At 31.7% G+C, this 63,739-nt stretch overlaps 10 protein-coding genes across 14 annotated transcripts in view; 7 read left to right on the top strand and 3 right to left on the bottom strand.

The window, feature by feature from the left end:
- The first annotated feature begins 3,702 nt into the window (after positions 1–3,702).
- On the top strand, positions 3,703–5,293 carry LOC126664756 (protein ROH1). The gene has a single exon (XM_050357298.2). The coding sequence runs from the start codon at positions 3,796–3,798 to the stop codon at positions 5,017–5,019; it is 1,224 nt and encodes a 407-aa protein (XP_050213255.1). The 5' UTR covers positions 3,703–3,795; the 3' UTR covers positions 5,020–5,293.
- A 4,776-nt stretch (positions 5,294–10,069) lies between these two features.
- Positions 10,070–11,990, bottom strand: LOC126678573 (uncharacterized). Of its 2 annotated transcripts, none has more exons than XM_050373469.2 (2): positions 11,544–11,990; positions 10,070–11,412 (listed from the first exon to the last, which is right to left on the bottom strand). In XM_050373469.2, the coding sequence occupies exons 1-2, from the start codon at positions 11,692–11,694 to the stop codon at positions 10,217–10,219; spliced, it is 1,347 nt and encodes a 448-aa protein (XP_050229426.1). In that variant the 5' UTR covers positions 11,695–11,990; the 3' UTR covers positions 10,070–10,216. The 2 variants fall into 2 exon arrangements, with proteins under 2 accessions (XP_050229426.1, XP_050229433.1); XM_050373476.2 differs by having other exon boundaries at positions 11,604–11,990.
- A 2,960-nt stretch (positions 11,991–14,950) lies between these two features.
- LOC126670960 (uncharacterized) lies at positions 14,951–16,633 on the bottom strand. The gene is made up of 4 exons (XM_050364634.2): positions 16,268–16,633; positions 16,074–16,189; positions 15,563–15,979; positions 14,951–15,165 (listed from the first exon to the last, which is right to left on the bottom strand). The coding sequence occupies exons 1-4, from the start codon at positions 16,392–16,394 to the stop codon at positions 15,100–15,102; spliced, it is 726 nt and encodes a 241-aa protein (XP_050220591.1). The 5' UTR covers positions 16,395–16,633; the 3' UTR covers positions 14,951–15,099.
- A 2,532-nt stretch (positions 16,634–19,165) lies between these two features.
- Positions 19,166–23,977, bottom strand: LOC126664529 (G-box-binding factor 4-like). Of its 2 annotated transcripts, none has more exons than XM_050356957.2 (4): positions 22,930–23,977; positions 22,742–22,813; positions 20,740–20,784; positions 19,166–19,583 (listed from the first exon to the last, which is right to left on the bottom strand). In XM_050356957.2, the coding sequence occupies exons 1-4, from the start codon at positions 23,716–23,718 to the stop codon at positions 19,503–19,505; spliced, it is 987 nt and encodes a 328-aa protein (XP_050212914.1). In that variant the 5' UTR covers positions 23,719–23,977; the 3' UTR covers positions 19,166–19,502. The 2 variants fall into 2 exon arrangements, with proteins under 2 accessions (XP_050212914.1, XP_050212915.1); XM_050356958.2 differs by having other exon boundaries at positions 20,740–20,769; positions 22,930–23,964.
- Positions 23,978–29,292: 5,315 nt separating this feature from the next.
- Positions 29,293–30,706, top strand: LOC126675441 (UPF0496 protein At1g20180-like). The gene is made up of 2 exons (XM_050370086.2): positions 29,293–29,386; positions 29,649–30,706. The coding sequence occupies exons 1-2, from the start codon at positions 29,347–29,349 to the stop codon at positions 30,704–30,706; spliced, it is 1,098 nt and encodes a 365-aa protein (XP_050226043.1). The 5' UTR covers positions 29,293–29,346.
- Positions 30,707–33,735: 3,029 nt separating this feature from the next.
- On the top strand, positions 33,736–43,325 carry LOC126664326 (sterol 3-beta-glucosyltransferase UGT80B1). 3 transcript variants are annotated; one of them, XM_050356673.2, is made up of 15 exons: positions 33,736–33,972; positions 34,843–35,184; positions 35,824–35,972; positions 36,442–36,684; positions 36,982–37,093; positions 37,431–37,601; positions 37,865–37,928; positions 38,699–38,756; positions 38,861–39,038; positions 39,301–39,431; positions 40,089–40,191; positions 41,255–41,331; positions 41,601–41,648; positions 42,055–42,204; positions 43,001–43,325. In XM_050356673.2, exons 2-15 carry the CDS (start codon positions 34,869–34,871, stop codon positions 43,199–43,201), a joined length of 2,001 nt encoding a protein of 666 aa, XP_050212630.1. In that variant the 5' UTR covers positions 33,736–33,972; positions 34,843–34,868; the 3' UTR covers positions 43,202–43,325. The 3 variants fall into 3 exon arrangements, with proteins under 3 accessions (XP_050212630.1, XP_050212631.1, XP_050212632.1); XM_050356674.2 differs by having other exon boundaries at positions 33,736–33,994; XM_050356675.2 differs by lacking the exon at positions 33,736–33,972 and adding an exon at positions 34,126–34,658.
- A 6,712-nt stretch (positions 43,326–50,037) lies between these two features.
- On the top strand, positions 50,038–53,444 carry LOC126665647 (protein PHLOEM UNLOADING MODULATOR). Its single transcript, XM_050358495.2, has 4 exons — positions 50,038–50,494; positions 51,680–52,074; positions 52,613–52,800; positions 52,886–53,444. Exons 1-4 carry the CDS (start codon positions 50,205–50,207, stop codon positions 53,282–53,284), a joined length of 1,272 nt encoding a protein of 423 aa, XP_050214452.1. The 5' UTR covers positions 50,038–50,204; the 3' UTR covers positions 53,285–53,444.
- Positions 53,445–54,233: 789 nt separating this feature from the next.
- Positions 54,234–57,003, top strand: LOC126661706 (uncharacterized). Its single transcript, XM_050355569.2, has 4 exons — positions 54,234–54,515; positions 56,088–56,176; positions 56,393–56,570; positions 56,672–57,003. Exons 1-4 carry the CDS (start codon positions 54,342–54,344, stop codon positions 56,735–56,737), a joined length of 507 nt encoding a protein of 168 aa, XP_050211526.1. The 5' UTR covers positions 54,234–54,341; the 3' UTR covers positions 56,738–57,003.
- LOC126661701 (protein SET DOMAIN GROUP 41) lies at positions 57,004–59,790 on the top strand. The gene is made up of 5 exons (XM_050355562.2): positions 57,004–57,665; positions 57,743–57,788; positions 57,883–57,986; positions 58,088–58,186; positions 58,670–59,790. The coding sequence occupies exons 1-5, from the start codon at positions 57,021–57,023 to the stop codon at positions 59,684–59,686; spliced, it is 1,911 nt and encodes a 636-aa protein (XP_050211519.1). The 5' UTR covers positions 57,004–57,020; the 3' UTR covers positions 59,687–59,790.
- A 2,461-nt stretch (positions 59,791–62,251) lies between these two features.
- The window catches only part of LOC126679020 (abscisic stress-ripening protein 5-like), a 1,557-nt gene continuing 69 nt past the window's right edge, over positions 62,252–63,739 (top strand). The window contains exons 1-2 of the mRNA XM_050373959.2: positions 62,252–62,710; positions 63,466–63,739. The exon at positions 63,466–63,739 is cut by the window's right edge and continues 69 nt beyond it. Of these exons, the coding sequence (XP_050229916.1) occupies positions 62,480–62,710; positions 63,466–63,627 (393 nt within the window). The 5' untranslated portion in view covers positions 62,252–62,479 and the 3' untranslated portion in view covers positions 63,628–63,739. The remainder of the gene's footprint in view (positions 62,711–63,465) is intronic.

Genomic DNA, 63,739 nt, shown 5'->3' with positions numbered 1-63,739 from the left:
CGACCGAAGAATATAAATATAATTAAGTTGATTTATTATTCATCAAAACCTCTTTCTTGTAAGATATAATGTATTCTCTATATAATTTTTCTCAAGTTATACTTTTATTTTTTTCATAATAAATATTAATTCTTTATTATTAAAAAATGCAACTTGAACCATTTTTTATATGAGTTTATAAATACGTTAAATATCATCACTCCTGTAAATTGAAAGTGAAAGCTATCTTCGTAGATTCTGTAAATATGTAACAATTAATTGAATAAGTAAGTATCTATTAGATTATTTATGATGAGTAAGCAACAATATTTAGTTAAGATACATGAATCAGGTTGAATTTCGATTTGAAAAATTATTATTGCACTTGAGATGTCGAGATAATTGAATACATGAATTTATATCTTGCTTTTAAAGCCTTCTTAGCTTAGTTTATACTTTATACGGATACGAAACAATGAATACAATAATAAAAGAGTAATGTATATAACTTTTTTTATAACGCACCATGTAATAGGCGGATTTAAAATAGTAATGTGATAAGATCCTTTTTATAAATTAAAAATTTAAATTATAAAAATTACAATATTTAATTATATAATATTAAAAATAATTTATTTTAATAGCCTTCGATGAATTTTTACATCCTATCAATATTGGATGGTAAAATTATTGTACTAAATAAGTATGTTATTAAAGAAGTATTCAATCATATATTACTCATTTTATTTTATAAATCACTCTTGATCTAAAAATATATTTATGTGTATATCTTAATAAATTTTTTATTCCAATTGTTTAAAATTTTGATTACACACAATGTTGTTTATTTTTCAATTGGAAATGTAAAACCATCTTGCGTCTAATAATGATGTGGTAATTTTACTTTTTAAAGGAGAGTAAAAATGACCGTTCGAGAATGCTTTAACCATTCGAGAAGAAGAGTTTACAGACTCCACGTAAAAAAATCATTTACTTAAAATAAAGATCTTAGATTTAAATATTTTATATACAGTATGATCATTTGTTTTCATGCATACCATCTCTGTGTATTATTAATCATATTACGCATATTTTCATTCTTACAATTATGATAATCTCTCCTATATATTCATTCAATTTTAAAAATAATAGCCCTATATTTAATTTTACAGAGATTAAAAATAGGATTAATTATATATAAAATCACTACCTTTGCACTGTTTTTCAAAAATAACTCGACCAGTCGACCTTTAAAAGTTGTGAATTCAAGGCATTACCTTACTTTTTTTTTAAACAACACAAATTTTTTTCCGGTGGTCAAAAGCTGATCTGGAGGCCTGAGTCCTGCGTGGCATTCCACGTAGGGCTCCACATGTGAAACCCACCGTTTCATATGTGTTTTATTTTAATTGCAAAACGGCAGCGTTTTGGTTGAGCAACCATACGCTGCCGTTTTGCATTTGACAATGGGTAATCTTAAATATCTCGTTTTGTCATTCTTTTAAATAAAAAAATTAAAATATAATATTACCAATGAATTATAACTCAAATGATATAAGCGTTGGTAATTTATTAGGTCGTGTGATCGATTCCTCCCACAAACGCTCTTTCTAATTATAAGAAAGAATACTATTAACATGTAAATTTTTATTTTGGTTTATTAATTGAAAATAATGGCAATATTGTAAATCTAGGAAAAGAAATGTGATTAGACACTAACTATTCTAGAAGTAGTAGTTCGCAGTGACCAATGAGTTTCCAGACCAAGTCTCTAACTCTAACGCTTCTCTTTACGCGCCAACGAAGAACCAGCTGTACTGGCCACGTGTACACTCGTTCCAACGTCAATATGACCCTGTCATCTTCACTCTTCTTCCTCCACGTGTCTCTTTACATGTTCAAATACCACAGCGCTGTAACTTTAACAAACATCTCCATTGGAGACAGATCTTCACTGTCCATTGATAACGAGACTATATTCCCATCCAACGGTGGATATTAATCAACTGCTAATTTTTGTTGGTGATTTCTCTTATTACAAGGCAAGACGTGTTCGCTGCGTGTGTCCTGCGTGTTACTTTTTTTGCTATATAAAAGAATTTCTGAAATAAAAAAGTTCACAACTTAGTACTCAAGGTTTAGTTCATTCAACATTTTAGTCCCTATATTTCAAAATTATTGTTCTCATTCTTTGACTAAAATACTAATGATTAAGGACATGAATTCGATATGTTAATTAATTTCCTACTTGGTATTTGATAAAAGATTATTTACTCTAAATAAGAAATTCATACTCTATTTTTTTTCATATAGCCTTATTTATAATGATTAATTTATCTATATTTAATTAATTTTTTTTTTTTTACTTTTGAATGTATAATTGGTATGAGAGTGAAACAATTTTTAATAAATAAAGTAAATAAGAGTTCAAATTATCTGGAAACAAACTCGTACAAGTCATACGATTAATTGACTTTCATTTGTATTTAATTAATTTGAATTTTAATTTTTCTATTTTAAATCTCAAAAACATTTGAAATTGAAAATAAATAATATTCCCTCCATTTTTATTTAATTGTCTATTTAGCCAAAATTGTACATATTAAGAAACTGGATTTTTTGTCTTAAATTATAGAAGTAAATACTAATATAACTCTAATGTTTAATAAATGCTTTATAAATTGAGTTTTCGAGTCATTTATTAGGGAGAGATAGATTTGGAAAATAATAGATAATCTTATTTTGAAATTCTAAATGGACAACTAATTATAGACAAATTTGCTAAATGGATAACTGAATAAAAACAAAGGGAGTACTTATTTAACTAAGTATAAGATTAAATAATAAGGAAATAGTAATATTTTTCTGTCAAATATATTTATTTTTAGGTTCAAATAAGCCAATTTGAAAAAACAAATTTAAAATCATATAAATTCTAAATATATAAACTGCCAAATAATTAAATAATTCAAACTAATTTTAAACATATTTAAAATATATATAGATAAAAAGTAAATTGTAAAAATAATATGGACCAGCCCTTGTCGTAACAAAAACATAGACAGAATCACCGTGAAAGGTTTATCTATAATGATTTAAGAGCAAATTACTTAAAAGCCTCTGAAGTATACCATAATTAACAGTTTGATACCCCTTGTTTCAAAAGTCTACTTAATGGTCCTTCAGTTTTCATTCCGTTAACTGAGAGATCCTTCTGTTAATTTGAGGGACCAAATCGTTTAACGGATTGAAACTCGGATACTAAATCGTTTAAAAGTGAGGGACCAAATCGTTTAATAAAATTAAAAGTGAGGGACCAAATCGTTCACAAAACTAAAGGTGGGGTACCAAATCGTTTGAAAATAAGTGTTGAGATTAACGGAGGGACCTAATAGTTAACGGAATTGAAACTGAGGGACATTAAGTAGACTTTTGAAACAAGACCTACCAAACTGTTAATTATGGTATATCGCAGGGACCTTAACGTAATTTGCTCATAATTTAATAAAAGTATAAATGTCCTTTCATTAAAACTTTAAAAGTTGATCTGTACGTTTTGACAAAATTATACTTAAGTTAATTTCCAAAAAAAGTCTAAAAACGATTAAATTTCTAATAATGGTAATTAACATTAAAAAATTATTACAAAGAAACATTTCAGTTGAGTAGAATTCTCTTTCCGCGGTCCGAAATAAAAATTCACCTATATAAAAACATCCCTTTAGGGTTTCTCTTCTCACATATCATCACTTTCACACTTTTTCTCTCTTCATTTCAAAACAAATCAATTCAATTTCTTACAATTAATGTAAAAGAATGCCCGCCACGGAATCATCAGCACCACCGCCGCCTCCATCAGTAGCAGCGCCGTCGTTTGGCCGTTCGATTTTGAGCCTCCGTCGCGACTATCATCAGGTTCATTCAATGGAAACATCATCACCTTCATCTTCCATTAATGAACTCGAATTTGAGCTTGAAGCTTTTCAAAGACAGGTTGCTGATCGTTTCGCTGATCTTTCATCTGCCGGGTCTGATGATTTGCTTTCCTTGTCCTGGATCCGAAAATTGTTGACCCATTTTCTTGCCTGTCAGGAAGATTTTAGGGTTCTTTTGTTTAATCATAAATCTCTTGTTTTGAAATCCCCTTTAGATCGTTTAGTTCATGATTTTTTTGAGAGGAGTGTTAAGGCTTTAGATCTTTGTAATGCAATTCGAGATGGGATTGAACAGATCAGAGAATGGAAGAAATTGATTGAAATTGTTCTTTGCGCTTTAGGTAATGATAATAGCAACAGTAATAATGGGAGAATGCTATGTGAAGGGCAATTTCGCCGAGCGAAAAAAGCCCTTGTTGATTTATCAATCTCAATGCTGGATGAGAGGGATTCTACTGCAGCAGCTGTGGCTCACAGGAATAGGTCTTTTGGGCGATCTAAAGATCAGCACCATCACAATCGGAGTCTCGGGCACTTTAGATCGTTGTCTTGGAGTGTTTCGCGGTCCTGGTCTGCTGCAAAACAGCTTCAAGCTATTGGGAATAATTTGATGGCTCCTAAAGGTAATGAAATTGTGGCTACCAATGGCATTGCTGTTGCTGTTTATACTATGAATTCGGTTTTACTTTTCGTTATGTGGACTATGGTGGCTGCAATTCCTTGTCAAGATAGGGGTTTGCAAGTGCATTTCTCTACTCCTAAACATTTGATTTGGGCTGCATCTATCCAATCCTTGCACGAGAGAATTTTCGAGGAGTCTAAGAAGAGAGATAGGAGAAATGCTTGTGGTTTGTTGAGAGAGATTTATTTGATGGATAAATGTACTAAGGTTTTGGCTGATTTGGCTGATTCTGTTCAGTTTCCTTTAAGTGAGGAAAAGGAGGCAGAGGTGAGGCTCAAAGTGCAAGAATTGGGACATGTTTGTGATGTTATGAAAGAGGGATTGGACCCATTGGAGAGACAAGTTAGAGAGGTGTTTCACAGGATTGTTCATAGCAGGACCGAAGGGCTCGACTCTTTGGGTAGAGTGAATCACAGTGATTGATCTTTGATACTTCATGGCTTATTCTAGGCTTGAATGTGGATGCGATTTTGGATGGTGAATGAAGATCAAGAAAACATGATGATTTGAGGAATGCTTCCGAAATAAATGAACAAAAAAATTCTTGTATTTATCAACCAATATATTGTGTAAAGGAAATGTAGGATATGGAAATTCAGCCTCGTTATGGTTCTATGGCGCTGATCTTCAGCTCGTTGTTGCGTTTTGTATAATCAAAATTTCCCAGTAAAAAGTACCATCTTGCTGTTGTAGCTGACTTTGTTGTTCTTAGTTTTGACTGTTTCTCACTTTGTTTGTTAATCATATACATATTGATAGATAGGATCTTGCAATTGCTCCTTCTATAAATTTTCCTGCTGTTTATTAGTAATACTTGACAAGAATTTGGTGTCAGTAGTCATTAACGTGATGAGAATTTCTGTTTTCTTGTTTGAGCCTGCAGTCTGCAATTGTTCAAAATTGTTCTCTTTTTTATTATAATTGTTGTGTTCTGCTCCTCACGTTGCTCTACTCAGAATATGTGACTTCTGTTTAATATAGTTATTTCTGACAATTTGAGGTTATCTCTCAAGTCTTTTAGGATTATTTAACTGGGGAATGATGCATCCATTAACTGGCCTTGTAAGGCATTTGTCTAATTAATTTCTTTCTGACTGTAACATGTTCATATCTTATCTTAACCTTGCTGTCTCCATGAAAGAAGACACAGATAGATTTTGTTTATTCTCTATGTTCTATATATTCATTTTTTATTCTTATTCCAGTAACTTTCTGTCTTTGTGGCAAATTAGGATTTTAAAATTCAATTTGAATGATTCTTTAAAGTTTAAACTTCATTAGTAGATTCTGATCTTTAATGGCTTGCAGGAATTGCAATTTCTGCTGTATCGGTGCTGGCATATGAAGGTCATTTCGGACTCCTTAATTCTTTATTATGCCAATTCTAGAATTGGTCCAAGTTAGTATATAATATATATGGAGTTAATGGCATATGTTGCTTTAGTTGACTTTGATTTGGTCTCATTTGATGTTCTGGAAGCTGCATTAGAATAGAATTTGTGCAGTTATTGCATCTGGAGTAGAATTTCTATTCGTGGTGGAATTTATTTTCTTAGTCACACTTTTTTAGCTTGCTTTAGTTGACAAAGACATGATATAATTTCAATGTCATTGGTTCTTATTCTGTTACTATAACACCAATTTATTCTTAGTGAAACGTATGCCTTGTGCTTGTGAAGCAAGTTCTACTATTACCCCAGCTTGGTCAGGAAAAGTGTAATAGCATCATTAAAGTAACAGTTCTCTTTTATGTTGAACAGAAATTTGGCCTGCCCAATGTTTCGGTATTTCGTTTCCGTCACAGAAACATTTATGAAACTCTAAAAATTTATATTTAAAATATAATCTTGGAAAAATAAATTATTTCACTGGTTTGCGTTTCAGTGTTTCTGCTTCTGTGCTACATAGGTTCGCTTTACCGCAAAAAAGCACAAATTTAATGGATTTTCACTCGGACTGCCATAAAGAAATCATTATTGAATTGGTAAGCATTTTGGATTTGAATAATTGATGCTGCATAGAAATTTGGCGAAAATTTTATATCTATAACTAATTCTTGGAAGAAAAAAAATACATGATTCTGCTGTTTTCTGTTTCAGACAAGTCAAGCAATGGAAACTAGCAAGTCAAGCCAGTATAGTGTTACCATTTCATGCAACATATAGGTTCTCTTTACCACAAAAAGCACAGATTGAATGGATGGATTTTCACTCGGACTGTAATGGAGAAATCATTATTGTATCGGTAAGCATTTTGGATTTGGATAATATATGCAGTCTTAATCTCTCGTCTGTTTTTGACACCTCAACCAGCGATTTACATTACTGTTTTAACATTTTGTGATGCTTGGCTCTAATGTGAGGTTGCTATATCTATCACACATTTTTCTATCCTGATTTTTCCAATTCACTCTCTTTCTCTTTTGTCTAAAGGTGATCAATCACCATAAATTTGATCGTTATCGATACGGATATTACTGGAACATGGAGCCATGGAGGCTTGATAAACAAGTCAGGTAACATTTGTGGGTGAATTTTTGTGTTGAATTGTAGTGTTATATGGCTTGTTGTTCATTTTTTTTAACTGTTGATGATGAGAGTAAATTACAGTTTGAATAGGTCTAAGTTTGTTAGTGGTCCTCAAAAGGTACTCAGTTGCTTTCTAGCATGCAGCGACTGTTACTTGTTTCATCTTCTACCAATAAGCACTGGTTAAACGTGGTTGTATTTTATTTTTATTTTTGTTTAAGATAAGGCTCGATAATTGAAAAAAATAATAGTACAAGCACCTAATGAATTCCAATTAATTTTTGAGAACCAGATTAGTAAAAAACGCATAGTATAAGGCCTTGGTTGGTGAAACATTACAATCTTGAAAAGAGAAGGATAGGTCTCTTCCATACCTGCCAAAGAAACTAGAAGTAGAGTATGCATTAGACTATTAGTTATTAGAATCAAAGTGAATTTTTGAATATTTCAAACCGAATTGAATCAAACAAAATCAGTTTATGCTGTTCGGTCTTTTGGGTTGGTTTGTCTTTCGGTTTCATTTGCATTAAATGTTATTTGATTGGTGTCTGACGTTGCCAAAATTGAAAATTCATGTTAAAATTGTAAAACACGCTAAAGTTTATGATTTTTAAATCAATTAAGCTTTTTTTTATTGTCGAAACAGAATCAAAAACTAATTTATTTTTAAATAAATTCAAATTAAATTAAACTGAATTTGTCGGTTCGATTCATAATAGCTGTCTTCTTAACTCTAAGCTTTAATTACCAAAAGTTATCCAGTCCAAGTAAACAGTTGTAAGAATATATAGATTGTAGTTCCTTCAATTCCTATCTGCTATTAATATCTGATTGAAACATCTGATGGCTAAAAAGCTTGGAGAGGGCGAAATTGGCAGAGAGTTCAATTTTGTGGTCCAAATTGTAGTTATAATATAATCCACACACCTGTCAACGCAAATGGACGCTACTTGTAAAACAGGGATGACCCATTCTTTAAATGCCAAAATTGGGTTATGCAACCTTGTACAGCTAATTCTAAACGTCCTGCCAGCTATAATTTTCTCATAGTTTTGATGGGCCTAATTTGCTAGTTATTATGACAGATTGTACTAACATCTTTAGCATAGTTGTTAAAACCGACCCATCCAAAAAATTGGCCATGCTTAAGATAGAGAATTAAGGGTAAAGGTTCAACCAAAATTCAATTCGAACTATGAGGATTTCGATCGAAAAAGATTCTAGAAGTTGTTCAATCTGGCTGTCTAGTTCTCGAGCATTTTAGTTGAATTCGCTGGGCGATCGAATTTGGCAATCATAGTTTTAGTCATCTAATGCAAGCGGAAAAATTATTATTAAAATAGAAATATAATAAATTTATGATGATGAGTGATTGATAATCTAGACTATTTATTTAAAAATATCAAATTGTGTTGTATCAGTTATAACTAAAACTTTTTAGCTCATAAAAAAAATAGTTGGTATTAACATATTGCGTTTTTTTACAGCCATTTCTGAATTAACCCGATTTTTTTACCATCATATTATCCACGTCATTGTCAACTCAGTGAATAGCTGACATGACAATACGCCTAACCTAACCTAACAAAACCACATAAGTACCCGATTAAACAAAATCCAACCATTAAATCAAATTAATAATATATTAATTATATCACCATAAAATTCATACATATTTAGAAGTAATAGTAATATTTTCTAATTAATTCTAACTAACACTAACTAAAATTAATTTAGAATCCTAATTAGTTTAATTTTTAAATTATATTTAAACTAAACCTAATAAATTTATTTTATAATATATTTAATAGATATATAATTAATTTTAAATTTTATTTGAAAAACTCATTTGTTGTGAGGACTTGATTTAACGCTTCTCCGATTATACTGGTGATCAGCTTTGTTCCTTGACATGCCCGGCCCGGCCTTAGGCACATGGCCACAAATTTATAGGGCTCCATCTTTATAACATACATAAATTGAATTTTTTAGTGATAAGTGTTGTAATTTTTATTTTTAAAAGTAATCAAATCATTTAATAAAGGGTCCTAAATTTTGAAGACACCATATTTCTGTAAGGTCATTTTAAAGGGCTTAATTATTTAAAAATTATAAATATTACTGTGTTTGTAATTTTAACGCTAACTTTTAATTTTGACAATGTTAGATATCAACTTTTGAATTTTTGCAATATCAAATACAACAATTTTCCGTCAAAAAAATATTGCTATGTATACCGAAACACTGTCTATTCCGACAAAAATAATATGTAATTTAAATATTTTTAATTGTTAGGGACCTATTCTCTTTCTACATATGTATTTGTTTAATAAAAAATATATTTCCTAGGGCCTCATTTCTTCTAAGGCCGACCTTATTCGTTGAAACCTAGTATATTCCGATTATCATCTTCTATGAGATCTCAAAGTGATAGATTATAATACTACCCAAATTTTTTTCGGAAGAGTTTGAGAAGAAGGATTTAGATAGGGGAGCAAAAAGTCTTTTACAAAAAAACTCGCACAGAGCATCAAAAACTTAGATTTGTGGTCCAATCAATCTCTAGAGATTCTTGAATAATTCAAGAAAATTGTTATATATGCAATCCGAAAATATAATCGCAATCTATTTAAATATAAAATAAACATCACATCAAAGAAATTTATTGAATACATAATATGAACCATAAAAATAAGTATTAATATGGACGGAGAGAAGGTGGGTTCCGATTGAAACCGATAATGCCTTCTCTCATCCTCTAAAACACCAAAAGAAATAGAGGGGGAAAATCAAAAGTTTAAAGAGCAATCAAACTTTATGATATAGCCATATCATTTGAATCTATGAATAAATTAATCATTCTCATCTATTAGTTTCACTTTCAAGACAATCCAATTGAATGAACAGTTGGTTTGATGGAGAGTATCAAATATATATTCCACATGCTGAAATACAAAAAGTATAATAATTTCATTTCATATGCTTTTGTAGCTGTAATTGTTAGATGAACAACAAATATCCTGAATAACGGACTGAATTTTATTGTTTTCTGTCATACCAAACCAAACCAATAAGGAAATATATACATTCTATCATCTTCTTCTACCTCGAAGCAAACTGATGACAAGCACTATAAGGGAGACAAGTATTACTGAACCTGCCACTACATATGGAGGACGTAGCTTATATCCTTTCGGATCATTATTCTTTATTTTATTTTCTTCTTCATCCGCTTCTTTCTGTTTTTCTATTAATTCTGGACATTCTTCCTGGATTTCTCCTTCTTCGCGACTTTGTTCTTCACTGATACTGCCTTCATCTTTCTTTAACTGTTCTGTTGCCTGCGCTTGATTTCTTTCTTTATCAGGTTTGGCTGTTTCGGATTCTTCACCTTTTCTTTCAGGTTCTTGATTTTGCAATTCTTTTCTCACTTCTGTTACTGCTTGTTCTTCAGATTCAGTTGGTAGTTGTTTATCACTGACAGATTCTGTCGTTTCTGTGGTTTCTTGTGCGCTGATTTGTTCTTCAATTTGATCTTCTCTTACAATCCCTGACTCTGGAGATTCTCCGTCTGCAATTAGATTACTTTCCGCTGTCTGCTTGATTTTTTTCTCCTGTTCGACTTCCTTAGATTCCGTGGCTGCAATCATATTCTCAGAAACGGCTTCTGATTCTTCTCTTTCCTGAATTTGTGGTTTTTCAGACTCTGCTTCAGCGGCAGACATGTTTTCAGTTGTCGAATCTTCGGATTTATCCTGAATCATCATCCCTTTACTATCGTCACGAAACACTTCAGCTTCCTCTTTTCTTGTCTGATCAGCCTGCTTCATTATCTGATCACTTTCTCCTGTTCTTTCAATCTCAGGTTCTGTCGAATCCCTATATTCTGAAACTCTTAGGATTTCAGGTTCCGTACTTTCAACTTCGTTCTGCATAACTTCCTCAATTTCAGGCTCTCTATGTTCCCCTTGAGGAAGCTTGTCAGGCTCACTCTGAGTTACCTCCTCCTCGTCCGTCACTTCTTGAATCTCAAAGCCGGTCATTCCTTTCACCAACTTCGGCATGATAATCTTCAAACTCGATTCTTGATCGTTGAATTTCGCCTTGATTCGATCCAAAATGATCCCATCAGGAATTCTAAAAACTTTCTTGAACGCCCTTAACTCAACATCTTTCTTGTGCATAATCCAACCTGACAACACCATCTCCTGAACCACCCTCTTCCCACTAATCGCAATTCGATTCCCGTCTTTATTGATATCGATATCAATATTCTCTCTTCTAAAACCTGCATCATTCAAAATTCCGGAGTTTCAGAAGGGTACGGAAACAGAAATGAAATATCAAAACGTAAGGCTCAATAAGTTTGAGTAAAGAACAAACAATAACAAGAAATGTAAAATCTATGGAATAGTTAACCTTTGAGATAAACAATAAGAAAAAACATTGTTTCAGTTTCTGTAGAGAGGAAGAGAGGACCGTTGTAATCTTTAGCAATCCGAAGATCGGCCTGAGAAGTGATATGATCATCTCTGCTGTGTGTGATCTTTAGACCTAATTCTAGCTCCATAATAACTCTCTGTATTTGTTTGTTTTTCTTTAATTGTTGCTAGAAATTGAAATGGGGAATTGGGAAAACAGTTGGAGAAATTTTAAGAAAGAAAATGAAAATATGAGAAAAGCATATATTCATTACTTGTTCATATTATATTGTCAGGAACCGTTTGGGCAGTTTAAAAATCGGTTACTTCTCTGTTGCCTTGGCGGGAAGCTAACGGCTCTTTTAATTGATACTCATGCAATCCTAAACATGATTTTCACGTTTTCTTTTCCTTTAAATACAAAATTATTTACCTAAAGAAAAAAAAATCAAGATCAAAATAATGGATGTGAAGGGATTCATATTCAAATTTATAGTATTTCCGTTAGGAATGTGCACGGATCCTGGATATCTCTACAACTGAACCGAAAACCGGACCGAAAATATCCAGAGCCAAAAAATATACGTTGACCATTGACTTTTCCCGAACCGAACCGTACCAAAAATTTTATTGGTATGGTTCTGGATCTTTTATAAATAACCGTACCGAGAACCATACCGTACCGAATCGAAGTACCGAACTTATACCCGAAGAATATATATATAATTCTACTTTTAATTTGATTATTGTATTCATATTAACTTTAAATTACTAAACATTAAAATTGTTTATAAAATTATATGAATTTATCAAATATTTAATAATTATTAAAAATATTTTAAAAAATTGATATGAACAATTTACATATTCATTATTTTCTATTATTGATCAAATTACATAGTTTTAACAAAAATGATATAGTTTAGACTCGAGAATAGATAAAAGTACCCTTATCGAATAATCAAAAATTTAATATTAAATCGAACGATAATATACATGTTGTGTCCTTTTATTTTATTGATGATTATTTATTTGTGATAGTTAAAAATATAAAAAAAATGAATGAGTAGCTAATTAATTTTAAAAGTTAAAATAATATATTATAATATAGTAGATATTATATTTTAAATTAAACAATATCCGTGGTTCTAGTGATATCCGGACCGAACCGCACTGAACTATTAGAACCGAATTCCCGTACCGAACCGTACCGAAAAATAAAATCTCCGAACCGAATCGAACCGAACCGATTATTTGTACGGATCCGAAGATCCAATTTTCGATGTCTCCGACTTTTGGTTTGGTTCCGGAGATTTGTCAATTCTCGGATTTCTCTGAACCGTGCTCACCCCTAATTTCCGTGATATGATTAGATTCAAAACTCTATTTTGTACAAACTATAATTCACACCAAATACAATATGAATTTAATTACTTGGTTTAGTTTAAAAGTTTAGGTTTTACTTTTTCAAATGAGATATACATATACAGTAAACCTTCTGATAATTAATACTCTATAAATTAATAATCCTAATAATTAATAAAATTTTAGGGAACCAATTTGAATATTACGTCTTATAAAGTATTCAATAAATTAATAATTCTAATAATTAATAAAATTTTAGGGAACCAATTTGAATATTACGTCTTATAAAGTATTTAATAAATTAATAATTCTAATAATTAATAATTTTTTAGTCCACCATGTATATTAATTATCAGAGGGTTGACTGTATCCTATTTTCATCACTGAACAGCTTTATGTTAAAGTTTGTATAAAATAATTTGCACTGTCTATAAGAAGGATAGTGTCAATGATCAGTAACGTCCAGATGACCAACTTACATAATTTTTTTTGGCTTCATTCGGATTAATTCAAGTAACCGAAACTAGAATATTTATATTTTCAAAATTTTAGTTAATTCAATTAAATCAATTTTGCTTAAAATTACTAATTTTATCAGTTCGGTTAAAAATAAAAATTAATTCAGTTACTTTAACTTTGATTACATCAATCGGGGTAATTGATTCTAAAGGTCACCGTATTTTTCAAGAATTGCAAAATGGTGACTGAACTTCAAAACGTCACAAAATGGTTACTAAACTTTTAAATATATGATTTTTGGAGGTATTTTAAGTGTTTTACGGTCAAATTATACATATGTAGTAATTAAAATTTGATTATTTATGACAAATAATACCATATATATTATATATACACACAATTAACAAAAAATCGACTCTAAATTTTTTGTTCAGTGACCGAAAATCCTTCTATCTTAACATAACCAAATAATATAGTAACTAAAATGTTACGTTTTAAAGTTCGGTCACCATTTTGCAATTTTTAAAAAGTAGAGTGACCTTTAAAATCAATTAACCCATCAATCGAGTTTTAACAGAAGTTAAGGTTTGCTCATTACTACACATGCCGTATTTGCATTTTAGGAATAATCATTTCTTGCTTTTACATTGAATGATCTTGAAAGTAATATGTTTGGCAAGGCGTTAACTAGTAGCCTGAACATATTAATTATTTTAAAATAATGACCACATAAATCAAAACTGTTAAGCAATGATTTCAAATAATTCAAACATTTTAATTGTATTAATCATAGTCAATTTTGACTTACTTTGTTTCCATTATAGCCAATTTAAACAAAATAAGTTCATACTTTTAAATGAATTTGACTATAATTAAATTAAATAAATGGAAAACAGACTATGGTTAATAAAATTGAAAGATTTAGAGAGAAATGAGATTCCTAAAAAAAATGAATGTTTGGATTTATTTGATCATTAGACATTATTTTAAACCCGAAATCAAATTTTCTCCTTCTCCATTATAATCAAAGACATTTTAAACAACATTTTTAGCCCAATAATTTCAGGTGGTTATGATATCATATGCTATTAAGAATGCAAAAAATGCATCTTTCTTGAAAAGCATAAATTGGAATGAACATACGATACAAATAGAATAGAATTGTTATTTTCTCCAAAATCAAATCAAACCGATTATATAAGTTTTTTACATAGTTCAAATGAAACTTAATCAATTAGTTCGGTTGATTTTCAATTTGATTTGTACCAAAATGAAGTGAAAGTTTATTGATTTCAAAATTTCTATAATTTTTTTTTTCCAAAGCTAGAGAAAGAAAGAAAGCAGGCAGGCAGGGTTACAATCGAGGGATCGGCCTTCGCAGGCTTCTGAATCTAGCCTTCGCTTCTTGCGCTAAATTGTGAGCTTCTCGATTTGCATTCCTGCTAATGTAACGAAAGCATGATGGAATAAAATGGGTAAAAGGAAAAGAAAAAATGAAAAAGAGAGAAAAAACTTTACTTTACCTAAAAGCTACTTGGTGTTGGGACTTCAAATTCCATTCAAAATATACAAAAAAAAAAGAAAAAGCATCCATGACTTGCATAGCCAAATAAAAAGATCAAAAGTGCCAATGATTCCAAAGGGGTCCATAAATAATATGGCATCATAATTAAACCTAATTTTAACTCCTTTTCTGCATATTTAACCTACTCAAAACCATTCATTTTCTCTTATAGCAGCAGCAAAACAACAGTAAACAGTGTCAAGAGAGCTCCTCCTAGTAACCCCACTGCCACCTGCATTCCCACCCAGCTCAATTAATTATATGATACCAAATTCCATATATTATTTTCATTTTTAAAAATACTTGTAAAATTTTAAACTTAAATTTATAAAAGATATCATTATTCTATAATTAGATAAAAATGAGAATATGTGAATCGGCATTTTATTAGGAGCGAAAATATAGTTAGTATTAAAAAGAAAATGGAATTTTGCAATAGTAAGAAACTAGAAACAATTTTTTAAAACGTATTAATGGAATTACTTCAAATGTTTCTATAAAAGAATTAGCTTAACTAATAATATTAGTGAAGTAATCTGCAAATCTTGATATCTCAAGGATGAAACATATTTTTTCGGTATAGTTTGAAGACATAAATACAATTACTAGTTAAAAGCAGAGGTATCTACCTGTTGATGATGGCCGGAGGAGGAGGGGGAAAAGGGGCGGATAGTGGCGGAGTCAACTTCACCGGTGGGCAAAGGAACAGCAGGGTTACTATTTATAAACGGTATACCATTACTTTTATCTCCCGGCACCATTGTTGGCACTGTCATCGGTGAACTTGCAACACCGCCGCTACTAGGTTCTGGAGCTGGTGCAGAAGCTGCAGTTTCTCTAGGAGGGAACGGCCATGGAAACCCAGCCGGAGAAGAAGCCGCTCGACCACCACCTGAATTGGGTGCCGGAAATGGAGCTGTCACTGGTGGTTCCGCTGCCGGAGAGACCCTTATGGGTAGCTTCTGAGAGTATTTCTGGTTGCAGGAATTGTTTGATGAACCATTGTTGAATGCGAAGTAGAAGAAACCAGTACGTGATGGGTTCCACTTTGGTTTTGCATTTGAAACAAGAAATTGATCAAAAACCAAATATTCTTTCGAAGAATTCTTGAATTTAATGAAGAAAGTTAGAGAGAGATACCGTGTAGGAGGTGGAGTTGGATTTCGTGAGAAGAGAGGATTGAGCGAAGTTGCAGAGATCGAAAGCTCTTTCACTTCGGAAAATGTAGAGATTGTAGTGATACTTGTGTCTGAAAACTGACAGAAATGAAGAAACCTTGTTAGTTGGTAATAAAAAATGAATTAACTAACAAAAAAAAAAGTTGAACAACTTACTGATAGAGTCTCCAACATGAACATTAGGGTTTTTCCAGTCTGAAACACCATCTACAAGTACTGTTTTGCAGTAACAAAGTTGAGAGAATAAAGAAAAACTAGAAAGAAAAAGAAGAAGATGAAGCATAATTTGGTGACTATGTTAAGAGGAAATTAAGTGGGAAGAAGGAGAGTTACTGTTAACTTATAAGAATTTATATAATATTAGACCTTATTTTAGGTCACCATAAGCAACAAAACTGGTTTTTGAAAAATGTGAATTAGTTTGGTTTTAGGTGAAGAGAGAAAAAAAAGACTGATAAAATGGCAGATATGCTTGGCTTTAGAGCTTGTATGGAAAACAGATAATGGGGGTAGTATTGGAGATTGTGTTCCATTTCATTTATATTAGTATTATTTTACACAGTAAAAAGTTGAATGATTTTGTTCGTGGAAAATCTTGACAATCTAACTCTTGTCAAAACTTTTTCATAATTAAATACAAAATGAAGAAGGAAATGATGGGGATTATTATTCTTAAATGATTAGTGGTGTCATTATAAGCCTGCTCTTTGGGTGCATATAATTATTATAGGCTATGATCACTTCATGTTGTTTTTCTTTTTCTTTTTTATTGGGTGGTCAGGAATCTTAATTTTGCTTTCTTTGATGAAAAATCTTTACTTTCTTTCTTAATTACTTAATCATGCACCATACTTTGATGCTTATGGGAATAAATGAGCTTGTAAATTTCAAAATGGAAAAAAGCAACTCTATTGAGTAGCAAATGTAATGAAAATTTTGTGGAACGTATAAATAAAAAATACGGATTAATTCATTAATTAAGACTAAGAGTTTTGAGTTTGATATGATATCTAGCCCATTATTTTATTATGTCTACCTTCTTGTCCAACAAACTTCCATTTACAATTTCCCTGATACTCTTTTACATTAATGCATAGAGTTATATGATTTGTTAATGTATAATTTATTTGGTATATAGTTATTGTTCGATATTCGAAATTACTGTCTCGATTAATTTATTTCAGATCAAATACGACCCGTTGAGGTGATAAAAGTCTCCCAATAGATAGATTAAGCAAAAGTGATTTTAGTAGAAATGATTAGGAATCAAAGTATCATTAATCAACCGTGGCCCACTTTCTTGTTTCTGTAGTCTCTAGGAGGAGATGATAAATACAGTATAATATATGCACAATCAGTTGAGCATAGAGACAACTTAGTCCATTGTCTGTAGTGAAGAATGTGCATGCTTATAGTTCCCAAGCTCAAGGCATTTTTATTATAAATTGCTACAGTTTTTTAACATTTAAAATTCTATTCTTATCATTGAAAAATTGAATTACATTGAACTTCAAATGATTATTTACAAATTGGACTCATTAGATTATACTTTTTAAATAATTTGCAAATGATTAAACCCATATTTTTAAATAATTTATATGGAATTTCATCATGGGAAGCTTAAGAATATATTTAAAAAATGACCTATTTGGAGATGTAATCACTTCAAGTCTAGTAAGATTAGTGAATTAATCATTTAAGTATAAATTCAAAATAATTAGCAGATATAAAATTTGATTAGAGTTGCTCAAGGCTACTTTACTTTTGACTGTCAACAATAAAAGGACTGAAACATACAGAGACAAGGATTAAAAGACAAAATTGAAAAAAAAAAAGTTAAAAAAGTACTTACAAAAGCTAATAAAAGAGACCTTGAAGATGATAAATGATTCTTTAAAAGTGCATATAGAAAGCAATTACACATTGAGAAATAAATACTCAGCTCAGGTGCCACTTCACATAATTTTAAGCTTGATTATTAGTACTACTCTACCAGTCTAAATTATGAATTATTGTCTTTTCTAATTCACCCTATAAATTACTCAATTAATGATTCTTGATCCCACCCCTACAAAGATTACTACCCTTTTTTCTATATTTTTTTTTAAAATGAATTCGAATTAAGAATACTGATTCGGTATGCCGATTCAGTTCAGTAGTAGAAATGCTAAAATCAGTTTATATTTGAAGAAAATAAAAATCAAATCAAATTAAAGGGTTAAAATCCAATTTGATTTAGATTTTCTTACTAAATATAATAATAACTTTTTAAAAAAAATCAAACATAAAAATTCAAATATTAATAGATGTTAAATTTAGAAATCAAATTTATACCAAATTATCATTCATTTACTTATTTGAACGCCTTAAAATTAATGTTGTTCTTAGTATGATAAAATTATGAAAAAAAGCACTAAATTTTATGTAATTTGATTTTCAAAATAAAAAATTAAACCAAACAATTTTTTTAGATAATAGTAAATGAACCAAACCGGTCATTTTGTACTAGATTTTTCAGTTGATTAAACCAATCATTTTTTATTTCATTTGCACATCCCTAATTGGAATCCAAGTAGTACCCATGAAGATATGAAGAAGCAAAAGAAAAAAAGACAGCAAATATGAAACAAAATCAAAATTCATGTAGTACCCATGAAGATAGCAAGTAAACATAATAAATGCTATGGCTCCCTATCAGTTGTTCACACACAATGGCTGAAAAACATTATTATCAAAATCTAATGCTCCCTCTCACTACAATTTACATTCATCCATTCTAAAGAACAACCAAAATTATAACATTCATTCTGTCAGAAAATCACAGTTTATGTACCCTTCCTATGACTTTCAAATATGCAACCAATAAATGCTATTCACCAAGCAAAGATACAGAAGATATCGGAGCAAACAAAACATCTACAAACACGCAATTCACGTTATGCAAACCGAGCTTTCAATATCCCGGGGCGCGTCTCAATCCACGAACCGTGGAACAAAGAAAAAAACTCATACATGGACCGACCTAAGATATAGTCAATCCCTATAAAATAACAGTTACCATCCGGTCCATCCGCCAATCTATATTTATAATTGGGGCAACGTAAGTTGCCAATACATAATTACAGTATGTTAATTCCTTTCTTTTCCTTATACAGAAATAAGGGAAATCATAAGTTTGCATTGCAACACCTGCTAACTACATAGAATAATTACTTCTACCACTCAAATTTACCATAATCATCCTTCCTATTCTAGTTTTACCATGAAATTTTAACTTAAAACCACGATTGCTCTCAAACCACAATCGGGTTTACATACCTAACTTAAACGAAATAAACTTTAATTGACAATGCGGCTTTCCATCTCACACCTAGAGTAGATAATCATAAATCTACCATTGCATCGAGTGTACCCTCCGAAGCATACGGGGTGGTCTTCTTTTCTCCACAACAGGCACCACTTTCTCCATAAGCTGCAAGGCCAAAAAAAATAATTGCATAAGTTGATGGTTTATGCATCTCCCTCTCAATTTCTCCTTGTATCCTCTCAACAATTTTATCATGAAATAACTTGTTTGCATATTGGCAAATTGGATCATATAAGTGGAATCAAGTTAAGCGAATAGTCAAAAGCATGTACTCTATGATCTTCAAGTAATGATTATATGCCTCAGTTTTATGATGGGGAACATAAACTATTATATAACTAAGTGTTCCATATAAAATAAGAAAATAGTATTAAACTTAAGTCCCACTATAATTCCATAACATCTACAACTTCGATTTTGTGACTTTATATGTAATTGAACTGTGACAACATATCTTTATGATCTACAGTTTCTTAACCTTCTTTCATTTTCTGTATTTACATGTTTTAGTCCTTTGAGGGAAGGTTTAGGGCGCTGTTGCACTCAAATCTGTGACCCAAACCTACAACTACTTGCAGATTTTAAATCGAATCACTCCCATAGGAGTTGTTTACTACAAATTCCTTATTGCTTCTATATGAATAAATCAGAACTGAGAGTTCAATTACCAAAATTACTTTCCATATCGACAAAGTGAAAACAATTGTATGGCATTAAAAACGGAGCTCATACATTCCAGTATTGAAGTTTCCAAATTAATTTCTCTCAATGCTTCACAAATCTAGTCTGTACCCTTCTATATTAAAGTCATTTCAGCAACATTTTTGTAAAGATTACAATTTTAATTTTCCTTTACTAGAATTCTTGGACGTTTATCATTTTTCAAATTCTAAAGCTACAAAATCTCTAGAGTTTTACCCTTCAGAATGTTACAAAAGAGTTCTAGACACCACCCCATTGTGACAAACAAAACCTATGATGACAGGACTTGCATGGATGTGCTGGCCATCTACAAAATCTAGCGAAAACATATTCCTTATGATGAAATATAATTCTAGGCTTCTTCACCCTTAAGAGTCCAATATTTCAGCTAATCCATCAGAGTCAAAATATAGAAACTTGAATGGTCCAAAGACATGGCTTTCCTCTATTCATTATTATACTATCACTCCACCAGTAAGAAATTTAACCTGATAAAATGAAATCACTAACCACATTGCCAACTGAAGAATGAAATTAAAGTTCAAGCTAAAACTAATACCTGTTTGAACCTTTCTTTATTCCTCTCTTCCTGCACACAAAAATCCTATAATCAGACAAGAAAACACATATTACATAATAGCTGAATGAAATGTATATGTAAATCATCACTAGTATTACGCCCAACACAAATAGACCACCCATGACATAAAGATAAAAAAAAGTAAGGGTTAATTCCTAAAAAAAATCACGAACTTTACACGAAGTTTCATTTTAATCATGACCTTTAAAAGTTGCCATTTAAAGACACGAACTTTCATATTGTTTCAAATTCATCATTTCAGTGTATTTTTATTGACTAAATTCATCACTAAATCATTATGAAAGACCCAAGTTATTAATCAACATTAAATCTTATTAGTCAGATAAAATATACCGAATTTTACTTTGGTGATAGATTTGAAATAAAATGAAAGTTCGTGTCTTTAAATGACAACTTTTATAGATCATGATTAAAATGAAACTTCGTGTAAAGTTCATGATTTTTTTAGAAATTAACCCAAAAAGTAATACCAATTAAACTAGCAGATAATTATGAACATACTATGAAAAAACAGAAAGAGAAAATGAAAAGACATAGTAATAGTATTTACCAGATGAAACAAAGTTCCTAATAAAAACAAATCAAGTGCTCACTGGCCGCCAGAATAGAGAATACAAGAGCTATGATGAATATAAAATGTCATCTCAGGGTGATCCCAACAGACAATAAAACCAAATTTGAGTAACCAGTAATATTCTATATCTTTAATTGTACAATTACTTCCCAATTCCCATAAGCAAAGAACATCAAAAACTTAAACGACATATGAGCAAAAAACTAAGTCACTTATGAATTGACGCATCGAAGAATGTTTTTTCCAGGATTTTTTTTCCTTCAGAGGAGTGATCTAGTCATTTCCATGAAAAGAGGAAGGAAAAGGTTTTGAGGATCAGAGAAGAACCGCCACCAATTTTAAAAGAAAAAAAGCAGGTACAGCAATTTTAGCAAAAGTGTTATACCCAAACTGTAAAGATATTCAATTGAGTTAAATGACGGAAAGTGATTCAGTTACATTTTCAATAATTCAGATAACTGAAGCATCACTTAAGAGAATAAGCAGCACATATACCAATTACCAAAGTATGAAATAGACACAAGCAGCTAAAACAGACTTTGATCTGAATTTTAGAGCATAAATATTTTGGATTGGCCCATTAAAGTATCCTAAAACATTATAAAATTCAAGCTTTATTCATCATCTAGTTCAGATAATAGGACAATTAACTTAAACATAAAAAAGAGAGAAATTAGAAACTCGTGATAGAAGATTAGTTTATTCAGTAAAACATCTATCATTGTTGAGATGAAAAAAAAATGTTTGCTTTCAAAGGCAACACAAAGCAGTTCAGTATAAAGCTCTGCGATTGTTGACAATCATGTCATTTCTTGATGTTTTTGGACAGTGAAACTTAAACATACAACTACACTGCGTCAATTGAAAATTCATAAACACCACAAGAGTGGCAGTGTATTGCAAGACTATCACAATGTAGCCTACTGAATTACAAGGGAATAAGGGAAGCCAAGTCAAATCATACTTCAAATGGGTGGTACAGCTACAGTTTTAGTTTTTTCTATACCTTAACTACCTAATCAGTACGAATAAGTTGGTAGTTTAAGCCATTTTTTTTGGTTGCCCATTCGGTTTCCAGGACTTCGGCCTGACTAATCCGGATCCGACCCGAGTCGCGCACTTGGCATGGTGGATGAGTCTGCCAACGGGAATTTTCTACATTCACAAGGCTCGAACCCGAGACCTTATTTAAGCGATACCAAGCCGCTTACCACTTGGACCAACCCCGGTTGGTTTTAAGCCATTTTCTTTAATCAGTAAAGAGTTGGTCATTTACTAATTTCTCAGAACAGTAAATTAGCAATTGTACAGACCTAAAAATGCAACCTTTTTTTACACTTTTCTTATTAAATTCTAAAAACAATTAAAACATAAACAAATGAATACCTTCTCTTTCAGCAACTGCTCATTCTCCTCCTCTAACTTTACAGCCAAAGACTCCAATTCCACTTGATAAGCCTATCAAAATACAACAAGAGCAAAAATTGACATTAAAAATAAACTAAATTCAATCAAAGGGACAAATTTTAACAAATGATAAACTATATAAACACATAACTAAGTGAGTGACTCACTTGCTTTCTTTCTCTGGACCTAGCAGCAGACTCTCTGTTCTTAATCATCCTCCGTTGTCTCTGTTGAGCAGCTTTATCTAAGGGCTCCATCATCAGACTCCTCCCTCTTTTACCTCGCCCGAGGCCGCTGCCGCCGCTTCCTCCTCCGTTACCAAAAGTAACAATTGAACCCTCAATTTTATCCAGAATCTGAAACGCATTACTCGAAGTAGACACCGGAATTTGATGATGATCAAACGCATACATTCCGCCTGAACTGCTGGTCAACGGCAACGGCATCTTAACATCATCATCCTCATCAACGTCCTCTTCTCCAACAACATCAACGGCGCCAGCTTTAGCGAGGAAATCTTCGAGCGTCATCATTTCATCAGACTGTTCTTCTTTCATTTCTTTCCTCCCGGATACAATTTCTCTCCACACCTCATCTACCGTTTTATTGTTACTACTGCTGTTATGCTGATTAAAATTAGTTTGATTACTGGCGACGACCGTGTCAATTGGCTGCGGAGGAGGGGTGGGGTTGTCCATTAGGGTAATTTGTGCGTCGAGGAGAGTTGAATCGGTTGCTGAATTTGAATTGGGAAACAAGGAGCTGGCGTGGCTGTTGAGTAAGATTCCGTCGGGTGTCATTGTCGCTAAAGATGAATTGAAGGTGTTATTAGTTGTCGTCGCAGTTGGTGTGGTCGTGTTTTTAATGTGATTAGGACGACGAGAAGATCGAGTGGTGGAGGAAGCGAGATCCGATGATTTAGGTTTAGACGACGCCATCACTTTGGACGACGCCATTTCAGGAGTTTTCAGTTATCTGGAGAACTGAAAGATTTTTGGGTTTAGATTAGAGAGACTGTTGGGATCATGGAGACTGTGTGTGCCTATTTGACTTGGTTTTGTTTTTGTTAGTTGCTGCCTTGCCTGGGCCTGTGAGGCAATGGTAGAGTGACAGCAACACATTGGTGGCTGTGAGGTGAAACTTCGTATGATTGGACAATGAGGTGATCTGTGTAATCTGCCCGAGATTTGTTTGTGATTTGATATGTGAAGTGGAATTCAGGACCGTACGATTATGATTGCTGTGCGGATTTTATTGGCTCAAAATGAGGATGCTGTCATCCTGCCTTTTTTACTATTAGTAGTAAGGTTGGGCCACGTCTAGATGGGCTTAAAAAGATCAATTTGCAGATATATAGGTGTAGTGCCGATTGTACAATACAAAAACTAACCAAGCCCATTTTCTCATTGGAAGCACTTTGTGTTGCATAAATGATATTGGCAAATATTAAATGCCAAACTATGATGTTTGTAATGATCTAATTTCTTTGGAAAAAAAAAATTTCTTTGAAAAAAAAAATAATGATCTAATTTCATGATTTAAAATGTTATATATAAAATCCTTCTTAAATATATTTCTGGCAATTTTGATCATACATGGTATCCATTTGTGCCACGTGTGATCAGAATCGCCGGAAAACAGATACGGTATAATAATGTAAAAAATTAAAATTTTATATGTAACGTTTTAAATCATAGGATTAGATCGTTATAAATATCATAATTAGGATTTAATATGTCAATTAATATCCAAAAAACATTCTAATGAAAATATTTTTCGGCATTTCTGTTTTAATATCAAATTCCAATTCTTACCGGTCGAACACTTGCAAAAAAAAATATAATAAAAATAAGTTAAAGGTTGCATTCGTAATAAATTATTGATATTTAAGCTTAAGAATTAATTAAGTCAAGTTTCAATAGAAAAGTAGGTATTACTGGATAACTCATCAATTTGACGAAAATGATGCATGTGGGGACTTTTTTTTTTTGAAAGAACTTAAATATATTAAGCAGAACAAGCCGAAATATCAGCCATTACAAAATCATTGATTTCTGGAGGGATACTCCCCATCCAAATCGAAAAATCAACCTGACCTCTAAAGGCCAATTTAGCTAAAGCATCAGCAGCTCTATTGGCACTCCTCCTTACATAGGAGAAACCATTACAGATATTATTAACTATCATGCTCCTGCAATCTTCAGCAATAAGACTCACATCGTTACACGGCATGCTTTTGCTATTAAAGACATCTATTACTACCTTCGAATCAGAACAAATCTGAAAGGGAATTAGATTAGACTCCAAAGCCAAGCTGATACCATCTCTCACTGCGCAAGCTTCTCCTGTAGCAACCTCTGGAATCGCCTTATACCTTCGATTAGCAGCAACTTGCACCATGCCTTTGCTATCTCTGATTATCGCTCCAGAACTAAACATTCTGTTTCTATCGTCAAAAGCTGCGTCAACATTCACTGTAAACACACCATCCTTAGGCGGAACCCACCTGCCATCTCCAGGTTGCTTTTCCTGAACTATATTCATACCAGACACTTTACTACTAGCAGCCTGAAAATCTTCCACATAGGTGATAGACCACTCCAAAAGCGTCTTTACAGGTTTACACATCTTTCCAAAAACAATACAATTTCTATTGTTCCACAAAAGCCAAAGCAGGACACCAAATATAACAAAATCCGACTTATGAAGCTTGGTATAGGCATAATAAATCAGATCCTGCATATTCCAACTTCTATTTGTTTCAATAACCTCAAATTTATTCCAAGCTTGCCAAACTTCTTTTGCCCTTTTACAAAACCAAAGGCTATGAATTACCGTTTCCTCTTCTTCATTACAGAGAGGGCAATTGGGCTGAACACTCATGCCTCTGTGTATCAGATTGACACGCACAGGAAGCCAATTATGATAACAGCGCCAAAGGAAAATCTTAACTTTGGAAGAAATATTAAGACTCCAGAGAAACTTCCACCAACGTAACAACCCTGATGTATCTGAGCCCATAGACAACTCCTTCATCTCTACTGCCACCCTATACCCACTTCGAACTGTGTAGCTACCATTCTTATCATAATGCCATCGAAGGTGATCAGCCTGTCTTGAGTTAGACAAAGGAATGCTTGTAATGCAGTGAACATCTTCAGGAATAAAAGAGGCGCACAACAAATCCAGATTCCATTGCCCAGGCCCAGTAATTAACTCACTTACCATTGCCTTTTCACCAAGAAGATTCTGACTTAACACTTTGAAAGTCTTCTCCCTTGGCAGCCATCTATCCTTATAAATCTGAATTGATGCTCCATCCCCTACTCTCCATCTCGAGCTCTTGTTGATCACTTCTCTCGACCATATTATGCTTTTCCATGTATACGAAGCACTTCTGGGACAACCTGCTTCAAGGAAGGTGCCATCTTTGAAATATCTGAGTTTAAAAATTCTGGATAAGAGGCACTCAGGTTTGCTAATAATCCTCCAGCCCTGTTTCGCTAATAAACTCCTATTAAAGCATTCCATATCCTTAAACCCCATTCCTCCTGAACATTTGGGCATACAAAGATTACTCCATTTTGCCCAATGAATTTTATTCGCTCCATTCTCGCTCCCATGTGGGGACATTTAATTAGTGAAACAAACCCAGTAATTCAGAATTCAATTGCTAATCAGTCCAATATGAATATGCATGAAATGTGGGATGAAATATGTACAGAGGTTAGAACTATTTTACATTTGATCTTAATTTATACTCCAAAAAGGAGAAAATTAATACATAATTTCACCATTGGGTTAATTTTAAAATATGTCTAAAGTGTTATTAAACCTCAAAAAATATATTTTTATTTATTTTTATATTACAAATAAATTGTACAAAGGATCAATTTATCCCCTCAAATTGGCACAAAATATAAAAAAATTCTGAAAAAAAAAAACAGACCAAAATAATCAATTTTTGACTATTAAATAAGACATAAAAAAATAAAAATCTCTAAAAATCAGCTATTAATTTACTAAACTGGAAAAAATCATTAATTTAGAATAATTTTATAGTAATTATAGTCTATTAAAATAATTTATCTTTTTTTTTACAAAAATAGTTGTACTCGTTTTAAACTATAATAGGTTAAATGTTTTGATTTTTAACCATAAAGATTTATTTGTACTTCTTACTTTAAATAAACGAAATTTTAAATTGAGTGTACCGTGAGGTGCTTTTGTACCATTTTTTTATAACTGTGACAATCTAAGTAAGACGTAATCCACGAGTCTAAATATTTCTAAACTCCGACCACAATCACAGGAGTATATATGTTATTTTTACGGTAATGCTAAAAGTCATTTTTGTGGTTGTGTTTATTATACACATGCTTCCTAACAAAATTTAAAGAAATGGAAGTTATAAGATTCTTTAGACGTTACAAAGTATAAAGAATTATATGCCTAGTTTTTATAACTAACCCAAACAAATACTATTCTTGATCAAGTATTCGCAGCTTCATAACTCATATAACTATATTTGTATAACAACCCTCATCTTTCTTTAAATTATTATTTATCGGTTTCCTTTGTGCATATGTTATGATACAAAGCACTCTTTCAAAAATCTAATCAGTAGACAAACCGATATCCACTGGTTGACAACTATCGGTTAAACCGATTAAATAAAAATAAATTTATTCATAAATATATATGTGTATATGTCTTTTTTAAAACAAGTCTATATATTTAAAATTTAATTACTATACACAATTAGAACAATTAAATGAATTGAAAATTTAATAAATAAAGAACCAGATAGTTTCTACAGTTTAATCGGTGTAATAATTTTAATTTTTCTGAATCTGTCCGGTTTAAATAAGTTGAACCGAATAACTGATTTTTCGAAAAAAAGTCCTTTACTTTGATAAAACCGGCGGACTTGATTAGATTCTTGAATAACCAAAATAAAGCTTTATCAGCTACACATAATATATCTAGCTACTTTATTTATATATACTTATAAATTGTAAGCTTGATTTTGCTTTATTTCTTTTTGTTCACTTTTTTCATAATAGATAATTGAAAATTTTGTTTTATACCAACCAGCTAATTTGGTGTTAAAACTATGTTTCAAACTGTAAGGTAAGTTTGAAAACACAATTTGAAGGCAGTTGTATTATACATGTGATAAATAATACCAAATGAAGAAATACATGATCCATCATCAACTGTCATTCAACTGTTTGAGGCATATACTTACACACAAAACCTATAATATAAACACTCTTTCTATCTAATGGATTGAGTATCTTGTAGGGCTTCAATTTAATATATATATATATAAAAGTTTGATTAGTTTTTTTCTTAAATATATCATACTAAGTTATTTGTATATTTTAGGGTTAATTGCAAAAAGAAATCATAAAATTTATGGTGTTTACAATTATAATATGAACGTTAAAATTTGATAAAATGAGTCATAATGTTTATTTTTTTTGCAAATAGAAACACCAGACTATTTTTTGTTAAAAAACATTGAGAGGTGGATGATAGAACAATATATATTCCAATATTCGCATTAATATTTTTTTAACAGAAAATAGTTCAGTGTTCTGATTTCCCAAAAAATAAAAGTTGATGACTCGTTTTGTCAAATTTTAAAATTCGTGTTATAATTAGAAAACACGCTAAAACTCACAATTTAATTTATATTTAAGCTCATATTTTAACATCATATAATTATGATCTTTTTGAGTTAAAATATTAATGAATTTTTTAGTACTCTCTTTATTTCTAACTCCACCACTGATACTAGTCAAACTTGTCTTCTTATAACGTTAGGGTTAAGATTCGACTCTCGTCACGGCCCGGATCGACAATCTATCATATTATCATAGTATGAAATTAAATACCATCAATTTATGATGCAAAAATAATACTATATAGATATTATCAGTCATTTTTTATCATATAACAATATTACACTTCTATAAAAAAAAGGGTTAATCTTACTAGCTCTAGCTATACATATAAATCAAAAGGCCACAAAAACTATGTGCTAACTTACAAACTATGGAACAACAAGAAGACAAGCAAAGAGTTTTATATAAATCATAACAGCATAAAAACAAAAACAAAAAAAGATTTAGTAAAGGCAAAGAAAAATAATGAAGGAAAATCAGCCCTACCATAAGCAATAAAGGTCCTGAAGAGAAGGAGATCTCTTCAGCAATTTTGGCCTTAATTGAAGATTGCAAACAAATTGGAGCAATTTAATTCCTTTTTCTCTCTTTTTTAGATAAGAACTACACATGAAAAAAGGGAACTTAATATACAATGCTCTAAAATTGCCTTTTTATAGTTTTATTTATAAGGCAAAGTTACATGGATTAGTGGACAATCTAATACATTTCCTAGGTACCCATTAAAGCCCTTCACTCTTCATCAACCTTATAGAACTTGCAAATATTAAGAAATATAAGTTGGAGAAGCATTTATATATACTATTTATTTGTTGACAACCATACATAAACCTTTCTTCTTCTTCTTAATCATATATCTAAACAAAAGAATCTATTATAAGATTTATCCCCATGTGGACCAAATTGAGATCGTATTCCAGTATCAAAAAAGGTATGCACATATTGTGATTTAATGTTGCTGATAAAATTTTATTACGTATGATTCTTTTCTCTTTTAAATGCATGCATGTTAATTTGATGTTTGTAACTCCCTCAGAATTGTCATTTATTTAAAGAAAAAATAATATTATTGAATTTCTAGCTTAAAAATTCTCAAATTTGATGCAACTGAGTTAAAAATAATCTAAACCATCTATTTAGATGCTTGATTTTAATTAATGATCAATAACTTGGCAATTTTTTATGATTTGCAGATGGGAAAGCACTGATCAAAGATGATTGCAAAAGCTTGAATGTAAATGAGGAGTACGTTAGTGCATTAAGAACACAATCCTACGTTGATTTCTTCACCAAAGCTCAATCACTCGTAAACGAATCGCCATTTCCATCTTTTTGTCACCACAAATTTTCCGAGGTTATTCTCGAACCGGGTCAAGAAACCATCCCTGCGATTCTGGAATCATCAACTATTTTTTCCAAACTACCTGAACTCAAAACCCTAATGCATAACTACTTCGACTTAAGTGCAGAAGCTTCAAAAGTCTGTAGTCACCTTCTCAAAAACATAAACCAAAATCAATCAAACTACGAAATTATTCGACGAGTGATTCATAGCACAACCGAGGATAACTCATCAGAGAAAGCGAAATTCATTATTTCCGAGCTTAACTCATTCATCGTCCAAACCAATCCATTTTCTTCACCGAACAAGAACGAATTCAAGATAATCAACGACAAATATTCGTCTGTTTTACGCCACTTAAAATCGAAGAGAAAAAAGGTGGCAAGAAAGATAAAGTTGATAACATGTATCAATAGGGCAAGTGGAGTATGCATAACAACAGCTTGTGGATTAATAGCAATTTCAGCAATTATTATAGCAGCACATACACTTACTGCACTAGTAATGGGGCCAGCAATTTTAAGTTTTCCATTAAAGGGTATGAAGAAAAAACTATTAGGATTGAAAATTATGAGAAGTGGAATTTTAAGGAAATTAGGGCAACAACTTGATGTGGCAGCAAAAGGAACTTATATATTGAATAGGGATTTTGATACAATTAGTAGACTTGTTGATAGGTTACATAATGAAATTGAACATAATAAGGAAATGATTCAATTTTGTTTACAAAGGAGAGAAGATGATAAATTTTATTTGCAAGTAATGAAAGAATTAAAGAAGAGTGAAATTGGACTTAGAAAACAAGTTGAAGAGCTTGAAGAACATGTTTATCTTTGTTTATTAACTATTAATAGAGCAAGAGCTTTAGTTGTCAAGGAATTGACAAATTCTATCATTGAAAAAATTTAGATTAATGCAGTATCATACAAGCATTTTGTATAAAATATAATAATTTATTAATTTGATTTTGTACATATTAAAAATTGTATAAAGATTCCTTTTCATTTTAATAATTCGGAAAGATAATTCAGATTTAGACTATTAGTCTGTGAAAACTCGCTTTAGCAGTGGTTGAGTGCATACATAATTTTGAATATATGATATGAGAATGATAAATAAATTGAATGTATATTTTCAAGGCTTTAATTTATTATTATTATTATTATTATTATTATATTAAACTATTTAAAAAATCAAATTTATACACTTTTCTTATTGTAATATACTAATATGTGATTTATCAGAGAGATTTGGCTAATTAATCAATGAGCCAAGTCCAACAAAACAAAAAGTCTATAAAATGGTGGCAAGCTGGCACCATGAGTTATTTTATTTTATTTTTTCTTCTATATTACTTTATTTGATTACTGAACTTAGTGATTTTTTTTGCTAGAGGATTTCCTTAATTTCTCTAAATATGGTTTATTTACATGCAGCATTAAATAAGATTAAAAACTGAGAAAATTACACAGGAGAATTAAGGAACATGTTTTAGAGGGGAAAATAAACTTATGATTCCCTATTTATAAGGATGTTGTATAATTTTTAGAGTTATTTACATATTAGTAAATTTTAACTTTTATGTTTGTAGTGATTTAATCTTATTCTTTTCAGAACGTGGCATTGTATATTTTAATATTTCACATTTTTTGTATTGTGTAGCCTATAGTCGTTTTTCATCAAAAATAAAACTAAAAATATATGTATAAAAACTAATACGTTTATTTATATTAATAATAACAAAAAGGCCCCTAATTTTAATTTAAATTACCAGATTAGTTACTCATAATTATAAATCTAAGCAATAAACTCAATTTAATTAATCACTATCTAAAACCGGAAATCTTGAATCTTGATATTAATTCCCGAAATTATTATTTGAGGACTTCTTAATTACTATATTCAAATTTTAAAATATTTCTAAAATTTTATAAAATATTCCTTATTAAAATTAGTCCCGATAAAATTATTTTATCCAAATTATATTTTAATTAAATTTTTTGACACTTCATATTTTTGGAGAATTTCTCAAACATCCCAATATAACTATACTCATGTCCTTTTTAATTTAATACCGTAATTCCAATAACTTTTTTTAGTTCAATTTAATATTTAATTTCATTTTTCCGGTTAAAAATATAGCATACGTTGTGAAACCGACAAAAATTACGATGTATTACAAATATTTTAAGTTTATATAATTTTATAATATAAAAATCAACAAACTTGAAATTCATGTGAATGTTCTTTGCATGGTAACTTTGTAAAAATAATAACTTTTATAGCAAATATTAAAATAATAACACTTTTTATAATAACAAATTAAACAAATAAAAATCAAATAAGTTAGTTAAACAAACTACAAATTTGTAGTAATATAACTTATGTTAAATATAATAGTTTTTTTAATGATGTTTAAACTAAATACTCTTAAAAATAAAATTATAATAGAAAATATTGAAATAAAAATTAAATAAAAAAATCTATGCAAATCAGAAACTCGTGAGGATTCTCTGGTAATGATAATTTTTATAATAAATTTAGTTAATTGAACAAAATTAAATAAATAGTTTATGTTAGTTTTATAATAAAAATTAACAAGTTTAAACGAAATAAACAATTTATTCAAAATATCTAAATAAATAATTTGTATAAATTAACAAGGATTGTCTATTATAATAATTTTATAATAAATAACAATTAAAAATCAAAATCAAATAAATAATTTATTTAATTAAAAGTTATTAAAAAGATACTTTTATGAATAATAATATTCATAATTTAAAACCAAAAAATAGTCCATTAATGATAATTTTTATAATTAAATTAGAATTAAATAAATAATTTTTTTAAGTTTTAAAAATAATGAGAATTATATACTAATAATGGTTTTGAGAAATTAAATAAGCATTTCATCCGAGTTGGAAACTGGTGATAATAATCACAGAAGTAGTTTATTTTTTGAAACTCATGAGAATGAAACTTTTATCAACATATAATATTGCTCTAATAAAAAAATAAAAAAAATAATTTTTTGATAAAAGAATAAAAAATATTAAATAATTTTTTTATATAAATTCAAAAATAATATAAATTGTTTGTTAATAATAGTTTTTAGAAATTAAATAAGCATTATATCCTAATTGGGAAATTAATTGAAAACTAATAACAATCATCTACCAATAATATTTTAAAAAATTACATATATTTTATCTAAATTAGATTAAAATTTAATTAAAAATTAGTTTGGATGTAAATAAGTAAAAGAAAAATATATAGTTTTAGTTTTATTAATTGATTAAGTAAACCGGCCAAAATCACACTTCATAATGGCGTCGTATAATATATATATAAATGAATTTATTAATTGATTATATGATCTAAATAAATTTAAGTAATTATTTGAAACTAAATTAAAATAATATAGTATATTTTAATTAATTAAACTAAAATCATTAAGAAAAATTAGATAAAATCAAAAAAATGTAGAATTTGATTTAGGAGTAAATCTTTTTAGAGAAAATTATTCTAAGGTTCCTCACGTTTGTCATAATTCACAGTTTGATATTTATTGTTTGAAAATCAAACGATTTGTTACCTCAGTTTTGATTTTATAAATATATATATATAAGGCCCTTATATTAAATTTAGGTACTAAATTGTTAACGGAATGAAATATGAGGTACCAAATCGTTTGAAACTGAGGTATCAAATTGTTTAAATAATTGAAACTGAGTTATCAAATCGTTTGAAAGTAAATTTTAAATTATTAATGGAATTAACATAAGGGTCTTATAGTAAATTTCAAATTATTATCAATTTTTTTGATAAAACTGAGATATCAAATTGTTTGATTTTCAAATAAGAAGTATTAAACTGTAAATTAATGTTAAGAGTTTTAGAATAATTTGCTCATGTTTTTATGGGGAGTCGTAAGCTTTTGGAAGAGTAGAGCAGAGTGTCGTCGTTTGCTTTGTTTATTAAAAGGTTTAATTCTTTTGGAAGACTCTGTTTCTGGTGCCTCACAGACATTGACAAACTCTGTTACTTTCCTCATCACCCTCTTCTTCTCCTTCCAACTTCTACGCTGACTCCGTTTCTAACATAAAATCACTTTAAATAAACCCTTTCCAATTTTAATTTACTTTTCACCATCAACTTCTCTTATGATTAGTGTAAGCGAACAATTTTAGTAATGTAACGCCTCTTTTACTTTAGAGTTTATTCATATTTGTGCTCCTCTTCTTGTAGGTTTTTCTTTAATTTGACTTGTCTCGTGTTAATTGTGATTGATGAACTGTTTTTAGCTCAATTATTGTCTTTTTTTTCAGTTTTTATTTTAGTGTTTGTGCTAAATCATGCTTCTCTAACGTTCTATGTGGTCCTATTGACTGGTGGTTGAGTGTTTAAATGTGTTAGCTTACTGCCTTGTTTATTTTAGTCTCTTTGTTGGTCTCAATATTCTTTATATAGTACTATTTAAGCTTCCATTTTTTTATCTTTTTTCTTTGGTCCTTTGACGTCTACCCACTTGTTTATGCTATTTTCAAATTCAAAGTTGAAGAATTAAAATTTTTGGGTGTGAGTTGAGTTTTACTGGGTAGTAATTGGCTTCTTGTTAGCTGTAGTTTTTAGATGATGGTGAGAGTTGTCGAAGAGGTTTAGAGTTGTGGCCTGTGGGGTTTACCAAGTGCCAATTTGTGATTTTGAGTTTATTGCTTAAATCTTGGAGCAGTTGAGTTTGTGTACTAAGAATTTGACAGTGAAGGATTTAGGGAATTGGAAGTCTTATGAGTTCTTCTAATTGTGATATTGAATCAGTTTATGGAGTCTTTCTGAATGTTTGCGAATTGTGAATTCAGTAAGTTTGTTTAATGGTAGTACAAATTGTGTGTCCTGAAATTTTGCTTTTTCGGATTCCTAGCTATTGATTTTGAGCATTCAGTGAGTTAGACTTGTGTGTTAAGTGATTTCTGTTTTGTCAAAGTTGAAGAAGTTTGTATTGAAACGAGTGATAGTTGAATTTAATGGTCTGGTTTGGCTAGGTGGTTGACTCTGTGCATTTTACAACATGGCAACTAATGGGATAGACTTTCCTTTTGAGAGTCTAGAAGAGGAACGACTCAGCGTCAACCAGGAACTGGAGAAGAGCTTTGGGCAGAGTGGTGGCATTGAGCGATCAGTGGCTGTGGACTTTGTTTCTTCAGTTGAAATAATTGAAGCAGGTCCTTTATATGAAATAGAAAAGCAGGAGACAGATTCAGGAAATATTGAAGCAGATCCACTTCAGGAAACACGAAAGGAGGAGGCAAACTCAGGGCAGCAGCCAACAGTTCTAGAGATTTTTCAGTCAAAAGAATTGAAACTTACATCTAAACCTAGTCGAGGTTTGAATTTGGCTGCTCAAGTTTTACTTTTCGATTGGAAACAAATTTTGATAAAGTTTTATTGACAATGTAGTCGGTTGAGTTTGATGAAAATGGGGAATTGAATACCTTTTGTTTTGTCAGAGTAAATTATAGATTTAACTCGATGTCGGGACCATAAAGTTTTAACCTTGGTATCTGTATGCTGGTGATTTTCCTTTATTATGTAAACCTTATAATATAATTGATTTCCCATTATAGGACTTGCATTTATACTATTAACTGTTAAGTATGCGTTTCATTATTAATTCAGCCCCAAAATTTGATTTTATTGGTAATGTGGTTAGTCTGTTGCATAAATAAACTGATGTGAATTAGTTTTACTTAAAATTTTGGTTTTCTAGTCTCAAATTTCCGGTCATACTGGAAGCACCTTATATGAAATAGACCATATATCATGTCTAGGGACCATGTGTTTGATTTTGCATTTATAACAAAAGCCTTTAGGAGATGCTAATTGCTTTGACGCATGGTTCTTTCCCCAGTCTATGTTAGTTGGAAATTTAAATATGGAGATCTGAACTTCTGTCATAAAGTTGCATCTTACATGTGATGGGGTGTATTTAGTATGTCATTTGACATAAGCATTTTATCTTGAAGGTCTAGATCACTGCACCACTGCCCCTGTTCGATCCCACAGATATCCGCTTCTTGATGATAATGAAAACATTACATTCTGTAAATCCATGACAGAAAGGAGAACTTGGAAGCATGAATTAAAATTGGACAGACTGACCGAGAATGAAAAGGTTATTATCACTGTCTGCGAGCTTGCTAGTTTGTACCTTACAATAAGTATATTTTTTCTTGGCATCAAAGCTTGCAGGATATGCTTTTTGGCATTGGTCATTTCTGTTGATTCATATGATTTCAGTTTTCTTATTCTCCATGTCATATGCTTTATACAGTCCTATTATTGCATTTGATAGAAGTTAGTACTTGTCATGGAAACAAAAGAAAAGGCATCATAGATTATCTTTTGTGCAATTACTTCACAAACCGACTATTTATGAAATTTTAGATTATGAATTTTTTATTTCCTCTCTATCATTAGTTGTATGCGATTGTGGCGATTTGATGCGACTGTCATTCGTAAGGGATTTGTGGAGGAACTTACTGCACAAATTTATCCTCTTTATCTTGCTTTGAGACATACTCTTGCATTTCAGGTTTATGTTTTTTAGAATGATCACATTTCTTCTTGTAATGATTTTTCAGCAAAAACTAATTATTGAGCTAGTCAAGATCCAAAATGATGGAACAGTGGAAGTTGATATAGACAAAAGTACACCTGTTGCTTCTGAATTGCTAGAGCTTTCCTCTATTGGAGGATCATTCTATGTTGATGATAAGACTCTTAATTCCCCCAATAAATCAATTCCAAGGTTGAAAATTGCCATTCTGGTGGTTGGAACAAGAGGAGATGTACAGCCATTTCTAGCTATGGCCAAGAGACTTCAGGCATGTTCACTGTATTCTGTTGATTACTCTGGTCCATTGTTTTGTCTGTAGTATTTCTGTTTCTTATGAATCTCCATAATTATTATAAAGGATAGGTTGTCGTGAATTATTACCTTCTATAAAGTGTCCTTATGTTTATCCAACTTCTGATACTCCTTTCTTTGATATTTTCATTATTATGGCTATCATATTATCAGATGTTTTTATACTGTGCACCAGTTTCATGATAAATGTTGCTATATGGATATTGATAAGCATTTTTTGCAATATGTTGAATGCTCTGATGTTTCATTACAGGAATTTGGTCATCACGTTAGGTTGGCAACACATGCTAACTTCAAAAGCTTTGTAAAGTCTGCTGGTGTAGAATTTTATCCCTTGGGTGGTGATCCTCGAGTTTTGGCAGGATGTAAGAGGTCCCCGATTTGTGAATTCAATTTACTTCACTGTTTGAATGCATTACCCTCTCTCTTTTTCCTCTATTGTGATATTAATTATCTGGAGCTTTTAGTAAGTGATGAAAAATGCATTCAGATATTCTTTGTTTGCGAATATGCTTCAATTGGCTCCCATGTGTTAAAGCATGAAGAGCTTTACCATAGCTTCAAACTAAAATCTCATCTATTGGAAAATATTGGTTGTTCTGAAGATATTCAAATATGTTCTATAGAATTAGATCTTCTTCTACAACTTCTCTGTGAATTTTTGTTGTATTGGTATTAAATGCTGGTGATTTTGAATTGCAGATATGGCCAGAAATAAGGGTCTCATCCCATCTGGACCAGGAGAAATAGTCTTGCAAAGGGAGCAGTTGAAAGCCATTATTGAGTCTCTTCTTCCAGCATGCACAGAACCGGATATTGAAACTGGTGTGCCGTTTAAAGCCCAGGCAATTATTGCAAACCCGCCTGCTTATGGTAAGTTAATACAAAATGAAGATCCTGACTATCTTCTTATAAAATCTTATGTCATCCTTTCTCTTTAGAGCACATTAAGAGAAAGGAAGTAAAATGGAGAGGGAACTATAGATCTTTGTAGTTCTTGATATTTCAAATTGATCTCTGGGGACTATAAATCTTCCTAGTGCTATTTTTTATGCAATTCTTAAAATCCTGGGTGAACTTATACGTAATGGTACTTATGAATACGCATCAAAATCTATTTTTTGTTTGTATTGCAGGGCATGTGCATGTTGCAGAAGCTCTAGGTGTACCAATCCACATTTTCTTCACCATGCCATGGACGTGAGTACTAATCAAATATTACTTGTAGATCTGAATATAAGTCATTAATTGGAATCAGATATTATGAAGTAATTGCTTGTGTAGTGTGAAAATGATGCTACCGCTTCTTAAGATGACGAGACAACCATTTTAATAGCAATTATAGTATATTGAATGCGGGGCCGATAACATTCCCACTTATAATTGCCAATTATTTATTAGATATGCCTCTCTTGATTGCCTTAGTTTTATCATGGTTTTTGTATTTTTGAACATGAGTTGCTTTTGTTAGATTCCATCTTAAAACCAATTGGTGTTAAGTGGAGATGCCCAACCAATAACACATGTCCATTCACACACACAACCAATGTGGAATACTCCCACTTCAACACTCCCCCTCACACATTGCGTGTTCGGGTCGAGCAACCAATCCCCCCTTATGCATCTTACGTAGCCGGGCCAAATTCAAATTGTATGAATGGACAAGGCTCTGATACCATATTAGATTCCATCTTAAAACCAATTGGTGTTAAGTGGAGATGCCCAACCAATATTTAAACACATGTCCATTCACACACACAACCAATGTGGAATACTCCCACTTCAACAGCTTCGACCGGGGAGAAAGAATAAATACATGAATCTTGGACTAAACAACCTGCAATTAAACGGAATTGCTGCATATAAATGAAATGTGAATGTTTCGTAAAGTACCGACATTATGCATTTATGTATTGTTCTTTGAATCTTTCCTTGAAATATGCGCTCTTACTTCCATTCTCAATAGGCAGGCCGACTTATGAATTTCCCCATCCTCTAGCACGTGTACCCCAAAGTGCTGGTTATTGGGTATGTACTCATTTGGTATGCCACACTTTTTTGCAGTTGCTTTCTGTATCAAGAAATCACTGGGCTAATTTGTATACTGTTTTGTTTGTTCTTACTGGATGCAGCTTTCATATATTGTTGTGGATTTACTCATATGGTGGGGAATTAGAGGATATATAAATAGCTTTAGGAAAAAAAAGCTGAAGCTTCCACCAATCGCATACTTCAGTATGTACCGTGGATCAGTATCTCACTTGCCCACGGGTTATCTGTGGAGTCCCCATCTTGTGCCAAAGCCAAGTGGTAAAAACATTTTGCTTGCTTCTTTATCTCATAAGTGTAGCTGTGCAATCCTTTAGTTTTTCTTTTGACTTCCACTCAATCATGTTGTGCAGTTATATTGTTTTTTTTTTGTTATATAAATAAAATGACCTTAGCAAAATTTTATTAAGTATTATTTTGAATGTACGAAACTGCTTGCATACAAGTTTTGTAGCACTTATTTGAAATGTTCAGCTAAAGTTTACGATTTATATTTACAATTAACTTCATAATTATTCTGCAGATTGGGGACCTTTAGTCGATGTCGTTGGTTATTGTTTCTTGAATCTTGGGTCAAAGTATCAGCCTAGAAAGGAATTCAGTGAATGGATTCAGAAAGGAACGAAGCCCATATATATTGGTTTTGGCAGTATGGTATGTTAATTTCTCAAAAGCAGTTGTAATATTGCTTTTATTGCATTTTATTTATCTGTTTATTCCTTCATTTGTTTTACTGTCTTATCTGGCTTGATGTACCTTTGTCTTCTTTTTACTCACTCCATGATATTATTTTACTTTTCTTTTGACCATTTTCTAAGTCATAGGCTAATTTGCAAGTGAAATGTTGGGTATATGGGGACTGGAGGGGTTTGACTTTGACATTTCCGGGACCTGCTTAATTAAAAATAAAATACCTAATTTCTTAGTTACAAATTTTATCCTATTTATGGAAAATTGGTTTATGGGGCCATTAGATAATGTTGGACCTAGCACTTACCCATACGAATGCTATTAGGTTAATATTTGTGTGAAACAATTCAAGATTGGAGCGGAAATTCTATTCTAGTGCTTACTTGGTTACTATTTGTGCCAAGCATTCTTCTTCTTAAGTGATTTGCATGCTTGAGCAAATAAACTCGATATCATATTTTATTTTCCAAGGATGGTATTGAATAATGCTGCCATAATTGTGTTTACTGGGCCTGTCAACTCTGCATGCTATTTTGAAGTTTGTACTTTTATGACGATATGATTTTTCTCAATGAACATGTAGAGAGGCTTTAATTGAACCTATCACTTTTATTTGTTAAGCCTCTTGAAGATCCCAAGAAAACTACTGAGATGATATTGGAGGCATTGAGAGAAACTGAACAAAGAGGAATAATTGACCGAGGTTGGGGAGATCTAGGGAATTGTGAGTATATTCCTTTCATCTTTATTTCTTGCTTCTAGGCTTGCAAGTGTTTATGATTTTTTGATTATTTGTACAAAGAAACGCATCCTTACTGCTAGTTGCTGCTTCGATTTGAAATCGCACCATTTCATGCACTCTTGCGTTATGCCTTATTGTGAGGAAGACTTGCTTGCTGTGTTGCTTATTAGTTATTACTGGTTTTTATCCCATTATTATTTTCAAGTTTGTGTTCTTGAACATAATCGGCGATATCTGAAGAGAATGCCAACAGGAGATGGTCCGGACTATCATAAACCTTTTCTTTAAGATTTAAGAGCATCTCCAACAAGCTCTTTAAAAGTGTTTAACTCTTTATTTTAAAGAGTTTAACACTAAAATAGAGGTCCAATGGACTCTCTATAATACAAATTTTAAATAGAGAGTGAGTTTGACTCTCTACATGTGGAGAGCCAAACTCACTCTCTATTTCTTATCTCTGTAATATAATTTCAAATTTAAAACACATGGATTATTTTTTTGTTTTCAGAAAATATTTTTTGATATTTTTCTCAACATAAAATATATAAAAAATAAAATTACAACAAAAGAAAATAAATATAACAATTAAATAAATTAAATTTTATTAAAAGAATATAATAAAGTGATATATTTTAAAGAGTCCGTTGGACTAAAATTTAAAATTCTATTCTTTATCTAAAAGATGCTCTTTATTTTCAAAAATATGCTCTTTATAATGGAGAGCATCATTGGAGATGCTCTAATGCACCATTTGAATGTGTAATCCAGTCTCCTTAAATGCTTTTCAAGAGAAAGAATGATATCTCTTCCTTGGATGTCTGAAGGACTTGCACAGAAGTGTATCATCAGGCGATTGGAAAGAACAAGTTGGTTCCAAAAGATTTCATTATCCTTCATTAGATGATCATAGCTTTATCTTAAGTTAACCTCATGTTGTGATTTTGAATTTCTTTATTCATTTTATGATTTATTATCATTCAAATTCGAGCTGATGGCATTGGCTGCACGTATACTGTATTAAATTTACCTTTTCTGTATCTTGTAGTTACGGAAGTTCCTGATAATGTCTTCCTTTTAGAGGATTGTCCTCATGACTGGTTGTTTCCTCAGTGCGCTGCTGTTGTGAGTGTTTCTTCTACACTTAATGGAGCATAATTATTTATTTTGGCGCAATATAATGAACTTCATATCAGCAAGCATATTTACTATTCTATCTTCGTTGCTCACCAGCCCCCTCTCCAGTTGCGATTAGTCAACCTTCTAAATCCCTAGAGCTCTTAGTTGCTAGACAATTTTCAATCTTATCATATGAAACTATGACAAATCTGTACCTAGTAGTTGTCCACACTCATATTCGATATTTGGTTGACTATGATTACGACAACATGCAGGTTCACCATGGGGGTGCTGGAACTACAGCTACAGGACTGAAAGCTGGGGTAATCTTCTCATCGATTAATTTTCGTTCTAATGTTCATATTTGCATTTCAGATTGCATGATCAAAATATATATACATGTTTTATATAGTTCTGATTAGTATGCTGTTAACGGTTGATGTAGTTGCTGTAAAAAAAATTTCCAAACATTTTTATTGGTATTATCATTTTTGTCTTGTAAATAATTTCCCCACGGTACACAGTTTCATGTCCTCTTAATATTATTATCCTATTGCTCACTTTAAAACAGAAAAAAAATATATTTTTAAAAAACTGGGAGCAATATGATAATAGACACACGACCCATTATGTAACGGAAATGGCATCAAGGTCTATGATCGGTTACCTTTTTCAAACTCTGATTGATATTAGTTTCTAACGTTTATAGTTGTAAAATTATTTATACAGTGCCCGACAACGATAGTACCGTTCTTTGGAGACCAGTTCTTTTGGGGTGATATAGTACATAAACAAGGGCTGGGACCTGCACCAATACCAATAGCCGAGCTCAACGTGGAGAGCCTTTCGAATGCAATAAGGTTCATGCTCCAGCCAGAGGTAATTCTTATGTAAATATAACATATGCTTCAAATATGTGGGAAATTAATTTTAGAAGATTCCTATGCAATATATTACACTGGTCATGCTTTACTCGGCAATATTATGTTTCGACTTATTGGATACAATTTATGCTCGAGTATAGTTTTTCTAAATTGACTATTTGAGAAACTATTGAGATGCTGGAGACATGATCGAGATCATTTGAAATATATCTGTCATCATGCGTCCTTGTAGCTTCTGCTCCTTGCATTTGTTGAAACATGTAGGATTGTTTTTAGAACAATCCTAAAAACTCACATGCCAGTTTATTTTCCGAGTTTTATTGTGAAAATACAGTCAATCTTCTAATAATTAATACATATGGTGAAATAAAAATTTATTAATTATTAGAATTATTAGTTTATTGATTTTGTATAGAAAAATTATAAAAAATATAAAATATATTTTAAATCATTTATATTTGTAGACCTAATATTATAAAAAAAAAAAGGAACTCAATCCACTTCATAATCACTCAATTTAAAAGAAATAATTTTGTATTTACTTAAAAAATATTAACTTGGTATTAAAGCAAAAAATAATTATCAAAAAGGTATATTTATGAAGTAAAATAACTTTCAACTAGGTGCATCAAAAAAAAATTATTTTAATAAATAATAAAATTTAAATGCTGATAACACTTTTATGTCTCACTTATAAATTAAATTAATTCATTATATTTATATGTAAATACATATATTCCTTTTGTATAACAAGCCATTGTGTTGGTTTCTAACAGTATAAACTTTCTCAGGTGAAATCTCGAGCGATGGAGTTAGCAAAATTGATAGAAAACGAAGATGGTGTTGCAGCTGCAGTTGACGCATTTCACCGGCATTTACCTCCGGAGCTACCTCTGCCTGCTGCTTCTTCAGATGACGAAGAACTCCCAAACTCGATCCAATGGCTTTTCATTCAGCTTAATAAGTGGTGCTGCCTTCCTTGCGACATGTAGGCTTCTTTGGTGTGTATCACCGAGGATTGTACAGATTTTTGTTCTATTTTATTTTTACATCACATTCGCATGTTGATTTTTTTTATATTCGGTTACAACGATTCATTCATTCGATTCTTGGGTCGATTATGTGTTCTTAAGAGTTTTTTTTTAATCAATGTTCTTAAGAGTTGTAGTTAAAGTTTTAGTTTGAATATGAGGTTAGGTTCATACTGCACTGAATGTGCAACAGTCATAGTCTGTCTGGTTAATATTTGTAACAATGGCTGAATAATAATATCACAGGTGCTGAGTTGCTCAAAACTTTAAACAATGTTGCTAGCTAATTGCCAATGTTTCAACAAGACTTCATCCGATTACAATGTATAGGTAGAGGTGGCCACAATTCATAACTCGACAGTTCTGGTTTGGAATCGCCGCTTCAAGAAAAATTGGAAGCGGCCGGGAACCGCCGCTTCAAGAAAAGTTGGAAGCGGCCGGGAACCGTCTAAGTGATGGTTCTATGACGGTTTCGAACCAGATGGTTTAGAAAAAAATTTGAAAATAAAATTAAGAAATAAAGTAACATGGAGAGATAATATTGCAAGAAAATAATAAAATAAAATAAATTTTTAAATATTATGTTAAAACAAATATAAGATATATCTTATTGCATTAATATATATAATATAAATAAATATACATCTACCTATAATCTATCTTATATGTGGGAAAGGGGTAGGCAAAATTACGATAATAGACTTCACTATTAAGGGTATAATAATAATTGTCAAGGTAATTGTAAGGGTTAAATGCAAATTCATACACCAACTTTGACCTAATTTGCAATTACAACATAAACTTTAAAATTTGGCAATGTCAGTAACCAACTTTACACTTTTGGCAAATCGATACACCAAACTCAAAAAACACTAACGTGGACATTGTAATAAAACGACATTTGTCGTTTTATAATTGGTCGGTGTACCAATTTGCCAAGAAATGAAAGTTGGTTACTGACATTGCCAAATTTAAAAGTTTATGTTGTAATTGCAAATTAGGTCAAAGTTGGTGTATGAATTTGCATTTAACCCTAATTGTAATTCTAACAAAAAAAATTCAAACGTAAATCCTATTAGCCATGCAAGTTAACTAGAATTCCACCACTAATACTAATGAATCGTACATTAGGGTTAGGATTATTTGCTAGGTTACTAGGTACAACTCTAATAGTAAATTAAAAATGGGCTTCTTACTCAAATAACCAACATTCATATTTGATTTACTTTTATACCAACACATACTTGGCATTTTAAAACTACCATGTAAGGGAGAAATTATTACTTTTATACCATCCATATAAATAGAACCCTAATAACACAAATCTTCATAATTACAATTATTTTCTCTCTCCTCAAATTTCTCTCTCCTTTCTCTTTCAATTCATCTTTCACACAAATTTCAGATTTGTTCTTCGCACCAATCCGCCTCCGCCGTTTCATTTTTGCTGTTCCATCTTCGTCGTTTCGCCTCCGTCGTTCCACCTTTATCTCGCCGTGCCATCTTTCTTTTCTCTTTTTGATTTTAGATCTGAAATTTGCTGTTCTTTTTTTTTCATTTTCAGATCTGTAATTTATTTATTTATTACTGTTGTTTTCAACCATTAAACATGTATAAAGATTATCTTTAAATAATCTAATACTCATTTCATGTAATGTAGAATAATTTTGTGATTTTATGGAATAAAATTCTGTTATTTCTGCATTTTTCTTGTGTTTCTGCGTTTTTTTTAATTCTGCAGAACAATTTGTAGATGATGATTGATTGCTGAATTATTGTAATGTTACAGTGTTGTTGGCTTTATGTTGATATCAACTGATTTTTTTTATTTTTACATTGACAACTAAGATAACATTGTCTGTGAAATAAACTAAAAAAATTAAATTAAATTAAATTGAGAGTAGATAATGATATGGTAGCATCGGGGAAGAAGACATATAATGATGTTGCATTATTGTAATTTTACAATGTTGATATGGTGTTGATATTCGGTTGATATTTTGTTGATTTTAGCATCGGTGAAGAAGACAATAATGATGTTAAATTATTGTAATGTTACAATATTGATCTTATGTTGATATAGTGTTGACATGGTGTTGATTTTGGTATAGGTAAAAAATATAAATAATGATTCTGAATTATTATTATATTACAAATTTGAATTTATGTTGATATTATGTTGATTTTGTGTTGGTATTTTAGATTGAAAAAATAATTTATTAATCTTTGATTAATTTAATGTTGATTTTATATTGATATATATAAAAAATAAAATATATGATAAATAATAAATAATAAATTTTGATTAATTATTAGCAAAATAAAGGTAAATAAATATTAAAAATAAAAAATAGTGTTAAAAAGATTTATAAAATTAATATTATCCAGTTTATTAAATGTTGTTGATATTATGTTGATATTATGTTGATATTGTGTTGATATTAAAACTGACAAAAATGTCAACAATAAATAATGTACACATGTTGATTTTATATTGATTTTGTGTTGATTTTGAGTTGATATTTGATTAATTTTAATGACAAATAGTATACACATGTTGATTTTGTGTTGATCTTCAATTAATTTTAGGGATATGTGCATGTTTATTTTAGGTTGATTTTAGGTTGACATTAAGTTGATTTTGCGTTGATTTTGATTAATATAGCTTAAATAATTGTACATCAATAAAATTCAACATTGATTTTATAATAAAGTTTGTACGTAGAACATAATATAAGGAGAAAAAAAACCAACCAAATTTTAAAAATGCCGAAATGAATTTAGTATATTCTAATAAAATAACACTCAAGAAAATGAAAGTTATATAAAAATGGCTGAATACCAATAACATATGTTTATGTAGGGAATTTCAGAACGTTTACCGAGAAAAAAACACAAAGAGATCAATCATTCAAACAAATATGTGCACTTCACATTCCATCCTGCTGCTTTTTAAATAAACATCTATTCCGCAAATTTACAGGAGGCATTTATTTCATAGACAATATTATTTTGTTTGTCAATGTTAAAATAAAAAAAATTAGTTGATATCAACATAATATCAACATAAAGTCAACATAAAATCAACAACACTGTAACATTACAGTAATTCAGCAATCAATCATCATCTACAAATCCTTCTGCAGAATAAAAAAAACGCAGAAATACAACAAAACACAAAAAAATGCAGAGTTAACAGGATTTTATTACATAAAATCACAAAATTATTCTACATATCATGAAATAAGTATGAAATTCTTAAAAAATACTCTTTATACATGTTTAATGGTGAATAAACAGTAAAAGATAAACAAATTACAGATCTGAAAATGAAAACATAAAGAACAAAAAATTTCAGATCTAAAATCAAAAAGAGAAAAGAAAGATGACGCGGTGACAAAGGTGGAACGACGGAGGCGAAACGACGGAGATGGAACAGCAAAAACGGAACGGCGGAGGCGAAATGGCGGAGATAATGAAGAAGATAACTGAAATGTATGAGATAATGAAGATGAAAACTTAAACGAATGTGATAATGGAAGAAAGAGAGTAAGAACGTGGAGCACCAGAACTTTGATCGCAGAGATCGTGGAGGAGCAGAACGAGAATCACGGAGAAGAAGAAGAAAAAACCGCCAAAATCAAAGGGAAAAAGAAAAAACGGTAAGAAAGTTATAATTCAAAGCAATTAGGTTATAATTCTTATTTTGGGTGGTGTGAAAAGTAAACAATAAATTTGGTCAGTATAAAAGTAAACCTTGCCCAAATTTAGGTATATTGGGTAATTAGCCCATTAAAAATTAACCGCGCGTACTAATTTGAGTCCAACTATGTTGAATTGGATAAAAGAATGCTTGGGAAGATTAATACTAAACGTACCATATGACAATTAAAAGCAACAATTTCGTGTAAGCCATCCACTGAATCAATAATAGGAGTGAACTTACCATAATCAACTTAGGTAACATAATTTTTATATACTAACACACTAATGATAATTGAATTCTTATAAAATGTCTTTGTTTAAAATTATAACAATGTATAACGGGTCAACCCAAATATTAATTACATGCTACAATTTCAATTTAAATAAACATATATTTTAAATTAAGTAAAGTCGATTTGGTAAAAATTCAATTATCATTAGTGTTTGGTAAAAATTATCATTAGTGTTGAATAATAGTTCGCTAAGAACCCAAATATTAAAATGCTCAAACCGAACAAAAAACCGAACACCAAAATTTTATTTAATTACAAATCGAACCAAAATACGGTCACCAAAAAACCGAACCAAAATTATAATTTCAGTTCGGTTCAGTGAAACGGTTCGATTTGATTCGATTTTTGCACAGTCCTAATTCTTACTATAAACCAAAAAGAGTGTTGTTTGTGGAAATTGTGAACGAAATCCAACTTAACATCAACCGTCTTTTGTACTATCAGCATTCTCGAGTCTTTGCACTGTGCACATCACTAATCTATTGTGTTTGGCAAAAAAAAAAAAAAAAATCTACTGTTCAACATATGGAGCCATTAATAAAGCAACCATCTTTTTTTTTTACTAACGTATTTAGAACCTTCAATGGGAGCAAGTGTTCTTGGAGCTGCTCATTGAAGGTACTCAAAGGAAAAGCAGGCTAATCGAAGATGAATAAATCAAAACATTCAGTACAATCGGAAGAAAACGATTAAATTATCACATACTCTAATCAAACGGATGAATGTCATCATAGCTTGCAATGCTAAAAAATGAAGAACAAAAATCAATAAAAAGAATTATGATGAGGGAGAACCGTGATTACATATACACTACTTAGGAGATCTTATATGCAAAATAAGTAGTTCGACAATAAAAATCCGAAGTTGGAACGTTCAGGGCCTGGGATTCCTTAGAACGTTCAATAAGTCTAGATTTAATTATTAGATCTAGTTATTTTAGCCTATATAATTGGGTGACCCTTGTTGGTTAGTTTACCCCTAGTCGATGACTGTATTTTTACAGCTCTCATCATCTTTTTTAGAATAGTTGACTCAATTTGTTGAGAAACCGTTCATGTAATTTTCGTTATTTTTAATGGAAATTTTAGCCTTTGAGAAAAAAAAAATTTAAAATTAAAATTGACTGAATAGAAAAAGGAAGGAAAAACAACTTATAAAAACAGAATTAGATGTCCAAATACAACTGCAAATTGTAATCTTTTGACATATAGCTGCAACTTATATATTGACGGATTCAACTTTTAAACCGTCGGTTCACAGTTCAAAATATTAAAACCGACCTGAAACTGGCCTTTCTACAGTTTCGGGCTGATTTTAGTCCGGTTTCTGATTTGACCAGTTCTAGGCTGGTTCACGGGCTGACCAGGCCTTTGACCAGCTCTATGTATAGCATTTTGACATGCTATTATATTCTGAAAATGTTCTCCAGCATAGAACCATGAATCTGTCCGACTATGCCACTACAACAAATTTAACACTAGTTTTTAACATTTGCACACTGACTTTCGAATTGCAGTAAAGTAATAATTCTTGTTTTAAATCGTCAAAATTAAAAGTTTGTTTTAAAAATAAAAAAATATGTTAAAGTTGGTGTTTTTTAAAATAGTAAAATTGTTAAAGTACTAATCCCTCCATCTCAAACTAATTGGTACCATTATTAAGTTTTTTATTTTATTTCAAATTATATCCAAAGTGAAATTTAACCTATCAATTGTGAACGGAGAGGGCATAATCAACCTATCAATTTCTGACATGACGTATTCACACAATAGAGTATGAAGTTAAGTGAGTTTGAGTTGAATTTATATGAGTTTGAACACGGAACGATAACAAATTCAATTTGCCTAATCTGTAAAAATATGTTTAGATCTGTTTATTGAATCCATTAATAGATCAATTTATTATTTCTAATCTGAAAATACTAATATAACGCATATTATATATATGTAGTTATTTTTAATCATAAATTTGAATCGTAAATTTATGATTATTTAAGAGGTTTGTTATATGCTATTAACAAGTTTATTATATGCAACATATAAAATATTTTTGTATTAGGAAATGAATTAAACAAGTTAAATAAAATATTAATAAACACGCCAAATAAGTTTTTGTATATTTATCGGTCAAATAAATGTTATGCTTACATAGTGATCTATTATAATCGATTTTAGTAAATGAGATAGACATTTCGACATGTATTAATCCGATAGATAAATGTATTGTGTTTGATTTTAAAATTGTAATACGATTAGTTATTAAGTTCCGTGTGGTTATCTATATATATATATATATAATTAATTAAATAGATACACGACATTATATTACACAATGATAGAGTTAGCTCTAAAACAATTTCTTACACACTACTTTCATTAGATTGAATTAATTTGATTTAGTTTACCCAAATCGATCAAATTGTCAATCATAAAATTTATAATCCCATTTGAGTTGATTTTTTTAAAATAAGTATATCCTATAAATTTAAATAAAATTAATTATTTGTTATAATAAAATATTATAAAATTTATCATATTTTAAAATTTTATTTAATTAGTAGAACAATTAAATTCCTTTACATTTTTAAATGTTTTAAAATTATTTTTAATTTATTTAATATAAATAATAAATCCAATAATTTCATATAAGTTTATTAATTTTATAGTAGGAATTATTTTTTAAAATCCAATGATTTTATATAAAATTATGAATCCCACATAACTTATCAATTTTACTAAATACACCCAAATGAAGAATCTTTTATTATCCCAAAGTTTTATTAAAGCTCTAAGCAAACATTAATCATGCAACTTAAATTAAATAGCTTCCAAAAACACTATCGACAATGAATTAATTACACTAATAATAGCCAACAAAGTTTCCACGTTTAAGAATAAAGCTCCGGGCACTGCTGTGCCTGTGCCTGTTTTCCATATCCCGATATCAGTAATCAGCATTCCACCACCATGAAGCGCTTGCGAATCACCGGCGGCTTGGGTGTGGCGGCGATATCCTACGTGGCGGTGGACTATCTCCGCATCATATCTCCGACATGGCACGATCGTCTGCAGCCAGCTCTTTGGTCGGTGCTGGCTTTAACTGCAATCTCTCGTGTCCCTTTTTACAAGCACTGGTCATCCGAGATTGGCGCTGCTATTCCGTTCGTGGGTTCCATGATTTTGATGCTCTTGTGTCTTCTCTTTGAAGCTCTTTGTGTTCGCTTCTCCACTGCTGTTCTTGGCCTTGACTGGCACCGGTAATTAATTGTTTCATCTTTGCATTTTCATTTTATTTTGTTAAGTTTCTTACATTCTGTATATGTCTGGGTATTATTGTTACGTGGGTAAAGTTTTTTGTAACGATTTTTTTGGTAATATGAAGTGGGTCAAGTTTATTTTAGCTCACTTTTTTTTTCCAGATTTGGTGTTTTTTTTCTGTGAGTGTTCTCTGCTTGATGTTAAGTTAGTGATCAGGAACAATAACTGTTTGAATTGGGATGTGATTTGTGTTTTGACTTTTTTGGTGGTTTGTGATCTAGAAATGGTAAATTTTATTACTCATGTAACTCAATTTCTGGGTGCATTTATATAAGTAGTTACTGTTCCCTAGTATGGTAATTTCTAATCCAGCTTGTTCACTAGTATGGTAATTTCTAATCTAGCTTGCTCCCTAGTATGGTAATTTCTAATCTAGCTTGCTCCTGCTGTTTCTGGGGAGTGGTCATTATCTTTTAATTTGTTTGGTTTTCGGCATAGCTAAGTGAATCATTTTCAGAAAATCCATCCTGATTTTTTCCCAAACGTATTCAATTGTTTTGCGACTTGTGTCTTTTACACAGTTCTTTTTTTGTGGTTAGTATGTTCTTTAGATGGCTTTATATGGGAAGCAATTTTCTTTTATAGACCTTATAAATATGAAGATCAGTAAATTATTTCTTCAAAGCATCTGAGATAAGATAAAAAAAACTTCAGTAGGAAACTTATGCAGAATCTCTGCTTTATATGTCAGAGAGCAAATTATATCCTGATCTTCAACAAGAGATTGTTTGGAGGGAGTGATTTTGGTGTTATAGTTCATTTTATAATGAATAATTTATATATTTGTACCGTGAGGGACCGTGTCTTAATAAATTATAACTGAGATTGTTCTTGCTGTCTCATTGTGAAAATAGATGAAGAATATGTTCCTAGTAGGATCATACGATAAACCCTGGTAGCTCATGACATTGTATAACTTAACTAAGTCAGAATCTCCTCAACTTTTGTTTGTCGCCTCCAAATTTAGCACGAGTTGCTTTTTAAGAACATAATATGCCGTACTTATTTCCACTTTCTGGAGTTTTCCTGCGAAACAGTACATTTCGTCCCCTAAGCTGTTTTATTTTTATATATCTGTTAATATTCTTAACAGGACTATTCATTGGCTTGGTAATATTAAACAGAGATGCACTGCCTCTTCCTGACACTGGCCAGTGGTTTCTTCTCTCACTCAATGAGAAACTTCCTGAAGCAATGGTGGAGATCCTGAGAGCTCATATTATCGGATTGCACCACTACCTGATGTTGTTTGTGATACTGGCATTCTCTGTGCTGTTCGACTCTGTACAAGCCCCTGGTCTTGGACTAGGAGCACGGTACATGTTCACTATGGCAATTGGACGTTTTCTTCGGGCAATAACTTTTGTCTCTACGATTCTTCCATCTAATCGACCTTGGTGTGCTGCTTCTCGATTTGGAGTTCCAGCATATCCTCATCACTGGGCTCAAAAGTATTATGTTCCTTATGCTTCAGATCCTAGTGCAATTCGCCAGATAATACAACAGGATATAGCTTATGGTATGCTCAGCAGGACAAATTCATATCTGTTTGTTTTATTCATTTTATTCTATGTCTTAATCTTTCTCTTCAAACCTTAGAGCCAGTATTCCATCTGCTTAATGAGCAATTTTTCTCCTTGTTCTAATTGTTTATGGCTTCAATTGTTATGTCCCTGGAACTTAATTAACTTGACTTAAAAACTCACAAAAGAAATTTGAATGTTCAAATCTGAACTTCCTAGAAGTTGCATTAGTGGATTCATTTCAAAGTCGTATTTGCATTTTTGAGTGCCAGCAAGCAAATCAGTCATGATATTGTTCTAGATTAAGGATTTGAAACTTACCATGTTATTCTGAGAAATTATTCTTTTGCCACTCTAGTTGACTCATCTGTTAATAGCTCTTTGTAGAGAAACATGTTAAAGTTTCCCGGCGGTGGGATTAATCTCAAGCTACAATGAAGCTCTATTTGTGGTTCTTGCTTGATGCTGTACTCTCTTCTCCTTTGCTTTAAGCTAGAAACTTACAGTCACTCCATTGTGGTTTCAATTTTTCAGCTGATACTGGCAAACTCCTGCCTGATTACCGTCCCGATTGGGGTTCGATGAATTTCCTGATAGATTTCTTAAGACCTACCACAGAAGCGTCATGGTTCAGTATTCTGACAAAAGCTGGAGGTGGCTGCAATGACCTTATATACAGTGGCCACATGCTTGTCGCTGTGCTAACAGCTATGGCTTGGACGGTAAATTTCTCAGCAACACAAATTACATTGCCCCTTCATGTACTGACACCGCATAGTCATCTCGTATTATTGGATTCTTATGCAGGAAGCTTATGGAGGTTTTAGCTCAGCTATCATATGGATGCTCGTCATACACAGTGCGCAGAGAGAAATACGGGAACGCCACCATTACACGGTAGACTGTATCGCGGCTATATACGTAGGAATCCTTCTGTGGAAGATTACGAGTTGTATCTGGCCGAATAAGGATGTCGCTAGAAGTAGAAAGCTGTCGACGTTTGAGAGAATTGAGAGTAGGCTAGTTCAAGCTGCGAAAGACTCGGACATGGAAGAAGTGAGGGAGCTTCTGAAGGAGGTGGAGTTGAGCAAGCAGGGGAATCAGAAGAAGGGGCAAAGCAAGACAATGTGGTTGTTTGCCGGTGTCACCATTTTCTCTTCTCTTACCGTTGTCTTTCTAGCCTTTACATTGACGGCTGATGGCTGATGGCTGAGCTTTATCTAACTCCATTCCACTCTCATGAATTGTATTTGTTTGTGATTTTGTATTGTTTTAAGATTTACCACTTGATTTTGTTTTTGAACCAATTCCCCAAAGCAACAATGACAGACATTTTCCACTTCTATGAAATGCCATGGTTATAATAGCTTAAAATGTTGATGGCTAACCAATTGTATGTAGTTCAAAGGTCGCTCCAATCCAATAATTAAAGAAATAGCAGTTTAATGAATGTTCTCAATTAGGGATGTAACTTAGTCGAAGCAATTTGCAAGTTATTCGAATTTATTTTGAAAACTATTTAAAATTGACTTGATGTTGAGTGGAATTTGAATCGAGTTTTAAATTTACAATTTAGAATTAGGCTTGGTTCATGGAATAGGTCCGGAATAGAATAGCTATTCCGTATTGCATATTTATTCCTCACTTTGGTTCATGGAATAGTAACTCCATGGAATTGCTATTATATGATTTTGTGGAATAACTACTACTCTCAAAAAGTAAAGAATAGGTATTCTATTTCTCATGGAATAACTATTTTATTTCATACTATTCTATTCCATGAACCACACATGGCGAGTATATCTAATTTCAATACACTTCTATTCTCCATAATTGGGTACTCTTTAAAAAGTTGTTGCATTTGCCACTTTGAAAGTTGGACAAAACTCGCAAAGGATAGAAACTGAAACTGAAGTATGTGTTCATCCAAAGGCTTTGAGAACTATGATCGACCATTTTTACTTTCACTTCCACATAAAGGCACGTGCAATCAATAGTTTCTTCCACAGTTTGAGGAAGACTCATTTGGTGGCAACGAAATTTTACTGATTAGATGGAACCCACACGTCAGCCATGATTCTCATCACCATCCAACGGCTCAAAATCCAGCCATCCTACATAAAAAAACCCATCAATAAAGTTTGGATCTTTTTACCCCTATTTCTCAGAATTTTGTGTTCTTTGCTAACCCAGATATTCCCGAGCATATTTTTTGTGAATTCATTTATTTTTCTAAAAAAGAGAATTATCTAGAAAGAAAGCTATGGCGACGGCTTCTTCTCTCTCAGCATCAACAATTCCTAGTTTGAAGGCCCAACTGGGTGCTGCCAAATTAAGCTCCTCGCCTTCTCTGCACCTTCCACCTCAGCTTAATCGTCTCCAATTTGGCGGCAGAGGAATTTGCTTCTCTAATTCTAGGTCTCGAATTTTGCCTCTGGTATTTCTTCTCATCCTAACTTTTTATTCTATTTCTTTTTATGAAACTAAAATCTTTTAGTTATAAAAAGAAATTGGGATCGCATCTCTTTTGTTTTTAGCTTCTTCAAAGAATTGCTAAGAGTTCTTTGATTTTTGAATGCTTTGCATAACTTACCTTTAATCTCTGGATTAGTTAGTTGCATTGAACTGATAATAAGTGGAAAAGGAAAGAAAAGGTTGACAGACAGGAGGACTGGAACTGAATCAAGTATTAGTTCTTGTTTACTGATGTGGTGGAAGCTGATTTTCGTAACATATTTGGTTGAAATGAAACAAGTATGGGAAAATTGTACATCATGTTAACTAATTGTGATTAATTGAAATCTTTGTAATTATATATTTGTTTATTGATTTGCGTGTCATTAGAATTGTGTTTCATTTTAGAGTATAAATGCTTTAACTAGTTACCTAAGCATTGATCCGTCCTATTTTCTGCACTGCAGTTGCCTTATTGTAAGCAATATAACCAATTAGCTAGAATTTTATAGTTAGCTGACATAGATAAAAGACAGAAGAGTTCAAAAACGGGGAGAAATGTGCAGTCATGTGGAATGGTATCAATTTGCATTATATTTGAAGCATTTCTATAGGGATTATGTTGATGGGGACCGGAGATTATCTCCGGAACCACATTACTTGTTTCTTTTCCAGAAGGTTTCCTTTAAATTTCCTCATTATTCAAGCAGCACTATATTTGATTGTGCTGGAATCTCTAAAGTTCCAATCTAATCAGAATCTTGAGGTTGCTCATCTGATTGTTAAATTGAACACTACTTCTATTGACTGGGGATATTGCTCAGAATCATTAATAACTCTCCCTTACTCAAGTCTCAAGTGTAAGTCTGTCGTGGAAAAGTGTTTCTGGATTCCATTCTCAGTAGCCATAATGCATAATGAGTGAAAGGCGTATTTTTTCTTTTTTTATTTCTTAAAAAACTATGTGCTTTATACAAGGAACTTTTTTAAGTATATATAGGTCTCAATTTACTCCCCATCAATATTTCTTTTTCCTTGTAAACGAACTGTATTTTTTGCGACATCAAACTTGGGAGGGAAACTATTTCGTAGCCTGCTCTATTTTCCATCTTAAGTCCAAGTTTAGTTTGGTTTCGGATAGTTTAGCTGATCATACTATTGATATCACACTATAATAGCATCAATCATTGTGCTGCTTTGGGCTTACAGTAGTTCCTATTACTTATGTCTGAGTCATAAACTGATTTACATCTTTTGCATTTTAAACCTCCGGGTAGTTTACTGCAGGGAAAAATAATTTGATAAGCTCGTAAGTAATGTTGAAGGAAGCTCGTAAAATACTTTATGGTAGTGGTCCACTTACCTTTGTATAGATCTTGGCTCCTGGATGATGGAATCCATATGGGATGGAAAGATACAAATTGATGCTTATTGCTGTATATGTATATTATTTCGGTCACCTTCTCTTTTGTTAGTTTGTTTTGGCAGCTAAACTATATGAAATTCAATGTATCTTTTATTTGACATATCATTCTTTTGCCAATGATTGATGTAGGTTGCAGCAAAGAAGCAAACATTTGCCAACCTCGACGAGTTGCTGGAAAATTCTGACAAACCAGTGTTAGTCGACTTTTATGCAACCTGGTATGTTCCTTTGCAACTCTTTTCTACTTGCTTATGTTATCTTTTGTGGAGGATGTTGTGACAGAGGCAGTGAAAGCGATGAAATTCGTTAGCAGTTACGACACTAGCCTTCTGCGAAATAACTTTATAAAAAAAGGGGAATAGCGACTGGCATTTAAGTTTTGCATGGGCCGATTTTGAGTTTTCAGGCTAAAAATAAGAAATCTTGGTTTACAGGTGTGGTCCTTGTCAACTTATGTCCCCAATTCTCGATCAAGTCGGTACTGTTTTGAAAGACGCAATCCAGGTGGTAAAAATTGATACGGAGAAGTACCCTTCCATAGCGGACAAATACAAAATAGAGGCATTGCCGACATTCATCCTATTCAAGGACGGGAAACCTTATGATCGCTTTGTAAGTTCACAGTTGTGAATCATCTACGTCTCATTTTTCACCCATGTCATCTGTTTTCCCGAGTTCAGAGTTTTACCGACCTTGGTATGGTTATTTTTCAGGAGGGTGCTCTAGCTAAAGATCGGTTCATTGAACGCGTTGAAACCGCACTGCAAGTAAAGCAGTAGCTGTATTGGATATCGAAAGATTCACTCGCTCACTCACTCTATGTCTCCACATTTGGCTGTCAGGTTTCATGGGCCAAGTCAAGGCAAAACAATGCAGTGATTTTGAAATGTTAGGAGGAAGAATCACCCATCACTTCTCTTACCCATAAACAAAATGGTGTGATGGATTTTAAATGTACAAACCACACATATTTATTTGAACTGTTTGAAATTTTTGAAAAATGCCCTGTACTTGTATTTTTGAAAATGTTGAAAGTTTGATGAAAGACAGAGAATTGTTTGGATGGAGATGAGAGGCAGAGAAGACATAGAAATAGGGCAAGACCTAACTCCACCACTTTCTCCGCTCTTTTGCTCTCTACACGCCAATTTTATTTCTACTCACTGCTCTTCTTGCTTCTCACCTCTCTCTAACCACTCTTCCCCTCTCTGCTCCTCCGCCCACTTCTCCTCCGATGAACTCTGCTCTCTATCCACCGCCGAGCTCCGTGTCGCCTTCCGCCTCCTCCTTTCCCTCCCCTCTCACCCGCTCCCCCTCGCCCCCAGAATTTTCGGTTTACTTACAAACCACCGCAAATTCATCACCTTTTCCGATAATGATGACGATATGTACAACCAAATTCGAGACGGGGCAACTGCCATAGCGTCTGTCAGAAAATTAAGAAATGGAAAGGAACACGACGACGTTTTACGTGAAGAGGAAGCAGCGGCGGTGGCTTTGTGCCTAGTTTTAACGAACGCCGTTGAGGTTCACGATGATGAAGGACGTAACCTCGGGATCGCTGTTTACGATTTCAATTTCTCTTTCATTAACCATAGCTGCTCTCCTAATTCATGTTACAGCTTCTTAATATCACCTCCTCCCCGTACATCGTCGCCGTTTCCTAACCAAAAACTGCTAATTGTTCCCGCCACTACGACCACCAATGTACAAAACAAAAATTTTATTTAATTTTGTTCATATCAGATTATAGATTAAATAACTTCATGCTTACTGATTTGCAGGAAAAGCAGACTGAATTTGCCCATACCAATCTTAGATTTGCCAAAGGTTACTCAACTTTTTTTTGTTTTTTCTCTAAATGTGTGATTGTTTGTTTTAATTAGTTTTTGAAAGTGTTTATGATTATGTAATTAATATGTAGGAGATTATGATAATTACGGGCCCAAGATTATAGTGAGGAGCATTAAGAAGATCAAGAAACATGAGGAGATAACTGTGACTTACACTGATTTATTACAACCTAAGGTAACCTTAGCTTAACCCATATTTCTTTTCCATGTTTTGTTCTGCTTTAAGAAACTATTAACATTTTCATTCATCAAAATGATAAAAACACCCGTCTGCAGGCAATAAGGCGGTCGGAGTTATGGGCCAAGTATCGTTTTCATTGTGGCTGCGCAAGGTGCAGCGCCTCACTTCCCTCGTATGTTGATCGTGCATTGCAGGTATGATACTTGTAATCCCTCTGGTATTTATTGGGTTAAAGAAAGTGTGATCGTATTATTTTCTTAGTGCAAGAATGATGTTAGTCCACATTCAAAAGAACTGGAGAGTAAATATAAGAGATGGCGCCTATGATGTGTTTTCTCAACCCACGTGTATTTTAGTAGGTTCACAATGTTCAAAGTAGTAGTGTCGTTTCCCTCGTATAGAGATTTTGGCCGTTATATTGGGTGAAATTATAGGCATTCAAGGATTATAGGTCTTTGTACTATCGAAACTAAAACTCTGAGCTCTCAATCTTCCTAAAATAGTACACTTGAATCTAAGCAATGTCTAATCAGTTAACTGGTATGACTTTCTTTCAACTCTTAATCATTTAATCCAAGCTCAAGCGTGGACGATATATGTAGCTCCGTAAGCTTGATGGCTGCTAGCTTCTGTATATGATTATCCTGATCATTCTTTTATCCTGTTTTTACTTCTAGGAAATTTCTACTTCAAATCTGTCCTCTTCAAGCGCATGTGCGGATCAGAGTTTTTGTATAGATGAAGCAACTGAAAAGCTGATTGCTTATGTAGATGAAGTTATAACCGAGTTTCTCTCTGATAGTGATCCTGAATCATGTTGCAAGAAGCTCGAGAGCGTGCTTATTCTCGGGCTCCTCGATGAGACATTTGAGAAGAAACAAGGAATATCACAGTTGAAAATCACATTGCATCCTTTACACCATCTTGCTCTGAGTGCATACGTGACGCTTGCTTCTGCATATAGAATCCGTGCAAGCGACATTCTAACCGTCCATACTGAAACCACTGAACATCAGTTAGGAGTCTTTGACATGTTCAGGACTGGTTCTGCATACTCCTTTTTTCTCGCTGCCACAACTTACCACCTGTTCTGCTTCGAATCTTCCTTGATTGCATCTGTTGCAAATATCTGGACTAATGCGGGTGAATCTTTAATAACACTTGCCAGAAGCTCAGTATGGGATTCCTTTGCGCAGCCGGAGTCGTCGCTTGGCTTAAAACTGTTTTCTCTTGGTAAACATAATTGCTCAAAGTGCTCATCTATAGATAAATTTGAAGCCATTTTGTCTTTCGGTCAAGGTCCAAATGAAGATTTTGAAAACATGTCAATTAAATTTATCAACTGTATTACGAACTTTTCGCAGAAAGTTTGGGGTTACCTAAATGAGGGGTGCAATTACTTGAAAATGTTTAAAGATCCCATGGATTTCAGAGAGCTTGGAACATTATCTACTACCGTATCAGATTACGACCGGAATGTGTTCAGACATGATAGGGTTTCAGATTGTCGGAATGAAGACGGTATTTCTGGATTAGACGCAAAATTCTGTAAGCAGAAGAGGATAAACATATTTGAGTTGGGCGTTCATTGTTTACTCTATGGAGAATTGTTAGCAAGCATATGTTGTGGTAAGCATTCCCAGAGGACTAGACGCATTCAGAGTGTTATATATTGTGAAGAAGAGAATGAATGAAATTGCAGTTATTAGTAGACCTGTTCACGAGCCCAATTTTGTCGGGATTTTAAATACATTATAAACTAGACATCTAATAGATAAACATAAATCTTTTGTTATTATCGGAAAGAGAGCGTTTGTGAAAAGTATTAAATTTACGATTTTAGTAGAATATTGTCCAGCGTTTATACCACAAAATGGTGATTTGTTCTTGGAAAAAACGTGGCATCTCCAAAATGTTTGGAAGGTTAGGTGAGATAAATAGAGTTAAGTAAAGTGTGATGAATCATCATCACAAGTCACAACTTTCATTATCCAATCACAACTGTCTTAACTACTTTTGATACATTATTGAATGCACTAAGTGAAACCTCTATCTAATTAAGCTTGTCTGGTTTCTTAATAGCCTCTAATCAGATATTCCAGTTATTCTAACTGATTGGACTAGGGTATTTTGGAACACGGCAGTCCGATTGAAGATGTGTGATACTTGGATATACTTTAAAATAAATATTAAAAACAATTAATCCAAACAAAGTAATTTAATTTATAATAAAAATCTCACATTTATTCTTAACATAGAGTTTTTTTTTTAATATATGTATAGAAAAAATGATAAAAATGCTTTTTTATTTTGGTCCGAAGATTAAATTGGCTTTTGATATTTGAAAAGGAAATGAAACACATTTAATGTTTTTAAAAACAACTCAAGTCTCTATTTCTAACACCGTAAACAAATCGCCCGTTTTTATTTATGTGGAATTTGATGTGCTGCCTTAAACCTGAAATGGTCTAAATATGCTTTTAATGTTTGGTATGTGGTCCAATTTGTCATTCATGTATTGTAAGATTTAAATATTCAAAAAATGTTCAAATATGCATTTTAACTATGAAAATATTCAAATATTGCTTTTTGTGCATCGAGACGTTCATATATTACCACAACACCACGAAAACCGCTTCACAAAGTTCTATAATTATCTATGTACACATGCTGAAATTTGAGATCGACTGTATTCTAAAATTTAAAGCTACAAACTCGACTGAAATTCGACCGCATTTCGTTTTTGAAGTTCAAACTCGGTAAAATAATTGAAACTCAAACTCGGATCGACTCAATTATCCATATAAATATTTTAAAATTAAAATTATATTAAAATAAAGATATTATTATAAATATATATAACTATAAAGAATACAAAAATAAATTATTAATCAAGGGCTTATCGAGTGAGTAATCTGATGCTTAAATTTTATTAAAAATAAGTAACTAGAGTAGTTCAAATTCAACTCTTTATGAATCGAGTTGATCTCGAATATTGTCAAGTCAGATCCTAAATAGCTCGAATAGCTCGGAGTTGACCTGATCCAGTAAAGCTCCTAAACAAGTTGCAAAATAAAGAATATCTCAATTATTCATGAATATTTGAACTTTTTTTCATAGTTGGAGGGTAAATTTGAATTTTTTATGGCTAAATCCACATACAGTCTCTATACTGTGGACTTTTATTTCATTTGTTCCCTCACAAACGTTTTGCATTTTAGTAGTTACTTAACTATTTATTTTTTACATTTATGATCCTTTTATAGACGGAATTATAAAAATTGTCTTTGTTTTAATTGGCATTAAACGACGACGTTTTATGCCTAAAAGGACCACATGAGTACAAAATAAATAATTTAGGAACTATTAAAATGCAAATTTGAGGGGGTCAAGTGAAATAAAAACTAATAATACAAAAAAAAATTAGAATGGGTTTAGCTTTTTTATGCATAAATGACATATTTGAATCTTTTTATATATATGAAAAATATATTTAAAAAAATTATACATGAAAAATATACTTGGACCTGAGAAGAAACATAAAGGACATATTTAAACCACCTGAGATTCAAGGTGCCGCATCATATTCCACATAAATAAGAAGTGACAATTTTTCTGACAGTGTTAGAACGAGGGGATTATCTAAACTGTTTTGAAAAGTATCAAATACGTTTTATTACCAAACCTTTTGAAACATGGAGGGCTAACTTGATTTCCGAATCAAACATGAAAGGCATATCTAATATTTTTTTTATATAATTTTTTGTATTTTTGTATATGCTAATTAATTATTTAAGTAATAAGTGATCGTATTATAATTTGAGATAAAAACAAAACAAAACTACTACCTATTAAATTTGGGAGGGTGAGAGTGATTAAAAGAAAGCCAAATGCATAATAAATAAATATGGCTTTAATTATTTGTAATATAAGAGAATTTTAATATATTAACATCATTGTATTGAGTTTATTTAAGAATATTTTAATATAGTTTATACAAAGAAAATATCTGAAGTGCTGAGATTGAATGTAAATAATTAACAGAGAATTGACTGGTGAAGCTTTATACTATGTGAGGATGAATATACCTTTGCCGACACATTTACATATATAACAATCATTTTCATTACGTGTATTATGAAATATTTGGAGCATTGCTGAAAGTTATTTAAAAGTTAGATAAATTTAAAAGTGTTTAATCATGTTAAGAAAATATTAGGTGCAATATCAAGTTTATTTATATCTCCAACCATCACACAATCAATGCCGATTTTCAAAAATTAATTTAGGTGCATGCAATATCAAGTTATTCTACCTTTCATTTTTATCTTACAGTCAACATTAAAATTCTAGTCTTATAATTTTGAATAAATTAAGCACCTAATAAATTCCGGTCATCACCTATAAATACCCTTAACAACAACACAACACAGCATAAACCTATGAAATTCAACATCTTATATTAATTTCTAGTGAAATTTTTGAGCATGGCTGAACAGAAACACCACCACCTTTTCCACCGCAACAAGGACGAGGACAAGCCCGATGAGGCTAAAGTCTACTCGGAGACTACTGACTATACTGAATACCGGAGCGAAGACGTCGTAGCACCTCCACCACCAGCTGATGAACATGACTACAAAGAGGAGGAGAAACACCACAAGCGTCAGCAACATCTCGGCGAGCTCGGCACTGCAGCCGCCGGCGCCTTTGCCTTGGTATCATCATGTCTTTCGTTATTTCTTATTCACAGCTTTAAAAAGCACATGAGTTTTTTTTTTATGCTTTAAAACTACGAAAAGTAGATATTTATGTAGTACCGAAACGAAAATACCGAAAAGACGAGAGATATAAATGTATATTTTTAAAAATATTTTGGAAAAAATAAAATGGAAACGTAGAATTTCAAAAGTTTATGTGAAAACAGCTATTAAGTGACTGATTTAATGTTCTTCAAAAATATAAATGACATACTAGATTATTATAAGTTACTAGAAAGGAAAAAAAAGTCGCTGACTCATTTGTTTCTTGGTCTAATAGACCAATAAATCCAGACCTTAACTTTTTATAATTCTAGCCAAAGCTTTTTAATTTTTCAATTTTAGCTCAATTTAAAACATTTGAATCGATCTTAGCCAATTCGCTTCAATTGGACTAAAATTATAAAAATTAAAGTTTTAGTTAGAATTACAAAAGTCCAAAGAGGTCCATGAATTATACATTGGCATAATGTTTTTGACAACATGGAGGTCACTTGAGGATTAGGTACAAACTATTAAATCAAATGGAGCGAATTAATTAAAATCACCATAAATGTTTGAAATTAACCTTACATTAGTAAAATTTAAAGTTTTAATTAGAATTTTAAAAAGTCGAAAAAGTTTAGAAAGTATGTTTCTGTAGATATTTTTGTAAGAAATGAATAATATAAAAGATTAACACATGTATGCATGGTTTTTAAAAATAATTACAGTACGAGAAGCACGAAGCAAAAAAAGATCCAGAGCATGCACATAGGCACAAGGTAGAAGAAGAAGTGGCAGCAGCTGCTGCAGTTGGTTCTGGAGGATTTGCCTTTCATGAGCGCCATGACAAGAAAGAAGCTCATGGCAACAAGAAGCACCATCTCTTTTAATTATTTATTAGTACATTTTATATATTTGTTACCATGTGAAATTAATAATAAAGAAACTCTCGTTAATAATAGTATTTGTTAATTGTATGTGAGCTAGAGAGTGAGCTTTTCC

Source organism: Mercurialis annua, linkage group LG1-X (genome assembly GCF_937616625.2).
Source record: "Mercurialis annua linkage group LG1-X, ddMerAnnu1.2, whole genome shotgun sequence".
Classification (NCBI taxonomy): domain Eukaryota; kingdom Viridiplantae; phylum Streptophyta; class Magnoliopsida; order Malpighiales; family Euphorbiaceae; genus Mercurialis; species Mercurialis annua.
This window is presented reverse-complemented; position numbering and strand designations above follow the sequence as displayed.

What these genes read in the sequence shown, in the direction of transcription:
- LOC126664756 (XM_050357298.2), top strand. Translation starts at nt 3,796, where the DNA reads ATGCCCGCCACGGAATCATCAGCACCACCGCCGCCTCCATCAGTAGCA.
- LOC126678573 (XM_050373469.2), bottom strand. Translation starts at nt 11,694, where the DNA reads ATGGAGCTAGAATTAGGTCTAAAGATCACACACAGCAGAGATGATCAT. An exon ending in TCTTATTGTTTATCTCAAAG is followed by an intron (nt 11,413 to 11,543) that starts GTTAACTATTCC and finishes TGAATGATGCAG; the next exon opens with GTTTTAGAAGAGAGAATATT.
- LOC126670960 (XM_050364634.2), bottom strand. Translation starts at nt 16,394, where the DNA reads ATGCTTCATCTTCTTCTTTTTCTTTCTAGTTTTTCTTTATTCTCTCAA. An exon ending in TCATGTTGGAGACTCTATCA is followed by an intron (nt 16,190 to 16,267) that starts GTAAGTTGTTCA and finishes CATTTCTGTCAG; the next exon opens with TTTTCAGACACAAGTATCAC. An exon ending in CCTCCGGCCATCATCAACAG is followed by an intron (nt 15,166 to 15,562) that starts GTAGATACCTCT and finishes GTGGGAATGCAG; the next exon opens with GTGGCAGTGGGGTTACTAGG.
- LOC126664529 (XM_050356957.2), bottom strand. Translation starts at nt 23,718, where the DNA reads ATGGCGTCGTCCAAAGTGATGGCGTCGTCTAAACCTAAATCATCGGAT. An exon ending in AGCAGTTGCTGAAAGAGAAG is followed by an intron (nt 20,785 to 22,741) that starts GTATTCATTTGT and finishes GTCTGATTATAG; the next exon opens with GATTTTTGTGTGCAGGAAGA. An exon ending in ATAAAGAAAGGTTCAAACAG is followed by an intron (nt 19,584 to 20,739) that starts GTATTAGTTTTA and finishes TTGGCCTTGCAG; the next exon opens with CTTATGGAGAAAGTGGTGCC.
- LOC126675441 (XM_050370086.2), top strand. Translation starts at nt 29,347, where the DNA reads ATGTGGACCAAATTGAGATCGTATTCCAGTATCAAAAAAG. An exon ending in GTATTCCAGTATCAAAAAAG is followed by an intron (nt 29,387 to 29,648) that starts GTATGCACATAT and finishes TATGATTTGCAG; the next exon opens with ATGGGAAAGCACTGATCAAA.
- LOC126664326 (XM_050356673.2), top strand. Translation starts at nt 34,869, where the DNA reads ATGGCAACTAATGGGATAGACTTTCCTTTTGAGAGTCTAGAAGAGGAA. An exon ending in CCCAAAGTGCTGGTTATTGG is followed by an intron (nt 38,757 to 38,860) that starts GTATGTACTCAT and finishes TACTGGATGCAG; the next exon opens with CTTTCATATATTGTTGTGGA. An exon ending in TTGGGGAGATCTAGGGAATT is followed by an intron (nt 40,192 to 41,254) that starts GTGAGTATATTC and finishes TGTATCTTGTAG; the next exon opens with TTACGGAAGTTCCTGATAAT.
- LOC126665647 (XM_050358495.2), top strand. Translation starts at nt 50,205, where the DNA reads ATGAAGCGCTTGCGAATCACCGGCGGCTTGGGTGTGGCGGCGATATCC. An exon ending in ACAACAGGATATAGCTTATG is followed by an intron (nt 52,075 to 52,612) that starts GTATGCTCAGCA and finishes TCAATTTTTCAG; the next exon opens with CTGATACTGGCAAACTCCTG. An exon ending in TAACAGCTATGGCTTGGACG is followed by an intron (nt 52,801 to 52,885) that starts GTAAATTTCTCA and finishes ATTCTTATGCAG; the next exon opens with GAAGCTTATGGAGGTTTTAG.
- LOC126661706 (XM_050355569.2), top strand. Translation starts at nt 54,342, where the DNA reads ATGGCGACGGCTTCTTCTCTCTCAGCATCAACAATTCCTAGTTTGAAG. An exon ending in GGTCTCGAATTTTGCCTCTG is followed by an intron (nt 54,516 to 56,087) that starts GTATTTCTTCTC and finishes TGATTGATGTAG; the next exon opens with GTTGCAGCAAAGAAGCAAAC. An exon ending in GTCGACTTTTATGCAACCTG is followed by an intron (nt 56,177 to 56,392) that starts GTATGTTCCTTT and finishes CTTGGTTTACAG; the next exon opens with GTGTGGTCCTTGTCAACTTA.
- LOC126661701 (XM_050355562.2), top strand. Translation starts at nt 57,021, where the DNA reads ATGGAGATGAGAGGCAGAGAAGACATAGAAATAGGGCAAGACCTAACT. An exon ending in CCGCCACTACGACCACCAAT is followed by an intron (nt 57,666 to 57,742) that starts GTACAAAACAAA and finishes ACTGATTTGCAG; the next exon opens with GAAAAGCAGACTGAATTTGC. An exon ending in CAATCTTAGATTTGCCAAAG is followed by an intron (nt 57,789 to 57,882) that starts GTTACTCAACTT and finishes ATTAATATGTAG; the next exon opens with GAGATTATGATAATTACGGG.